The sequence below is a fragment of the Grampus griseus genome, assembly GCF_964374135.1.
Source record: "Grampus griseus genome assembly, chromosome: 3".
In the NCBI taxonomy this organism is placed as follows: Eukaryota; Metazoa; Chordata; class Mammalia; order Artiodactyla; family Delphinidae; genus Grampus; species Grampus griseus.
The window spans coordinates 163115658-163182867 of NC_139019.1; the positions used below are offsets into that span (position 1 = coordinate 163115658).

The 67210-nt window shown below is 51.6% G+C and overlaps 7 protein-coding genes across 9 annotated transcripts; 3 read left to right on the plus strand and 4 right to left on the minus strand.

Annotated features, from left to right (window-relative positions):
- Positions 1-424: 424 nt before the first annotated feature.
- KLF1 (KLF transcription factor 1) lies at positions 425-3363 on the minus strand (the record flags this gene model as incomplete). Its single annotated transcript, XM_082652225.1, has 3 exons — positions 425-600; positions 1783-2623; positions 3277-3363. The coding sequence occupies 3 exons, from the start codon at positions 3361-3363 to the stop codon at positions 425-427; spliced, it is 1104 nt and encodes a 367-aa protein (XP_082508351.1).
- A 4977-nt stretch (positions 3364-8340) lies between these two features.
- On the plus strand, positions 8341-14612 carry GCDH (glutaryl-CoA dehydrogenase). The gene is made up of 12 exons (XM_082650086.1): positions 8341-8410; positions 8487-8616; positions 8706-8741; positions 9024-9167; positions 9336-9398; positions 9678-9848; positions 10566-10695; positions 10777-10993; positions 11535-11638; positions 11905-12030; positions 12320-12480; positions 14063-14612. The coding sequence occupies exons 2-12, from the start codon at positions 8526-8528 to the stop codon at positions 14134-14136; spliced, it is 1317 nt and encodes a 438-aa protein (XP_082506212.1). The 5' UTR covers positions 8341-8410; positions 8487-8525; the 3' UTR covers positions 14137-14612.
- On the minus strand, positions 12522-27241 carry SYCE2 (synaptonemal complex central element protein 2). Of its 2 annotated transcripts, XM_082650088.1 has the most exons (5): positions 27205-27241; positions 26469-26602; positions 16603-16813; positions 15094-15282; positions 12522-13978 (listed from the first exon to the last, which is right to left on the minus strand). In XM_082650088.1, the coding sequence occupies exons 1-5, from the start codon at positions 27217-27219 to the stop codon at positions 13931-13933; spliced, it is 597 nt and encodes a 198-aa protein (XP_082506214.1). In that variant the 5' UTR covers positions 27220-27241; the 3' UTR covers positions 12522-13930. The 2 variants fall into 2 exon arrangements, with proteins under 2 accessions (XP_082506214.1, XP_082506213.1); XM_082650087.1 differs by lacking the exon at positions 12522-13978 and having other exon boundaries at positions 14728-15282.
- Positions 27242-30911: 3670 nt separating this feature from the next.
- On the minus strand, positions 30912-39761 carry FARSA (phenylalanyl-tRNA synthetase subunit alpha). Its single transcript, XM_082652337.1, has 13 exons — positions 39594-39761; positions 37624-37761; positions 37439-37537; positions 37232-37350; positions 36083-36175; positions 35869-35997; positions 35677-35792; positions 32913-32997; positions 32702-32801; positions 32441-32609; positions 32233-32310; positions 31956-32070; positions 30912-31283 (listed from the first exon to the last, which is right to left on the minus strand). Exons 1-13 carry the CDS (start codon positions 39738-39740, stop codon positions 31145-31147), a joined length of 1527 nt encoding a protein of 508 aa, XP_082508463.1. The 5' UTR covers positions 39741-39761; the 3' UTR covers positions 30912-31144.
- Positions 39762-43207: 3446 nt separating this feature from the next.
- CALR (calreticulin) lies at positions 43208-47341 on the plus strand. The gene is made up of 9 exons (XM_082651339.1): positions 43208-43363; positions 43730-43831; positions 44017-44220; positions 44666-44760; positions 44850-45059; positions 45142-45255; positions 45339-45482; positions 46352-46444; positions 46530-47341. Exons 1-9 carry the CDS (start codon positions 43273-43275, stop codon positions 46728-46730), a joined length of 1254 nt encoding a protein of 417 aa, XP_082507465.1. The 5' UTR covers positions 43208-43272; the 3' UTR covers positions 46731-47341.
- A 1728-nt stretch (positions 47342-49069) lies between these two features.
- RAD23A (RAD23 homolog A, nucleotide excision repair protein) lies at positions 49070-54838 on the plus strand. Of its 2 annotated transcripts, none has more exons than XM_082652033.1 (9): positions 49070-49242; positions 50578-50739; positions 50908-51089; positions 51229-51284; positions 51418-51545; positions 51810-51888; positions 52012-52142; positions 53815-53979; positions 54062-54838. In XM_082652033.1, exons 1-9 carry the CDS (start codon positions 49171-49173, stop codon positions 54173-54175), a joined length of 1089 nt encoding a protein of 362 aa, XP_082508159.1. In that variant the 5' UTR covers positions 49070-49170; the 3' UTR covers positions 54176-54838. The 2 variants fall into 2 exon arrangements, with proteins under 2 accessions (XP_082508159.1, XP_082508158.1); XM_082652032.1 differs by having other exon boundaries at positions 49156-49242; positions 52009-52142.
- Positions 54839-55363: 525 nt separating this feature from the next.
- Positions 55364-57424, minus strand: GADD45GIP1 (GADD45G interacting protein 1). The gene is made up of 2 exons (XM_082652034.1): positions 57070-57424; positions 55364-55724 (listed from the first exon to the last, which is right to left on the minus strand). Exons 1-2 carry the CDS (start codon positions 57417-57419, stop codon positions 55406-55408), a joined length of 669 nt encoding a protein of 222 aa, XP_082508160.1. The 5' UTR covers positions 57420-57424; the 3' UTR covers positions 55364-55405.
- Between the last annotated feature and the right edge of the window lie 9786 nt (positions 57425-67210).

The following is a 67210-nucleotide window of genomic DNA, read 5'->3' on the forward strand; positions in this document are numbered from 1 at the left end:
ATGCCAGCCGCTATCTGGAGCTTCAGGAGTCACAGCGTGAAGCCTTCTTCTAGAACCAGGGTCTCTGGGAAGCCTCACCGCACAACACCTCCGTTGTCTAGGGCCACCTGTGAGCTGGCCTGATGGTCCAGCTCTCTGAGGGTCTGTCTCTCTGTCAGAAGTATCTAAGTATCCACCTGAGTCCGTTTATTTGGAGGTCTGTCTCGCTCGGTCTGCATGACCGTGTGTCTGCGGCTCCCTTTGGTCAAGGACATGTGGGAACTTCTGCTGGAGGCTCCCCCAGGTCTGTCTATGGGCCAGTCCTTGGTGGATCTGTGGGCCCAAGAGTCCAGACGAGGGTTCCTCCGAGGGAAAACCACCGTGCCTGGATCCGTTCTTGTTCTCACCCCAGTCCCCAGAAAAGGTCCAAGTGCCGGGGCGGGGCTCAGAGATGACGCTTCATGTGCAAGGCCAGATGATCCGAGCGCGAAAAAGCACGCGAACAGAGCTGGCAGCGGAAGGGACGCTGACCGGTGTGCTTTCGGTAGTGACGGGTCAGCTCGTCGGAGCGCGCGAACCTCCAGCCACAGCCGTCCCACGTGCAGGCGTATGGCTTCTCCCCTGGGGGGGACGAGGAAGCCTTGAGAGCCACTGTCCCCCACACCTGGTCCCAGAGTCCTCCCTCCTAGCTTTGGCCGAGACTAGGGTGAGGCAAGTGAGGCGCCTAGGTCGTGACGTTTAAGGAGGCACTCACTCTTGGGGAGGGTCTGAATCTGTACCCAGGACCGGCCTCTGCTACCCCGACCCTTCTTCTTCTGTGCCTGCTGGCGCCCTCTTCACTTCCTGGTCACAAGTCGCGCCCTCTACACTACTAGCCCTACTTCCTGTGCCCGGTACCCTGCCCCTGCGTCCTAATGCCGCCACAATCTTCGTCCTTTGGCACTGCCCCTATGTCCCAGCCCCTCCTTTGCACCAGGGGACCCTCAAGCTGCTGCCCAATCCTGACCCTGGCCTTGGCCCTTGAGCCCCGAAATCCACCTGGTGTTCCAGGCCCTGTCCCCAGTGATCATGCTCTCCCCCTGCTAGACGTGGCCCCTCTTCCCTGCGTTCCTGGACGGGTCTGTACACGTGGCCCCATCCTCTGAGCGGACCCCTATGCATAGGCCTCATTCCTCCTCCTCCCCGCCTCTGTTCCACGTCCCCTCCCCTGTCTTTGGCTTCTCGGGACCCGGCTTCTTCTATGCCTACCCTCCTGTATTTCCCAGCCATTTCCCTTTGCTCTCCAGGATCTGCCTCTGCGTCCGGGCCCCTGAAACGAACTCTCCTGAGCTCCAGCACGCCCCCTACAGTCTAACCAAGCAACCCACTCTGTATACTCCTGGCTACCACCCCAGAACACCTAACTCCGTTCCCGCTTGCCCCAAAACTGAACCCTGGGTCTTTGGCCCCGCCCCTGGTATTTCGAGCTGTCCTCTCCCCGCAGTCCCTCCTCTAGCCCCGGCCCCTACACATCTTGCCTGGCTTTCTGCTCTTCGGCCCGTCCCTGGCCCAGGTCTTAGCCCTCGGTTCCTTGAAATGCTTCCCAGGTTCTCCATGTCCTCTCTCCGTCCCCACATGCTTTCCGCACTACTTCCCATCCGGCTCCTGATGTTCCAGACTCGTCCCCAGCTCCTTCTGCCCAGCCTTTTGCTCCGAGACTTTGCTTTAGCCCCGCCCCTTGCTCCCGGTTTCCAGCTCCTCTGCAGCTCTAGGCTCCCAAGGTCCCACCCAGCCCCGCCCCTGCACCGGGCCCTACCCCCTCACCTGTGTGCGTGCGTAGATGCGCCTTCAGGTGAGAACTCTTGGTGTAGCTCTTTCCGCAGCCCGGGTGCGTGCACGTGTGCGCAGCCTGCCTCTTGCGCGCCCACGATCGCCTGCTGCGCTTGGGTGGCGCGGCCTCCGCGGTCCCTCCTGGGTCTCCTGTGGTCCCCCCGAGTCCTGCACCCGTCGTCCCGGGCCCTAGACAACTCAGGAAGGAGTGGGGCGTGGCGGGACCGGGCGCCGGAGCCTGGAGCCCGCGGAAGAGCTGGAAGTGCCCTTGGTACTGCGGCATCGGGTACAGCGCAGGGTACCCCGACAGCAGCCCGTAGGGGGCTCCCGGCGCTGCAGGCACTGAAAGCCCCGTCCGGGGGAAATAGCTGCTGGAGGAACCCGCACCCGGTCCCGGGTACATCGGCTGCAGCGGCAGCGCCTTGTGCTCGGGGGCTGGAATCAGGGCTGGGCCCACGAAGGCATCGGGAGCCGGGGTTCGTGGGGTCGGGCGCGCCCAGCCCGGGTGCTCCTCGGGACCCAAGAGCCCAGCCACCAGCCCCGGGCCTCCCGCGTACGCTCCCAGAGTCTCGGGCGGCAGTGGGAATTGCACCCCGGAACCTTCGCCAGGCGCCAGAGCGCAAGTCTGGGGGACGCAGGTCTGGAGTGCGGTGCCCGGCTCTGGGCACGGAAAGTTGGTGAGGAGGAGATCCAGGTCCCAGGGGGTAGCCGCGTCCCTCTCATCGTCTTCGTCCTCCCCGGGCGTGTCCTCCAACTCAGGCCTCACGTGAAGGGGTGGCCCTGTGGGGTCAGGGGGGCCTGGGCCCAAGTCCTGTACCTCTTCAGAGCGCCACCACTGTGGGAGGGAGCCGGTAGCACGAAGTTTCAGTGGACACCAGGGTATCCTGCCCGGAGACGGTGGGGGCCGGATGCCCTGATGGGGGCAGACTGGCTAGAGTCTCAGTAAAGGGGTCTTGTTTGCTTGTCTGTCATGTCAGTCTGTCCCTCACATTGTCCTTCCCCCCTCCCCCCACCACCTCAGCTCCAGAGACAGAGGTCTGTCGGTCAGGCTGGAGACAGGAGATAAGGCTTACATTATCTGGAGCCACACTCAGGCAAGGGGGAAGGGGTGGCAGAGTCAAGAATGGAAGGCTGGGGGAGGCTCAGCCTTGCCTCAGTTTCCCCCAAGAATCTTCCTCTTCTTCCCTGTCCCCCAGCAAGATTAATTCCAAGATTAATTCCTGGATGTCCCCTAGACACATCTGCCATTTCCCTCTGATATCTGGGGGTGTCTCACTGAGCCTAGATCCCTGAGTTGTTCAGTTCCCAGCCTCAGTTTTCTATGACAGAAATCGGCCCTTAGACCAAGTTCAGACCCCTGGCCGGCACTGAGGACACCCAGTGCCGACCAGGTCTCTGAATTCCAAGGCAATATTCAGACCTGATCCCCCAGCTCTGCGGCCTGGGCCCGGAACCCCTGGCAGCCCATCTAGACCCCACTGGCCCCACCTTGAGGAAGTCTTCCTGTGTGTCCAAGAAGGGGCCCAGGGTGGTCAGCGTGCTGATGGAGGGCAAGGCGGTCTCCGCTGCAGCCATGGCTGGCTGGTGCCCACCCTGGGGCTCAGGCCTCCTCTCCTTTGGCGGCCTCGTGGGCTCTGAGGCTCTGATGGCCCCTTGGAGGGCTCCTCTCTGCCCTCAGCTGATTGGCTGCAGCCCCTGATAAGGGGCAGGCAAAGGCGGGGGTCACCGTTTCTGGGGGAACAGACTTCGCCTAGGCCTGTTTGGGGCTGAGCCTTAAAGACTGATCCTGTATCCAAAGCCAATCAGATGTTCAGGGGCTGGGGGTTCAGGGGCTGGGGGTTCAGGGGCTGGGGGTTCAGGGGTTGGGCAAAGTGAGGCACTGGGTTCCCAAAGAAGGAGAAACTTGGAATCTGTTCTCAGTTACCTTCCTGGAGAAGGGGTGACAGGCAGAATAGGGATTCTGGGAAGGAGCTTCAAGACCCCCTTGCCCCTGACCAGGACCTTGCAGCTCTCCCCTTCCCCATAAACAGCAGCAGCTGTGCTGATGGCGGGACTTGGCATGAGCTCCCTGCCAGGCCAAGCATTATCAGACTCCCCAGATGTTGGAGGCTGCTATCAGGTGGGGACCCAGAAGAGCCAAGGCTCTGTCCCTGGTGAGTGGGAGGGCTGGGGGCTGGGAATTAACTCGGTTTTAAATTTCCTGGGTAGTGAGCTCCCAGGTCTGAGCCCAGTGGCAGGAGAGGCCCCTGCCAATCAGCCGTCACTGTCTACCGTGGACACCCCCCCCAACCCAGGCGGCATTGCAGGGAGTGTAGCTGCATGGAGGCTGAGGCTGGCGCAACTAGAGCTGCTCCAGCGTGATGGGGGCTGGGAAGGAGGAGGTGACTCCCTCTCCTGCGTGGCATGGGAAGGTTGGATCGGGCCATAGGAGATACCTGACCTGCAGGAGACCTGGCTGCTTCTTGATTTCTACCCCACATGGGGGAGGGAATCTGAGGTTTCTGCACCAGAGACCGTGGTACCAAGGGAGTCCAGGTGGGTGACACAGACACACATCACAGACACATAGTTCATAGTCACACACACACACACACACTCACTATGCAATTACATAATGACACAAATCCCCTGGTCCCTAAGTCACACACCCCATATAGTCCCTGCACAAATACTTGTGTGTCTGTGTGTCACATAGACCATGCACAGACATACAATTCTCAGGCACAAAAACAACCATCCACTACGTTGGTTACATGATGTTACAGTCACACAATCCCTCAGACATAGAATTTATAATCAGGCGCTGACAGTCATACACAGTTACCCAAATCACACACAGTCACACACACGATTTAGTCACAACCAAACAGGCACATGGAGAGTCCTGGATATATTGTCACAGAACTATAGAAGATGCAGTCACACAATCCCATCAAACACAGACGAAACCTGAGACACAAAAGTGTAAAACACATCCACACAACCATTCACAAACACACTTTTGATGTAGTCAGGCACACAGTTATACATCAGGCACAGACACGATCACATGCTACAACCTTACATAGTCACAGCCACCTGTCTCTGATACTGTGTATAATTATTTAGTCACACAACTGAACTACTAATGCACAACCACAGGGGGCGCACCCAAACACAACCACACTAACATGAAATCAGACACACTGGTAGTGAAAGGCATACAACCTCACCCAGATGGAGGTACATCACCAGAGTTGGTGCGCCATAAATGCATCACACAAAAAGACAAAAAATTATGTGCAACAAGGGTGGGGGGAGCAAAAGACTCATGTAAAAATCAGCTCGACAGGGCTTCCCTGGTGGCACAGTGGTTGAGAGTCCGCCTGCCGATGCAGGGGACACGGGTTCGTGCCCCGGTCCGGGAAGATCCCACATGCCGCGGAGCGGCTGGGCCCGTGAGCCATGGCCGCTGAGCCTGCACGTCCAGAGCCTATGCTCTGCAACGGGAGAGGCCACAGCAGTGAGAGGCCCGCGTACCGCAAAAAAAAAAAAAAAAAAAAAAAAAATCAGAAAAATCAGCTGGACAAACCTACTAGGATGGCTATTAACAACAACAAAAAAGGAAAATAACAAGTGTTGGTGAGGATGCCGAGAAATTGGAACCATCATACACTGCTGGTGGGAATGCAAAGTGGTGCAGCTACTGTGGAAAACAGTTTGATGATTCTTCAATTAGTTAAACATAGAGTTACCATATGACCCAGCAATTTCACTCCTAGGTATATACCTAAGGGAACTGAAAACATGTACTGGATCAAGTATGTGTACACTAATGTTCACGGTAGCATTAGTTTCAGTTGCCAAAAGGTGGAAACAACCCAAATGTCCATTAACGGATGGATAAACAAAATGTGGTCCATCTATAGAAAGGAATATTATTCAGCTATAAAAAGGAATGAAGTTCTAATACATGTTACAACATGGATGAACCTCAAAAACATGCTATGTAAAAGAATCCAGTTACAAAATGTCCCATATTATATGATTCCACTTATATGAAATATCCAGGATAGGCAAATCCACAGAGACAGAAAGATTAGTGGTTGCCAGGGGCTGGGGGGGGAGGCGGAAATGGGGAGTGACTGCTTAATGGGTATAAGGTCTACTTTCAGGGGTGATGGAAGTGTTCTGGAACTAGATAGAGGTGGTGGTTGCACAACATTGTGAATATACTAAAAGCCACTGAACTGTACACTTTAAATGGTTCATTTTGGGGAATTTCCTGGCGGTCCAGTGGTTAGGACTCAGCACTTTCACTGCTGTGGCTGGGGTTCAGTCCCTGGTCGGGGAACCAAGATCCTGCAAGCCATACGGCACAGCCAAAAAATAAAAGTTCATTTTATGTTATGTGAATTTCATTTCAATCAAACAAAATGTTTGAAATTAGAGTGGTTTCCTGGAGAAGAAAGCAGAGTGTCTTTTGGGGAGACATCTCCTTGATTTAGGATAAAGCACTAACAGGCATGTTTGGCTCTGAAAAGTGAGGCAAGAGGTTGAGGGTCGGGGGGGAGGGGTGGGCATCTGGCTGGGAGATAAGGCCTCTGGGAGCAGGTAGCCAGTACGGATGACAGACTTCCCTGGGTGGCAAGGCCTGAACCTTAATTTGGGTTTCCTAATGTGTATGCTGTCAGCACCCTCTACACCCCCCTGGAGAGAACTCCAATATCCACAACAACTCCAGGGCAGGGAGCTTTGGTGAAAGGAAGGGATGGAAGGAGGGAGGCCATTGGTTCCTGGCGGAGGGAGGTGTCCAGAAGAATAAGAGTTATGTAGAATCCCAGACAATTCAGGGTGGTGATGGACCCCCTACTGAGTGAAGAGAGTTCAAATCATTTTATTTGGATATTAAGGGCAAGAAGGGCCCAGAAGGTGGAAGAGTCTGGACACACCCAGGCCCCAGGCACTTGGGGATATGCAGGCTAGTGATCACCTTCAGACACAATCTCACAGTTACTCCCATCATCCTCAGCCACAATGTGTGAGACAGAGCATTCTACACACACAACTACCCAGACTGTCTATGTGGGAAGAGGTGTTCCTGGGTGAGCAGGGAGGGGTCTGTCCTGGGAAGCAGGAGGCCTGGTCCATTGTGACCTTGAGCAAGACCAATCTGCTTTCTGAGCCTTCCTTTCCCCAGCTGGGAAATGGACACGGTCATGGTAGATGAGTGACTTTCAGATACAGAGATGGTCAAGCATGATGCATCCAGATTCGAAAGCACACCACACAAGTGCTCACAAAAGTGATCTAGGTGAGCATAGCCACTCACTCAGCTATATACTCAAGCTCACAACCACACACAACACATAGACCAAATCACACTGACACATATAGTTATATACAATCGCCCGGACATACACAAAAATATCTAGTCATATTCTCACAAAGATAACAGCCGCATCTACAGAGAAAGCCATCAAAACAGAGTCATGGGGCTTCTCTGGTGGTGCAGTGGTTAAGAATCTGCCTGCCAATGCAGGGGACACGGCTTTGAGCCCTGGTCCGGGAAGATCCCACATGCGGAGCAACTAAGCCCGTGCGCCACAATTACTGAGCCTGTGCTCTAGAGCCCGTGAGCCACAACTGCTGAGCCTGCGTGCCACAACTACCGAAGCCCACGCGCCTAGAGCCTGCGCTCTGCAACAAGAGAAGCCACCGCAGTGAGGGAACCGCGCACCACAACGAAGAGTAGCCCCCGCTCGCCGCAACCAGAGAAAAGCCCTCACGCAGCAATGAAGACCCAACACAGCCAAAAATAAATAAATACAATAAAACAAAAAATTAAAATCAGTATCCCTGAAAAAATTATTAAAAAAAAGAGTCATGCACACAGTACCACAAAAACACACGATCACACAGAATACCATTACACGAGCTTACAATTAGACAAGAAACCACAAAGACATTCAGCCACACAGACAGTCACAGTTACACAGGCACACAACCACCCATAATCAACAGCCCCACAACGTCACAGAAGCAGTCAGCCCCATTCACATATAGATACACAGTCACTCAATCAACCGCACAGAATCACAAAGCATAGGGAATCACACCAAGTCACAGTCACGTGTGGCTAGCAAGCTTCCTGGGACAGACTGGCAGACAGCTTGGGCTGAGATCGCCCACCAGAGCCCACCTCCTCCTCCCACACAGAGTACCCCATTAAAGGAGACCTTGAGGTCTGGTCTCCTGGGTACTAGGACTCATTTTTCTCGTGCCTCAGTTGCCTACTTTAACTACAGACTCTGCCCTCGCCCCCTACCACCAGGAGTGGGCCGAGCTCCCTCCCAGGGCCAATCAGAGCAGGAATACAGCTGGCCAATCGAGTTGGCGCACTCGCCTTCCGCCCCTTTCCTCTTCCGCCCCTTAAAGGGGTTAAGGAGCCTTGGTTTGGGCGCGCCTGCTTACGCCTGCAGGGCTGCCGTGGCCCCTTTAAAAGGCAGAGACTTGAAAGAGCGGAGTCCTAGAACGAACCAATGACAAGCCCCATTTGGCCTCTTCCCAGCCCGCCCCCTCCGGAGGTCAAAAGCCTTGGTCAGTAGCCCTGTGGCCTGTGCGGTGAGCCCGGGGTCTCCAGGTAAGGACTGGCTATAGGGGCCAAGGGCGCAAAGGGCCAGGGGAGCCAGTCCGCTCAGACGCCTCCATTCCTCCAGGTCGGCCTTGGTTGTTCCGCTCGCCAGCTCGCTGCCCACATGGCTCTGAGAGGCGTCTATGGGTGGCTACTGAGCCGCGGACCCAGCCTGCGAGTCCTTCGTTCATGGAGCTCGGCGGCGACGCAGACCGGTCAGTGCCGGACCTGGGGTGGGATGGGGAGGGAGAAACTTGAGGCTTGGGGACTTTCCTGGGGTGATTTTCCCGTCCTGTGTTTGCAGAAAAAGGCGGGAAGACCCAGAGCCGATCAGCCAAGTGTAAGGACCCCTTGTCGCGCCGTGCGTCTGCGGCCCTTGTCCAACTGTCTGTCTGTCCCGGATGGGCTCTGTCCCGGAATCCGAGGGCTGCCCAGGCGGGGAGGCAGGGCCGCTGAGGCAGTGAGTTTCCCCGAGAAAGGCCACTTTGTCAGTCCTGTTTGCAGCCCACATTTGTTGGGAGCGAAATGGGGGTTGAGGGATGGGGCTGATGATTCTTGGGGAGGGGAGGATGTGGTGATCGGGTGGGCAGGGATGAGCCCCACCTCCTCCAACTCTGCCCAGCCTCGCGGCCCGAGTTTGACTGGAGGGACCCACTATTGCTGGAGGAGCAGCTGACAGCAGATGAGGTCCTCATCAGGGACACCTTCCGCACCTACTGCCAGGAGCGCCTCATGCCCCGCATCCTGCTGGCCAATCGCAACGAAGGTGCCCAGGCAGGCGGGTGGGCACCCTGGAGCTCCCGTTGCCACCTGAACCACACTCTCCACCATTCACACCAGCTCTGCCTGCTCTAGCTGGGCCTTAGGGCACCTCTGGCCCTGGGTTGGGGCTCCAGTGGGCCAAGGCTGAAGTTGGGCATCTGTCCCTTTGCAGTTTTTCACCGGGAGATCATCTCAGAGATGGGGGAACTGGGTGTGCTGGGCCCCACCATCAAAGGTAGGGACAAATTTCTCTCCACACTCTGCAGCCCCCACTGTGTCCTGAAAAGCCCCTTCCTTTCCTTGAGCCTAGTTTCCCAGTCTGTAAAGAGAGGCTGTTAATCCCTCTGTCTGAAGTGGCTGTGGGGATGAAACTCTCAAGTAAGGGCCAGCTTGGTACCCTCTCCTTGGGTGCCCCTATGTAGCTCTGTCTCTTGGGCCCCAGGAGTCACTGATCTCATCTGGGCAGGGCTTTGTCCCCCATTGCCCTATTTCTCCCCTCCCCCCCACCCACCAGGGTATGGCTGTGCTGGAGTCTCATCTGTGGCCTATGGGCTCCTGGCCCGAGAGCTGGAGCGAGTGGACAGCGGCTACAGGTCAGCGATGAGTGTCCAGTCCTCTCTTGTCATGCACCCCATCTACGCGTACGGCAGCGAGGAGCAGCAACAGAAGTACCTGCCCCGGCTGGGTGAGCAGCTGCCTGTGGAGCTTGGTGGAAGGAGGCCAGTCCCAATGGTCTGAAACTCAGGGGCAGGGCTATCCCCAGGCCTGCCTTCTGTCCTCACCCCAAGGATATTACCAGTGGCCACTCAGGCCCCCTTCCAGACCCTGGGCTTCACCCCCACATCTGATTCTCCTAAGTCTTTTTTTTTTTTTTTCCTAGGTCTCTCTTAACTCTGCCCCTTCCTCACCACCATCATAGCCCCCGTGATTTGCTTTCTGTACTCCCCATTCCAGTCCAAAGTTTAAAGTCTTAACTTCCTAACCGGGTCCACAAAACCCCACGTGAGCAGGCCTCTGCTGATCTTTCCACCTCATCTCTGGCCACTCCCTTGATTGCTCCTTCCCAGCCACACTCAACTACTTGGAATTCTCAGTTGTACCACTAGGCCTTTGCACATCCTGGTCCCTCTACCAGGACTGCTCTTCACACCTTTTCCTGCTTAACTCCTTTTCACTGCCCTTCAAGACAGTTTAGCCCACCCTTTCCTGACTTTTATTGGGCCTCACCCCATCATGGCATCGTGACTATGGCCTGGGTGAGACCTGTCCCCCCACCACCTGGGAGTGCTGTGAGGGCAGGGCTGGACCTGCCTTGGCCTGGCTCAGCGGAGAGGCTGACAATTTTCAGTAGAGGAAATGAATGGGGGAGAGGCAGCCTCGTGACCCTGTCTCATGCCTGCAGCCAAGGGGGAGCTCCTGGGCTGCTTTGGGCTCACAGAGCCTAACCATGGGAGTGACCCCGGCAGCATGGAGACCAGAGCCCGCCAGAACCCGTCCGGCAGGAGCTACACCCTCAATGGGGCCAAGACCTGGTGAGGGGCCTGGGCGCCTCAGGCAGGTGGGCAAGGGCAGTGGGTGACGGCCAGACGCCTCACTGCCTGTCCTGCCTCCAGGATCACCAACTCACCTGTGGCCGACCTGTTTGTAGTGTGGGCTCGGTGCGAAGATAGTTGCATTCGGGGCTTCCTGTTGGAGAAGGGGATGCGGGGCCTCTCGGCCCCCAAGATTGAGGGAAAGTTTTCTCTGCGGGCCTCGGCCACGGGTATGATTATCATGGACGACGTGGAAGTGCCAGAGGAGAATGTGCTGCCCAAGGCGTCTGGTCTGGCGGTAAGCAGCAGCCACCTTGGGAACTGGCATCAGGTCACCTGCTGGTTCTCTTTTCTTGGGCAGGTACCACGCTAGAGACCCAGCTGGGGAACAGACACACATGGAGTTCACACAGTAGTGATTTGGAGGGGCTCTGCCTGGCTCACTGATGTGTAGAAGCTGCCCCGTTTTGGTGACCATCTCACTTATGCTGGCTCTGCCCAGTACTTATAGGCCTGAACGAGCTTAATCCTTTGATGCATGTGCATCTTCCTGTCTCCTTACATCAACCCCGGGTCTGAGTATCCAATCCAGACCCTGGGCTGGGTAGAACTGTATGCAAACCAAGAGTGAGCCAGCAGTGAGCAAGACCTTATGTGCATGAGCTTTGGTGTCAGGGCCACGTGTGACTTAAACAGTTGCCCTGAGTCCCCCTTGTTTACACTGACTGCATGTCTTGGGTATCTGGGGAGGGGGCCTCCCCCCCACTACTTAAAAGTTAGTTCTGCGCAGGCCTCTCATCTCCTCTTGGTGGGGCTGAGGCCCCCTCTGAACCCTGCAGGGTCCCTTCGGCTGCCTAAACAATGCCCGCTATGGCATCACCTGGGGTGTGCTTGGAGCTGCTGAGTTCTGTTTGCACACGGCCCGGCAGTACACCCTGGACAGGTGTGTAGGGGCTGCCGTGAGAACTCCTGGGGGGGTGCGTGGGGGCTTGGGTTCCATCTCTTACCCCCCCCACCCCTGGCCCCCACCCACAAGACCTAAGTTCCTTGCTCTGTGAAATGGCCGAGGAAGTCCTTCTGAGCAGTGAGGGGCTCAGTCAACAATAGGGCCAGAGTGAGCTGCATGGGAGCTGAGGCAGCATGGGAAGGCCCTGGGACAGGACTGGGGAGTGGGCCGTCCTTGTACTTACCCTGACCCTGACCACATAGGATCCAGTTTGGTGTCCCACTGGCCAAGAACCAACTGATTCAGAAGAAGCTGGCGGACATGCTCACCGAGATCACGCTGGGCCTTCATGCCTGCCTGCAGCTCGGCCGCTTGAAGGATCAAGACAAGTAGGGGCTGTGTGTTTGGGGAGGAAGCGGGAGGCAGCTGTGGTGGGAGGACCCAGTGCCCCTTCTGGGCATGGTGGCAGCTGGCCCTGGAGAGAGAGGTCCTTCCTGCCTGGTGGCCCCTTGGGACCCATCCCTTCCTGCCTCTCCCTCATTAGGAGCTGTGTCTGTTGCTGTGACGGTAACCCTCCTCCCCAGCTGGGTTTGTCCAGGGTGTAGGGATGCCTGGATGCCCAAAGCAGGGTCAGTTCTTTATTATCCAATGCTTGTTACACGTCTGTGCTGTTCCCAGGGCCAACCCGGAAATGATCTCCCTGCTGAAGAGGAATAACTGTGGGAAGGCCCTGGACATTGCCCGCCAAGCCCGAGACATGCTGGGAGGGAATGGGATTTCTGATGAGTATCACGTGATCCGGCATGCCATGAACCTGGAGGCCGTGAACACCTATGAAGGTGGGGGCCGGATCCCTGGGGTGGGGTTCACAGTGGCCTCACGTCTGGGGAAGAGGACAGCAGACACAAGTCCTACTCCCAGCTGTCACCAGTCGGCAGCATGACCTGGGGCAAGTCCCACCCTGTGTCCCTCATCTGGAGTGGCCCATACTGGGACCGTGGAAGTAAACCCTCCCAGTCCTTTCCTCCATTATGCTCCAGGGGAGGGATGTTCCCAAGCCTGCTTATGGCTTCCACAGGCATTCCCAGAGTGGGGCATTAATGCCCAGGGAGCTGGTGGATGCAAGGGAGTGAGAATGCAGCTACACACAGGAATCACCACTCCATTTTATGTGAGAAAAAAAGAGAAAAGGTAAATCATTTGCAGGCTGTGGTGTTTGCACCTGACAACTAGTTGTGACTCACATGGGGCCCAGAACCCCTTGCCTCATGGGAAGACAGACATAGAAAAAGATAATTAAAAAGAGATGTGGGGAATTCCCTGGCGGTCCAGTGGTTAGGACTTGGCCTTTTCACTGCGGTGGCCTGGGTTCAATCCCTGGTTGGGGAACTAAAACCCCACAAGCTGTGGTGCGGCCAAAAAAAAAAAAGAAAAGAGGTGTACAATTCCAGTGTGAGTCACACAGAACTAGAGGGAGCTGTAACAGGCACTCAATCTCTTAGGGAGAAAGTGGGACCATGTTAAGCCTTGAGGGAGGTGTAGGAGCTCCCTGGGCAGAGATGGTGAAATAGTATCCATGTGGTATTCTGGATGGGACATTCCAGAAACAGCAAGAAGGAGGGCTGGGGGTGGGGGGTTTCTACAGGCATGACAATGACCCAGACGACAAGCAGAGGGCACCTTCAGATAGTTTTACGCAGGGGAGGGACAGGGTCAGATTTGCACTTTAGGAAGAAAATAGAATTATTTTGCTCCATAAAAGGGAGGCCATAATCTCTGCCTTCCACCTCTGGAAGCTGAGGAAGAGCAAATGAGAACACTGTGGGCTGTAAAGTATTACTTAGACATGTGGATGTGGGATGGGATGTGGAATGTGGGGCGTGGGGCGGTGGCTCTAGGATGGGGGATCATCTGGGACAGGCAACTAACTGTCTGATGTTTGCTTTCCCATTCCTCCTGTGAGAAAGGGCCTGATCCATTTCTGCAGAGCTCATCAGCTCTTTCCACCTCTGTGGGAAGAAAGCATGGCTGGGTTGAAAATCAAATGTTTAATCAACTGTTTGGGGTTGGGGTCGGGTGAATCGGGGAGCACCAAAGCTTGGCCCATGGTGGGGGCTGGACTCGCTGCAGTTTTGGGCCTGGCACAAGGAGCTTTGGGTTGGTTGGTCAGTCGGTTTTTGCCAAGATGCATTACAGAACTCTGAAAAACAATTTTCTCGGCATGGCCAGAATGGTGGCCTCTGAGCCTTCCCTTGGTGGCTGTCACTAAGGGGGCTCTCCTGGCAGCTGTCAGCATTCGCTGTCTTTGTGGGTCTGTTCTTCTTCCAAAGTAGTAGCCTGTGGGGAGACATGAAGATTGACTTTAAAGGGAAGTTGTAAGCTGTTAAGACTCCAAACCAACTCTGCATTTATCTCGCCCAGGCACTCATGACATCCATGCTCTGATCCTCGGAAGGGCAATCACAGGGATCCAGGCGTTCACAGCCAGCAAGTGAACCCACTTCACCTGCGAGCCCGGATGGTACCAAACCCCTTCCCAGGGAGATACTGTGCTCTGAGCTTAGTCAGGGAGGTGGCAGATGGAGCCATTTCTTCTGGTGGGAAGTGAGAGACGCTGATTTTTAAATATCAAAATTTCCCTTTTGAAGTCATTCAAATGTGTTCCTTAAAAAAGAAGATGGGACTGTCTGTACTGAGTTTCTCAATCCAGTTTTAACTGTGGATGGGAACAGAATCCACTCACCTTGGAACAGAAGCTCCCTTTGACAGGGGAGCAGGGAGAGGGAAGGAGAGTGACATGGAAGCAACTTGTGAGACCCACCTGGTGTCTGACTACGCAAACTACCCCCTCCACACAGCAAGAGTTTACTCTGCGCCCTCTGACCCTCCCATCTTAGGGTAAGTGCCTTATGCTGGACGTTGGAGCAGAATGAGGGGGAAAGAGAGAATAATAAAGAGTCTGCGTGTCTGAGCCCACAGTGTTGGACCACAGTTACTTGTAACCACCGAGAAGTTATTTCAGTCACAGGAGAAAGGAACATGTGTCGGGGCTGTGAAGCGCGCTGGGACCTGGTGGGGATTTCCCCCGCCCCAGAGTGACCCATGCCTGAGTTTTGGGCTCGGCTGTAATAAATAAACCCGGTTAGGCACTGCCAGGGCTCAGGGCTGAGGGCAGAGGGGACTTTGTCCTTTCTGTCACCACAGAGCTGACGCACAGCGTGGGAAATAACGGTCCAGCTTCTCAGTTCGGACTCCCCACATTACAGGGGAGCACGGCGCCACAAGTGGAATGGCAAGAGCCCCAGGGCTTTTGCAGTAATAGTGGCCCCTGTGGGGTTTAGGGCCCGGTGGTGCTAATGTCCTTGTTCTCTGTTGACATTTACTTTCACCTTAGCTGCTACAACTCTCGTTCCTCTGGCGGCACCCATGTGCAAGCGTGAGTTCAGTCCTACCTCAGGCTGGCCGCACAGGTCTTTGTACATGGTCTCCACGCTGTGGCACACTTCTTTGAGCTCTGTTTCCAGGTGACTGATTTTTGCCATTTTTTGGGTGAACTCTTGGAGCTTTTCCTGAATGATCTTGTTGTGGTGATTATAAATCTGATACATCCTCTCCTCTAGCTTCTCTGTCAGGTCTGAAACCTTTGAAAGAATAAGATGTTCTTGGAAAGTCAAACAAGAGGCATCACAAGACATTTGTTCTAGCTGGCTCTTTAAGATTTCTGCAATTTATCTTATAAAAGTGGTAAAAACAACTCCTGTGACTGGAGGTGAAATTGCCTATATGTTAAGTTTTTCTTTTTAAAAAGCAAGGTGCGAGAATTCCCCGGTGGTCCAGTGGTAAAGAATCCGCCTTCCAGTGCAGGGGACGCGGGCCCAATCCCTGGTCGGGCGGGGAACTAAGATCCCACATGCCGTGCGGCAACTAAGCCCGCGTGCCACAACTATTGAGCTCCCACACCTCAACTAGAGAGCCTGTGTGCCGCAGAGCCCACACACCACAGCTAGAGAGAGGAAAACCCTCACACCACAGCTAGAGAGAAGACTGCGCGCCGCAACTAGAGAGAAACCTGAGCAGACCGCGTGCCGTAAGGAAAAAGATCCCGCGTGCCTCAGCAAAGATCCCGTGTGCCGTGACTAAGACCCAAAGCAGCCAAAAAAAAAAAAGGAAAATAAATAAATAAAATAAAATAAATATTTAAAAAAAACAAGTTGCAAAAGTATGTATATAGTATAAGCTCAACCAGGTTAGGAGGAAAGTACATAGAACAGAGACTGGAAGAAAACGTGCAACAAAGTGGCTTCTGGGTGGTGGTATCAGGGTGTTTTTATATTTTTTCTGCTATGTTATATTTTTCTCTACTCTCTAAATTTTCTATGTACAAGGTAGGTAGGGATGGTGGGGGGCAGGGAAAAAAGTCAGCCTGTCATTGAGAGATGACGTGGAATCCACAAGCTGTCCAGCTCACAGGACCCATTACGCGTTCTGAAGAAGCATCGGCGGGGACAACCATTAACACCAGACCTGAACATAACATCAGGCTTTGTTAGACATAAGCCCCAGCCATGTCCAGGGACCTCCACTCTCCTGTCACAAATCATTCAACTTCTGGAGGACAAATGGGTGTGACAATGCAGGTTATGCCTCAATGCCCTCCTGCCACAGCCATTAGTCCTGGCATGAAGTAAGGGCCTGGGCTGTGGGTGCAGATGAACCTTGGCTTCTTATCCTGGTTCTCTCACTTAGGCAAATTATTTCCAAACCTTACTTTTCCCATCTACAAAATGGGTCCAATCTCTTTGCAGGATTGTTGTAAGGGTGAAATGAGGTACTGCATGCAAATTGCCTAGCACCATGCTGGGAACATAACTGTGGTTCATTCCCTCCCCTTTCACTTTTTACATAAAGAACCCCCTCCCCTTTCACTGGGGCTTGGCAGTATGTAGGGGGAAATCCGTCACCTTGATCCTGAGGCTGTCTCTGAAGTTGGTCATGAGGGCATGGTCCTTCTGCCTGCTCTCGTTGATATTTTCGATCAACTCCTGGGCCCTCTTCTTCAGGATGTCGATGCTCGAGTCCAGAGAGGAGAAGTAGGGTCCTGACTTCCCTTCCAGCATCATCAGCTGGCGGTTGGCACTGGAGGTGGCACTAGAGGGGCTAGAAACCTGACTTCTGAAAGTATAGGAAACTGAGATCAGTGCCAAACTCTGTTGACAGTGGCTGATCTGAATTAGCTCTGTGGTGGGAGGAGAACCTGTGTTGTGTGTCTCTCGTGGGTGACACTTTTTATTTCATTCACACATACACCCCCACCCCACCCCTGAGAGGCAGGGATGGCATCCCATCTTATAACTGTGAAAACAGACCCAGGAGCACAAACAAAATCTGCCCAAGGTTCCCGAACAAGAAGATCTGCCTGACTGCAAAGCCCACAGTCGTTTTATTACACCAACTTGCTGCTTTGAAATGAGCATCAATAATATTAAAAATAGTTTAGATGCTTTCTTAGATGATCTTCCTGTCACTAGCCTGCTGAATCCCTTTCCATCCCTTTCTAAACCTACTTAGTGATGCTCATAGGAGCATGCAGACCACCTGGGGCTAGTGTACCTGCGTGTCTCTGCTCCCATCAGGTAAGGTGGCCTGTCAAGAGGTAGTTATGGGGGGCTTCCCTGGTGGCGCAGTGGTTAAGAATCCGCCTGCCAATGCAGGGGACACGGGTTCGAGCCCTGGTGGGGGAAGATCCCACATGCCGTGGAGCAACTAAGCCCGTGTGCCACAATTACTGAGCCTGTGCGTGAGCCACAACTACTGAGCCTGCGTGCCACAACTACTGAAGCCCGCACGCCTAGAGCCCCTGCTCCGCAATGAGAAGCCACCTCAATGAGAAGCCTGTGCACTGCAACGAAGAGTAGCCCCCACTCACCGCAACTAGAGAAAGCCTGCGCGCAGTAGCGAAGACCCAACACAGCCAAAAATAAATAAATAAAATTTAAAAAAAAGAGGTAGTTATGTTAAAAAATAAAAATTTAAAAAATACCCCTCAAAAGAGTTAGTTATGTTTGTCCCACACTGTACACGGCTATAATTATGCAATTCATTAAATATCGTTAAATATTCATTAAATATTAGCTAGTGACATGTGAAAAAGGGACAGGTGTCTAATAAAGCTAAATGGAATGAATAAAGGTGACCCTAATAAAACATAACTATTAAATCAAGTGTGGGGGAGACAGCTATATATTGGGACCAAGAACATAAAAATCTAGGATTCTGCATACAGATCGCTTTGTCAAGGCCTGTAAGTTTTTGCTCCGCTATAAAAACACAAAAGTGGAAATTGTGGGTAATGCATTATGAATGAGGTTTATGCAAAAAAAAGAAAAATGTTGCAATCTGATCAGCAGACCCATTGGTGTTTTAAATTAAGCTAAAATGTTTAAGGTAAGTTGCTTTTTTTTTTTTTTTTTGGCCATTTCTTTGCTTTATCTGCCATGCACCATGCTAAACTACATGCCTCATCTTGCTGCATCCTCACAACCACGCTTTGGGGTCTATCCCCATCATCTTTACCTCATATCTGAGGACACAGGCTCAGCGTGGTTGTGTCACTTTCTCAGGATCACCAGCCAGTCCGTGCAGAGCTGGGTGTGGCGCCCAGTTGGCCTGACCCCCAGCCTGTGTCCTGCTTCCCCCAAAGTTCTGTTTCCTCCTCGCCCCCTGAGGTGCTTCCAGCTCTGAATGGCTGACTCAGAGGTGCCAACACAGCAGTTCCTCAACACACCAATTCACACACAACCATAAAGTCAGCCATGACTGCAAGGCAGGCACAGCTACTTAGAAAAACACGTCTTGATTTTTGGATGCTTCCTCCATACAACTATTTTTTTGACTTCTCCCCGACTGCCTGAGCTCTTCATTTTGGCCCAGGATGCAAGCACAGTGAAACCTGGGTGCATGAGAGCCAGGCTCTCACTGACACAAAAGTCCTCAGGCCTGAGACACTGGCTGTGTCCTTGTCCTCGTGTATTCCTTACCAGAAGTTTCCTTGCCCCTGGGCCTTTGCATTTGCTCTCTGACTGTGAGACCTAGCCCAGACCACGGCATCTCAAAGCCGCCTATGACCTATGCTTGTCACTGTTCACACCCTTATCTCCCCATTTATCTCTGCATTCCCAGCATCCAGCACATAGTAAGTCCTCCACTGTTTGCTGAATGAGTGAAGGATACTGATCTAGTCCTCCCTCCTCTGGCTTCACACAAAGCATGCAAGTTCATCTGCCTCCAAAGCCAGACACTTGTGTTCAGTGCATTTGTCAAGATGAGAAAGCGTGCCTCTGATTAAGGCAGACATTTTATAGCAAAGCCTCATGTCAGCTAGAAAACAACAGACCAACTAAAGTCTCCCTGGGCATTCTTGTTAAAAATGTTTTGCTGTCCCCGGTACCTACCTCTCATGGGAAGAATAATAAAAGTGCATCAAATAAAAGAATGAATGACTAGCAAGGGTTTTCATTACCATCCATGCTTTCATGTCTCCCAAACTTCTTCTTTTTTTTAAAATAAATTTATTTATTTTATTTTATTTTTGGCTGTGTTGGGTCTTCGTTGCTGCACGTGGGCTTTCTCTAATTGCGGTGAGCGGGGGCTCATCTTCGTTGCATTGCGCAGGCTTCTCGCTGTGGTGGCTTCTCTTGTTGCGGAGCACAGGCTCTAGATGCATGGGCTTCAGTAGTTCTGGCATGCCGGCTTCAGTAGTTGTGGCTTGCGGGCTGTAGAGCGCAGGCTCAGTAGTTGTGGCACACGGGCTTAATTGCTCTGCGGCGTGTGGGATCTTCCGGACCAGGGCTCGAACCCGTGTCCCCTACATTGGCAGGCGGATTCTTAACCACTGCATCACCAGGGAAGCCTTCTCCCAAACTTCTGAGCTCCCAACAAGGTACCTGACTATCCCCAGGCCCATTCCACTTGGCTGTCCCAGAGGCATTTCAAACTCCTCTAAATTTGCACACCAGGGACTTCCCTGGCGGTCCAGTGGTTAAGACTTCATGCTTCCAGGACTTCCCTGGTGGTGCAGTGGTTAAGAATCCGCCTGCCAATGCAGGGGACACGGGTTCGAGCCCTGGTCTGGGAAGATCCCACATGCCATGGAGCAACTAAGATCATGCGCTACAACTACTGAAGCCCGCGCACCTAGAGCCCGTGCTCCGCAACAAGAGAAACCACCACAGTGAGAAGCCCACACACCGCAATGAAGAGTAGCTCCTGCTCGCCGCAACTAGAGAAAGCCCAATGCAGCCATAAATAAATAAATATATTTTAAAAAAAAAAAAAGACTCCACGCTTCCAATGCAGGGGATCCCTGGTCGAGGAACTAAGATCCCACATGCAGAGCAGTGCGGCCAAAAAAAACAACAGCAAAAAAAACTGCACACCAGCCCAATGCTGTCCTCCCTCCTCATTTCATTGAATGACACCAAAAGCCACCTGGTTCCCAAGCCAGAAACTTAGCAGTCAGCCTGGAGCCTGGCTTCTCTCTGTCCTTCCAATCCTGTCACAGAATCCTTTCATTTCCACCTCCTTAATTTCTCCCAAATCTATCCCCTCCTCGCCACCCAACCATTCACAACCCCATGCCTATCATTCTCACCTGGGCCCTAGTGACCTTATAACCGCAATCTGATGTCCCACTTCTGCTCCACAGCCTACAAGAGCCCCTATCAGCTGCAGAAGCAAGTAAATTCCCTAGCACAGCACACAAGGCTTTCCAGGGCCCTGGCCTCCACCTTCTCTTTTCAGACTCCACTCCCAGCAACTTGAAACTTTCCACAATTTCACCAAACTCATCAGCCTTTGCCCGAAACGATTTTTCCTTTCTGTCAACTTCACGAGGCAACGTTTGGAGCATCCTTACCTCACCTTTGCTTTCTAATCACAACACTGCCAGTTTGTACACTAGACTCCCCCCAGGCGCCATGCACACTCTGGGCAGGGGCTGCATTGCCTTCATGCCAAAGGCATCACAACTATTTGCCGAATACCTAAATGAATGAACTGCTGCTGGAGCCAGAGCCAGATGTAACATTCTTGCTCTTAAGCCACTTTGCACCCAAAGTTGCTTTGTTGTCCCAACAGTATAGGATTCTGAAATTAAAATCAATGATAGAACCAGGTGCTTCTTTTTGTGTAATTGCTCACAACCTGCTTGAGCTGCTAACTGTTCAGAGTTGCTCCTTTTTCAAGTTCAAGGGATAAAGCTGGAACTGGTCTTCGTGGCAGCTACACAAATGGTGAAAAATCAGTGGAATTCAGCTCACTCACATTTCGTTATGGGACAAAGGCCTGCATCAGATGTCTGCAGAGAGCTTCTTGATTTTCCCCAACCTCTCCTTTGGGGATTTATTCCTTTCCATTTCATTTTTCTAATACTCAGCAGCTGCATATAATCAGGATGCTAATGAATCATAGGCTTCCCTGGGCCTGCATTCACCAATTAACTTTAATAAACAAAATGCACCATGTCCTCTCCACCGGCTTCCCCCCATTCCCGGGCCTGCCTCTGTTGCCCAACCCTGGATGGAAGCCAGGGAATGGAAGTCAGCTCAACACAGTAGGCCGCGTGTGCACGGGGTAGGGCAGTAGGGGGTCGGGATGGGGGCTGTGAACACATCCCTCCGCTCATCTATGACGGTCTGTCCTTCTAAGGAGTACCTAATTCGGCTTTGAGGATTAGGACCTAGTTCCCGAGAAGAGCTCAGGCTGGCAGGGGGCCCGGGAACTGCGGAGGAAATGGGTTTAAGCGAAGAGACCATCTGTTCGCTCCAGGTAAAGCTGTGATTGGCAGGCGTGTGAGCCAGAGCCACCCGCTGGTGGGGCCCTCCCTCCATGGCCTCTAACAGATACACAAGTAAACAATCCGCCAGCCACTTATGACCACCGCAGGCGGCAGTCCCAGGAGGGGAGGAAAGCTCATCAAACATTCAAGGAGGAACACAACAGAATCTTTGGCGCTTGGGCGAAACGATGTTTTGCTGAAGTACAGCCAGGAAGGGGGAAGGTTTGAATCGAAGCTGCGGAGCCCATTCCTTTCACCCTCTGCTCTTCTCGCCTGAAATGTGCTCACATTTTAATCACGTCACTGAGAGTCTGCTGCTGGATCTATTAACTGGTCCTTGCACTGGTCCTAATCCATCTGCTTCTCAGCCCAAAGCTCTTTTGGAACTCCTCGAAGTCTCTCAATGATTCGCAATTGTCTGTGTCTCCTCACCACTTAGATCCCAGTCTAAACATACTATTTGCAGGAAGGTGTTATCAAACTACTTCAATTATTCTTTTTTTTTCTGGTCTCCAATTGACTGCACACACCTGGAAACCATTCCGCCCTGCGGTCTGGTTTACAACTGAGGAATCTGGGAGGCAAGAGGAAGCTGGCTTCGTGCGTGGTGCAGTCCTCAGGCGCCCTGTCCTGAGCCTCATTCTATCCCCAGGTGAGCTCCTTCACTGAAGCAGCACCATCTCCAGCCCCTGCCCCCCCCCGCCCCAAATTCTGCATCAGAAAGTCCAACCCCTATCTTGGACGCATTCATGTGTATTTCTCTGGTCACCTCAGACTCAACAAGGGCAAAATACAACTTGTGCTTCTGCCAGCTGGAAACTGCCCCAAGCCAGAAAGCGGGGAGCAGGAGTGGCAGGGGAAGCCTTGATTTGTAGTGTCTGCCAGTTTCCATGGTGCGGAGACTCCCACTATAGCCAATTTCAAGCTACTAACATGAAGTTGCTAAATGCCAGGTTGGGAAGTGATGTGTAGAACTGGCTCTTGCGGGCAGGAGCTGGCTCCAGCACACTGCAGCTGGGAGACATCCTCAGCTCATCACCTTCCTCATGCCTCACTAAATGACCCCCCTCATCTTCTCTCCATCTGCCCTGCTAGATGCCACCCCTGAAGAAGCCTCCCACCTATCTCCCAGCTCCACTCATGCCCCCTCCCACCTATTCTTCACAGAGCAGCCGGTGTCTTTTTTTAACAGGAACCTGAGCATGTTACTTCTATGACCCAGCCATTCCCCACCTAGGTATCTACCCAAGAGAAATGAAAACTTGTACACGGGTGTTCATAGCAGCATTACTCACAAGAGCCAAAGAGCAGAAACAACCCAAATTTCCATCAGCTGACGAATGGATAAATAAAACGTGGTACATCCATAATATAGAATATTATTCAGCCACACAGAGGAATGAAGTTCTGATACATGTTACAACAACATGGATGAACCCTGAACACATTATGCTCAGTGAAAGAAGCCAGTCACAAAGGACCACATAATTGTATGATTCTACTTATATGAAATATCCAGCAGAGGCAAATCTGTAGAGACAGAAAGTAGAGTTGTGGTTGCCAGGGACTGGGAAGGATGCAGGGACTGGGAGGTGATGGCTAAGGGGTCAAAGGATTATTTCAGGGCAATGAAAACGTTAAAAAGTTGACTGTGGTAAGGTTGCAGAGCTCTGTGAGTGTACTAAAAACAATTGAATTGTACATTTTAAGTAAGTGAAGTGTATGGTATATGAATTATATCTCAATAAAGCTGTTACCAAAAAAAAAAAAAAATCCTTAGGATCAAGTCCACAGCTGACAAAATGCCCTGCAACCTAGCCTGTGCTGAGTCCCCCTCTGGCACTCACTCCCCTGCCCACAAGGGAAACATTTTCCTAGCTACCTGAGCTCCTCCGTGTCAGTACTTGTTCAGTATATGCCTTTCCTGTCAGATGGAAGCACTGGGCGTGTATGAGCATGTCTGTCAGTGTACCCTGGGTGTCACTGCTGCCAATCACAATGACTGACATGCTGGCCTTCCCACTGTTTTGTGAACACACCCGGCCTGCTCCTGCCTCAGGGACTTGCTACTTGCAGCTCCCTCTGCCTGGAATGTTTGGAGTCCTGGGCACCTCCTGGCTGGCTCCTCCTCATGTGACCTCCTTAGCGATCTCCAGCTACTCTAAACTCCCTGTCACTCTAGTTGCTCCTTCTCTGTTTTGTTTCTTCACAGCACTTGCCACCAAGTGAAATCACATTTTTAAAAAAATTATCTACCTTTTAGAAAGGCAGCTTGGCAATAGACCCAGGATAGCCAACACAATATTAAAGAAGAATGAAGTTGGAAGACTGATGCTACTTGATTTCAAGACTTACTATAAAGCTGCAGCGATCCAGATAGTGTGGTACCGGTGAAAGAATAGAAAATAGGTCAATGGAACAGAATAGAGAGCCCAGAAATAGACCCACACATATATAGTCAACTTATCTTTGACAAAGGAACAAAGAAAATTCAGTGGAGAAAGGAGAGTCTTTTCAACAAATGGTGTTGGAACAACTGGACATCCACATACAAAAAAAGTAAAGTTGGACACAGACCTTGTACGTTTCACAAAATTTTTCTCAAAATAGATATCCCTAAATTAAAATACAAAACTATAAAACTCCTAGAAGATATCATAGGAGAAAATCTAGATGGCTTTGGGTTTGGTGGTGACTTCTTAGATACAATATCAAAAGAAAAAATTGGTTAGTTGGACTTTATTAAAATTTAAAACTTCTACTCTGCAAAAGACACCATTAAGAGAATGAAAAGACAGGTCTCAGATTGGGGGCAAATCTTTACAAAACACAAATCAGATAAAGGACTGACACCCAAAATATATAAAAAACTCTTGAAACTCAGCAATAAGAAAACAAAAAATCCAATTTAAAAATAAGCAAAAGGTCTGAACAGATACCTCACCAAAAAAGATATACAGATGTCAAACAAGCATATGAAAAGATGTTCAACTTCATACTTCGTAAAGAAGCTGCAAATCAACACAACGATACCACTACTGCCTGTTAGAATGGGGAAAATCCAAGACACTGACAACACAAAATGCTGGTGAGGATGTGGAGAAACAGGAGCTCTCATTCATTGAAGACAGGGACGTAAAATGGTTCAGCCACTTCGGAAGACATTTTGGTAGTTTCTTACGAAACTAAAAATACTCTTACCATATGATCTAACAATTGTGCTCCTTGGTATTTACCCAAAGGAGCTGAAAATTTACATCCACACAAAACCTGCATATGAATGTTTATAGCAACTTTATTCATAATTCTAAAACTTGGAAGCAACCAAGATGTCCTTCAATAGGCGAGTAGATAAATAAACTGGGGTACATTGTGTAAATTACTAAGTGTGTATTACTAAGTGAAAGAAAGTCAGCTCCAAGAGAGCAGGAATTCTGATTTGTTCACTATTGTATCCCTAGCATCTAAAACAGTGTTTGGGTAAAGAAGACCCTTGATAAATACTTGGTGAATAAATGTGCAAGACAACAACGTCTTTTTAAAGTCATCCATGACACTACTCTTTCTCTCACTCCAACATCGAATCCCCTAGCAGTTTATGTTAGTTCTATCTTCTTAAATCTATCCAGAATCTGACCACTTCTCATCACCTACATGGATCCACCCTGGGTCAAGTTAGGGTCATCTTGCACATAAATTATTCCAATTGCCTAATCACTGGCCTCCCTGCTTCCAATCCCGCCCTCAATAATCTATTCTCTACACAGCAGCTAGAGGGAGCCTTTTAGTCCAGAGGGCTACAAACTTCTATAAAGGGCCAGATAGGAAGTCTTCTGCTTTGCAGGCCATATGGTCTCAGGTGCAACAATTCACCTCTTCAAAAAAAGTTGAAATGCCTGAGGAGTGGGTTTGAACCCTTCAGTCCTCAGGGAGAAGCTCCAGGGTCTGAGTTCCCTCCTGCTTGTGGGACACCGCACTGGGGGTAGGGTATATGGTGAGATTGTTTCCTAGCCTTTCCTACCCACTTTGATGTGATTTTCTTCTCATTTGTCTAATGTGTAGTTATTACTCAGCCAGCCTTTAGGTTTTTTGTTTGTTTGTTTTTTTGCGGTACGCGGGCCTCTCACTGTTGTGGCCTCTCCCGTTGCGGAGCACAGGCTCCGGACGCGCAGGCTCAGCGGCCATGGCTCACGCGCCCAGCCGCTCCGCGGCATGTGGGATCTTCCCGGACCGGGGCACGAATCCGTGTCCCCTGTATCGGCAGGCGGACTCCCAACCACTGCGCCACCAGGGAAACCCAGCCTTTAGGTTTTTATAAGAGGAAATTTTTCCATATGTAGCTGTAGCCTCTTGGGAGGAGGGGAGTTCACAGGCATCATACTGGGTTGGCCCAAAAGTTCGTTCGGGTTTTTTCTGACCATTTTATGGAACACTCGAACAAACTTTTTGGCCACCCCAATACACAGCTCTCTTGAACAGGAACTGCTATATGATGTTCTTAAGCAATTTTTTCTTCATTTTCAAATTAACTCCAGGTATCTAAGGGCCTCTTCAAAGCAATACTTGGCTGGATTAATTTAGACTGGCTAATGCATATATATATAAAAGTTGTTTCCTAGTTGTTAAAAGCTTATTTTATAATTTAGACTTAGCTGATTTAGACTGGCTTTGCATCAGAATAAACAAAATGTATTTTATCAACTTAAAAATAAATAAATAAACGGGTCACCTGTCACTCCCTCCCTATTTTTTTCCTCAGAGCACTTAGCATCCCCTGACTACTGCATATTCCCAAGTTTATAGACGTTCTCCTAGAACGTCACCTCACTGCTGTGTCCCCAGCACTTCCATCCCAGGCACACGGGAGATGCTGGACGAGTATGTGCAACAAATGCGACAAGAGCAGACACTGGTAGGGTCTTGCGGAAGAAGAGGGTGAATGAGAGGGACTCAGGGGTCTGTTTGGACTCGATGGGCCGGGTTCTTCCTCACCTAGCTGGCCCTCGACCAGACTCCTCTTCGCGGCTCTCCTCGCCTTGCTGCTGCTCCTGGCTCTCTCCCAACAGCTGTGGCTCCTGGTCCTTGCACTCTGTCTGGGGCATGTCCACCTGTGAGCACGGCCAGCGCTTGAGAGGTCGAAGGAGGGCGAGAAGCAGTCAGATCCCCCTGCTCCCGCCCCGTCAACCCTGGGCACCTCTGTCTGCCGATGCGGCATGTTGGGGACCCGCAGAAGAGACGGGGGGTGCTGGGACGGGCACCACGAGGACCGCGGGGATCCTGTGCCTGGAGCACAGGAGGACTGAGGTGGGGAGACCTGAAGGGGCCGGGGTGAGGACAGGTGCTCCGGATGGGGTGCTGGGGGCCTGGGCTAACTGGTGTGCGAGTCGGCTCAAGGCCTTCAAGGAGGGAACAGAGGTAGGAGAAAAGAAGAAGAAAAACGGGTGAGGCGCGTGGATGTCTGAGTCTCTCTCTACCCTACTCCTGCCACTCGCCATGCGTGGAAGTCGGTCCTGCCTGGGCTGTCAGTGCGTCAGTCACACAATCAGTCGGTTAGTCAGGGCCCAGTAGGTCAGTCAGGAAATCGGAGCCCAGTCGGGCGAGGAGGGGCCGCGATGGCAGGAGACAAACGGCAGGGCTCTGGTTCGTCGGGGAAGCCCAAGATCGCTGCCATTCCCTGCCCGTCAGCCCGCCTCCCGCCGCCCGCGCGATGGAAACAAGCGCAGCGTACTCCCTGCCGCTCCATTCCGTCTTTTCCCGCCTTCTTGTTTGCGCCCTCTGCGCACGCGCCTCCCCCGCCCCCGGAATGGCCCGCTCCCAAGATGGGCAGCGGTGCGCACTCCTGGCCCCGCCTCTTTCTGGGAACTTGAGCGCGCAGCGGGGCGGGGACGGCCGTTAAGTGGCGGTTGGGCTGTCTAGGGGCTGCGCGCGCAGCCGGCACCGCCGGGAGGAGCCTGTGGTCTCTGAGCGCGCGTGTGCGCATGTGTGAGGTTCCAGGGCCCAAGATCAGTAGGGGAATGGGGACAACCGTTCATCTGCTCTGCCCGGAGGTCTTTCCAATAAAAAATTCTGACCTTTGCTGTCCCTTGATTGCGACCTATTGCCCTCAGTGAAAAAGTTTATGCAGTTACCACCTTGAATCAGTTACCTGCACTCCAAAACCAGAAGCTCCTTGAAAGCATGGGGGCCTGGCCCTTAAGGGTTGGGCCCATACCCCTTAATAATAAGAGTAGTAATAACAGTAATGAATTAATAGTGACAACAATAATAGTAACTGGCACACAAGGAGCCACAGACTGGGAGAAAATATTTAACTTGTATCCAGTATCTACAAAGACCTCTTGCAACTCAGTGAGACAGAAAAACCCCAGTTAAAAAATGGGCAAAGGGGTCTTCCGTGGTGGCGCAGTGGTTGAGAGTCCGCCTGCCGATGCAGGGGATATGGGTTCGTGTCCCGGTCCGGGAAGATCCCACATGCCGCGGAGCAGCTGGGTCCGTGAGCCATGGCCGCTGAGCCTGCGCATCCGGAGCCTGTGCTCCGCAACGGGAGAGGCCACCAACAGTGAGAGGCCCGCGTACCGCAAAAAAAAAAAAAAAGGCAAAGGATTTGAAATGGTTGGCCAAAGGCCCTGAGGTCTGAGCAAGCTCAGTGCCTTTGAGGAGTAGCCAGGCTTGGTGGCGCGAGCAGGGCTTGGGGGAAGCAGTGGGTGAAGGATGAAGGGTTGGGACTTTGTCCCAACTGACTGAGAAGGAGATGGAGCTCCGCTTCGGGACACCTGTCACATTGCTCACGAAAGGGAGACAGTGGGAATCTGCTCACATCGCTCAGCCCTTCTGTGCAGGGCTCTGTCCCTGGCCACACACTAGAGCACACACCTTAACACCTACGTTCTGGAGAACTGGGTTTCAATCTGGGCTCTTCCCAATGGGGGTGATCATTAAACTGCCACTCACTCTCAAAACCCATCTTTGTCTAATAGCAAGGTGATAAAATCTAAAACATGAGACTATTATAAGAGTTTCAGGGATAAACATTTGGAACACATTAAGAGTTTAATAAACAGTGGCTAACAGTATCTTGTGGCAAAGCTACAAGTTATGCGAGATGCATCTTCCTGCAGCATCAGATTTGAAGAGTTGAGGATTATCTACTGGGAAAAATCTCTTTTTTTTTTTTTTTTGGTACGCAGGCCTCTCACTGCTGTGGCCTTTCGCGTCGCGGAGCACAGGCTCCGGACGCGCAGGCTCAGCGGCCACGGCTCACGGGCCCAGCCGCTCCGCAGCATGTGGGATCTTCCCGGACCGGGGCATGAACCCGTGTCCCCTGCATCGGCAGGCGGACTCTCAACCACTGAGCCACCAGGGAAGCCCCTCAGACTTACTTTTAAGCATGCATACACAAACACACTGGCACCAAACCAAAACAAAGGCAACACAGAAGATGCAGGATGATTTTTATGGTGCACAGTCTGTGTAACATTTGAAAACATGCAAATTGAAACCGTGTCTTGTTAAAGTGACACATATAAGTAGCAACAGTTTAAAAACACATGAGAATAATAAATACCAAATTCAGGAGGCGGCAGCCTTAGTGGGCTGGGGGCAAAAGAAACTAGGACAAGCTCATAGGGTCTTCAAACCATTAGTCGCACAGATCTAAGAAATGAAAGATCCAAAGCAAATATAATCTATGCTCAGATTCGAATGAACTAGGGGTGGATTCTTGGGTGTTTACTGTATTATGCTTCATATTATACATGCTTCACCCTCACCAGCCTTTACTTTTTACATGGCTTCTACCCCTCCCCCATTTCTTTATCTGTTCATCCTGTCTCTCATGCCTCCCCAGGTCCCTCCCCACCCCCACCCCACGTCAGCTCCTGAAGGCAGGGACCTGAGCCAGCTTTGCCCACTGCTGGGTCTTCAGCTCATGAACACTGCTGGCACTTAAGAGATGCACGTTTCAAACTATTACATTTAGAACAAATGGACAACAAGGTCCTAATGTATAGCACAGGAAGCTATATTGAATATCCTATGATAAACCATACTGGAAAAGAATATTAAAAAAGAGGGATTCCCTGGTGGCACAGTGGTTGAGAGTCCGCCTGCCGATGCAGGGGACACAGGTTCGTGCCCCGGTCCGGGAAGATCCCACATGCCGCGAAGCGGCTGGGCCCGTGAGCCATGGCCACTGAGCCTGCGCATCCAGAGCCTGTGCTCCGCAACGGGAGGGGCTGCAACAGTGAGAGGCCCGCGTACCGCAAAAAAAAAAAAAAAAAAAAAAAAAAAAGAAAGAAAAAAAATACTAAAAAAGAATGTCTATATGTGTATAACTGGGTCACTTCACTGTACAGCAGAGATTGGCACAGCATTGCAAATCAACCATACCTCAATAAAAAAACTAAAAAAATAAAGGTGTACATTTATTGAATGAAGGAATATTTTTCTGTATTCCTGGATTATTTAATTATAAATAAACAAAAGATTTGAGTGAGGAGCCCTTGGAAGATTGGTGCCCCCAGGCCCTGGGACCAGCAAAACCCATGGTCTCAGCTGACTGCCAACTGCCCTGGGTATAAAAGTGGCCTCATGGTTACATAAAAAAATTGTCTGTTTCCAAAAGCGTGCTGCCCCTGAAGATCTGGGCTGAGCGACGTGGTGACTTGGATTGGCTTTGAAATATTCCCATAGAAACAGGTGTGAGATGCTGCTCACTGTCCAGTGTGAGTGGTGGGTTCATGGAGCTTTATCCTACTCATTCATCTCTATTCTGGGCTCATTTGAAATCCTTGAGTTGTTTTTTTTTTTAAGAGTAGTAATTTTAGGGGGACGAGAAAGGGGTGAATGTGTGGAGCACAGAGGACTTTCAGAGCAGTGAAAATACTCTCTATGATACCATAATAGTGAACGAATACACGTCATCATACGTTTGTCCAAACCTACATACAACACAGGGAATCAACTGTAATGTACACTATGGACTTTGGGTCATTATGATGTGTCAAGGCAGGGGGTTTATAGGAAATCCCTTTACCTTCCACTCAATTTTGCTATGAACCTAAAACTGCTCTTAAAAAAACAAAAAGGGCAGCTTTAAAGGCTTAGCTTGCTATACGCCCCACCCCACCAATGCTGGCTCCCAGTTGGTGGGAATGCTGACTCCTGGGGCCCCGACGCCCGCCTTGGCCTCCCCTTCCCAAATGCCCCTTCCACAGGGGTAGGGGGTTCTGTTCCCTTCACCTAGAAGAACCTGGCACCAGGAGGTAAATCAGTAAATGCCTGATGGAGCTAGTCTTCCCTGGAGGGATCTGGCTCAGGCTGGCCAGGGGTTCCTGAAGATCCAAGACCTCCAACCCACCACGCCTCACACCCGGGGCTCCAGCACCCCTCCACCCCTAAGGAAAGGCACCAGATGAGGGCAAGTGCCCACTTTATTAGCCAGAAGCTGGTCTGCAGGGCTCCCCAAGGCCCACCCTCACAGGTGGACAACAGAATGAACCTGCTACCCGCTCCCCTGTCCCTGGGACCCTGGGGCCAGTGGGGAAGAGGAGATACCAGGGGCAGGGGGACTGGCCTCACAGAGGCCTCGTAAGTACAAGGGGGTCACTGGCAGGGATGCAAAGGGCAGCAGGGTCTTGGGGAAGGCGGCCTATCCAGGGCGGTTCGTGTCATGCGGCCTCCTGTGTCGACGGGGGCCCCCGTTCGGCATCTAGGCGGCACAGGGGACTGTCGTACACCATCTGCAGGTTCACCTTGTGGCCCACCAGCTCCCGGATATTGTTGATGCCGTATTTGATCATTGTCGGGCTTGGGAGGGGGGACATGACATGGTTTAACATGAGGTCAGGTCATGCTCTCTTCTGATCAGAACCTCTCTTATCACCTTCCTTGAGTAAAAGCCCAAGTCCTTCCTGGGGCTCAAAAGGCCCTGCTCAACCTGTCCTGTCACCTCCCCACCCTCATCTCCTCCCATTCTCCACCTTCACTCACTCATTCCCTCCAACCACACTGGCCTTCTTAGTGTTCTCCAAACACAGCAGGCCCACTCCAGCCTCAGGGCCTTTGCACTGGCTATTCCCTCTGCCTGGAACGCCATTCCCCAGATATCCTCACGGCTTACCAATTCACCCATGTTCAGTCTTTGCTCAGATGCCACCTCCTCTGAGAGGCCTTCCCTGACATCTCCTTAGCCCTCCCTGCTGTGTTTTCTCTATAACACTGCTTTTGGACATACTTTAAGCTTTATTTGTTATTTATCTCGCTAATTATCATCCTCTGTGTTCCACTAGCACCCCTGGCTTCATGGAAGTAGAGATGTGTATGTCATAATCACAGCACAGGACTCAGTACACAGCAGGTGCTCACTAAGGGTTTCTCAAATGAATGAACGAATGAATGGGGCTGAAAGTCTGCAGGCCCCCACGCCTGGCAAGCCACCTGAGTAAGGCAGCCAATACTCTAAGTGGTTTGGGTACTCACCGCTCAAGGGAGAGGCCCCAGGCAATGACTGACACATTCTCAGGGAGCCCCATGGGCAGCAGCATCTCGGGGCGGAAGATCCCAGAGTTTCCAACCTCCACCCACTTCTTCAGGCCTGTGAAGGCACGAGAACGATGGGGCGGCTTGTGTGGGTGATACTGGGCCTGGCAGTTAGCTTGGGAGGTGGGGTGTGGGCTTGGCAGTGACGGGGACCTGGGCTGAGCCATGGACAGCCTGAGACCTCCCTCCCTGTCCCAGTACTGGGTTCCACCCTGACCTTGGTGGTAGCTGAACACTTCCATGCTGGGCTCGGTGTAAGGGTTGTAGGTCGGCTTGAAACGCAGCTGGGTGATACCTGGGTGGGGAGGCAGCCAAACAGAGTGGGGGTGGGGGTGGGGCAAAGGGGGAGGAGAGGGGCAAAGGGGGAGGGTCAGGCTGACGACCAAGGCATCCTCCTGCTTGCCCACCCCAGCCCGCCTGCTCACCCAGCTTGGTGAAGAACTCCCGCAGGACGCCCATGAGGTGGCCTAGTGTGAGGCCGTGGTCAGCCACGACGCCCTCGATCTGGTGGAACTCGGCCAGGTGCGTGGCATCTAGGGTCTCATTCCGGAACACACGATCAATGGAGAAGTATTTGGCCGCTGTGAAGGGCTTCTGGAGATGAGAGGCAGGCCAAGCCCGGGCATGGGTGAGAAGGTCAGCATGTCAGCCCTGGCCCCTCCAACGCTGCCCAAGCCCTGCCACACCTTCTGGGCCAGGCGGTAGAGGGCGCGGGCGCTGGCCGACGTGGTGTGGGTGCGCAGTAGGTTTTTCCGAGCCTCGTCCAGTTTCCAGTTGTATTTGTACCTTCAGAGGGACATACAGGAAGTCCATGATGCAGCTCACGGCCCCCAACCTCTTTCCCCCGACACCCCTGGGTGTCCTGCCCAGGACCCAAAGTCCTGGGTCCTGCCTTACCCCTGTGAACCGTAGCCGCCTTGAGAGTGGGTCCGCTTGACGCGATGGACATAGTCCATTGGGAGCTGCTGGGCCTGGGCTGGATCTGGGCAGGACAGAGCAACATCTGGTCAGTCAAGGAGCATTTCTCAAATAGCCACCGCACTGAAAACAGATAGTGACACAGGCAGCTCCCTCCCCCGCCCTCCACAGCTGCCAGAGGGTACCTGGGAACACCTGAGTCAGTCACAACTCTCCTCTGCCCAGAACCTTCCGTGGTCCCATTTCCTCTTTTTTTTTTTTGGCCATCCTGCACAGGACTTAGTTCCCCAACCAGGGGTCGAACCTGTGCCCTAGGCAGTGAAGCGCAGAGTCCTAACCACTGGACTGCTGGGGAATTCTCTCCTCCCACTCCTAACTGATCAGTTCCTCCAGCCACAGGGCTTCCCTGCTGATCTGTGAGCATACCAGGCATGTGCCAGCCTCAGGGCCTTTGCACTGGCCATTCCCTTTGCCTGGAACTTTCCTTCCCCAGGCATAGCTCCCTCCCTGACCTCCTTCTATCTTTGCTTAAGCAGCCTTCATTTTATTTTTAAAAATATTTTATTGGGGCTTCCCTGGTGGCGCAGTGGTTGAGAGTCCGCCTGCCGATGCAGGGGACATGGGTTCGTGCCCCGGTCTGGGAAGATCCCACATGCCGCGGAGCGGCTGGGCCCATGAGCCATGGCCGCTGAGCCTGCGCGTCCGGAGCCTGTGCTCCACAACGGGAGAGGCCACGACAGTGAGAGGCCCGCGTACCGCAAAAAAAAAAAAAAAAAATTTATTTATCTTATTTGGTTGCATCGGGTCTTGGTTGCAGCAGGCATGCTCCTTAGTTGTGGCAGGTGTGCCCCTTAGTTGTGGCTCGCCAGCTCCTTAGTTGCAGCATGCGAACTCTTAGTTGCGGCATGCACGTGGGATCTAGTTCCCTCACCAGGGACCGAACCCGGGCCCGCTGCATTGGGAGCACGGAGACTTTTTTTTTTTAATTAATTTATTTTTGGCTGCGTTGCGTCTTCATTGCTGTGGCGGGCTTTCTCTAGCTGCGGCGAGCGGGGGCTACTCTTCATTGCGGTGCACGGGCTTCTCATTGCGGTGGCTTCTCTTGTTGCAGAGCACGGGCTTCAGTAGTTGTGGCATGCAGGCTCAGTAGTTGTGGCTTGCAAGCTCTAGAGTGCAGGCTCAGTAGTTGTGGCGCACGGCATGTGGGATCTTCCCAGACCAGGCATTGAACCTGTGTCCCCTGCGTTGGCAGGCGGAATCTTAACCACTGCGCCACCAGGGAAGTCCCAAGCAGCCTTCATTTAATTAATTTAAAATAAATTTATTTATTTTATTTATTTTTGGCTGCATTGGGTCTTATTGCTGTGCGCAGGCTTTCTCTAGTTGCGGCGAGCGGGGGCTACTCTTCGTTGTAGTGTGCGGGCTTCTCTTGTTGTGGAGCACGGGCTCTGGGCACGTGGGCTTCAGTAGGTGTGGCTCGTGGGCTCTAGAGCACAGGTTTAGTAGTCGTGGCGCACGGGCTTAGTAGCTCCGAGGCATGTGGGATCTTCCCGCACCAGGGCTCGAACCCGTGTCCCCTGCATTGGCAGGCGGATTCTTAACCACTGCGCCACCAGGGAAGCCCGCGGCCTTTAACTTAAATTGACAGCGTGCTCCCCCACCAACATAACGTCAATTCCCCCATCACATTTACTGCCATCTTTCATTGCCGGGTTTACAGCTTACTTAGAATTAAATGCATATCTCACCCAACCAGGATATGCGGGCCTCATCAGGGCAAGGATTTCTGTCTCATTCCTGGCTGTGACCCAGGTGTTTCACAGAGACTTTGGCACACAGGAGCTCAGTCATAGGTGCAGACTCTATGCTGTACGAATGTGCAAGTTCTTATGAGTCCCTTCCAGAGACACAATTTTAGTGCACCTGAAAAGCCTGACATCAAATCCCAGCCCCACCGCCTATAAGCTGCGACCCTGGGCAAGTGATGTCCCCTCTCTGAGACCTAATTTCCTCATTTGCAAAACAGGGCTAACAGTCTACTTCCTATAGTTGGTGGAAAGATTAGGACAGTGACAGCTCAGTAAGTTTTATATATATATTTTTTTTCTTTTTTCTTTTTTTTGGCCACACTACATGGCATGTGGAACTTCCCTGACAAGGGATCAAACCTGCGCCCCCCTGCAGCGGAAGCGGAGAGCCCTAACCACTGGGCCACCAGGGAAGTCCCATGGCTCAGCAAGTTTTGGATGCTGAAATGATGACAATGGCGCTGCTGCTCCTGGCCAGGTAACAGGCACCCAACAGCCTCATCTGCCCTGCTGGTGGGGGAAACAACAACCATTTTGGAAAGTCATTCAATTTCAGAGAGTACTAAGGACTGTGGAAGAAAGAAAGAACTGGGAAGCAATGTTGAAGACTAGCAGTGAGGAGCTTTTAGAACTTGGGGGGACAAGGGCATGTCAGGGTGGCCTCTCTGAGGTGATATGTGAACAGAAGCTTCATGCCAGAGCCTGCCATGAAGACCTGGGAGAAGACAGTTCTCGGCAGAAGCCACAGCACAGGCAAAGGCCCTGAGGTGGGCAGGAGGGGAGGTGGAAGAAGATAACAGAAGTTGATGATAGCAGCTCACACAGGTTTGTCGGCCACACTGAGGAGGATGGAGTTTATCCTGTAAAACGGTATGCCACCCCAAAAGGTTCTGTCCAGTCCTGGCACCTCTGATGGCGCAGCGGGGCCCACCCACCTCGCAGGAAGAAGGTGTCATGCTGGTCCCGTGCTGGGTGCTGCTGGGGCTGGAAGAGTGCGTCAAAGTTCCAGAAGGAGCTCTCAATGTAATTGTCGGTCGGCATCTCGGTGAACCTGGTGGGAGACACAGCCTGACTGTCCTGCCTGTGCCAAGCAGGTGGGCTAGCCCCACCCCTGGCCCCATGCTTACCCCATCTCCAGGAAGATCTGCCGGAACTGGGTGCGGACCTTGAGCAGGGGGTGCAGGTGGCCGCTGTCAGGGAGGACGCCATGGGCCGAGAAATTGTAGGGCTTGAAGGGCCGATCCCGCCAGGAGCCACTATGGGGAGATGCAGGGTACATGGGTCTGGTGGGGGCTGCCTACCACACCCCCATCGGCCCCCAGCTCTGGGGCTACCCCCTACCTGGAGATCATCTCTGGGCTCAGCTCTGTTTCCTGCTTGGAGATGCTGGTGCTAAAGGCACTGCCTTTGCTCACCCAGTAGGTCTTCAGGTTCCTGAGGCCAGAGGACAATGCTGTTACCTCCTCCAAGTGGTTTCCCTTGACCTCCCATCTGATGCTGACCCCAAAGTCACCCACCAAGTCATTCTGCTGTATTTCCTTCCTGACACTTACCATCTCCAGAATCCTCTTAGCTGGCCCCGACCTACATCCCTATGTTCGTGCAGTTACTCATTCAACAAACATTTACTGAGAACCTAATGTGTACCAGGGTCTGTTCAAGGCACTAGGCATATAGCTGGGAGTGATAATAATAGGTCAAGTTTAGAGAGTTTACTCCACACTAGGCTCTGCTCCATAAAATCACCCCATAATCCTGTGTGAAAAGGAGCCATTTTACACATGCATAAACAGAAGCTTGGACAGATCAGGTGACTTGGTCAAGGTCACACAGCTAGCATATGACAGAGCTGGGACTTGAATCAGGCAGCCCCATTCCAGTCTTTTTTTTTTTCTTTTGGCCACACCATGCAGCACATGGGATATTAGTTCCCTAACCAGGGATCGAACCCAGGCCTCCTGCGGTGGAAGCTCAGAGTCCTAACCACTGGACCACCAGGGAATTCCCAGTTTGTGTTCTTATAACTGCTAGGCCACTGCTACGTGTGCTCAAAGGAGTCGTCAGCTCTGTGAGGGCAGAGCCCCCAGCCTGTCCAGGTCCCAGCAGTCATAAACTTTCAGACGGTGCTTAGGACTGTAAAGGAAGTCAACAGGGCACAAGGGATGGAGGCCAGGAGTGAGGAACTTTTATGGAATTTGAAGGGAGGAAAGGGTGTCAGGGTGGCCTCTCTAAGGTGACACATGAGCAGAGGTTTGATGTCAGAACATGCTTTGAAGAAGAGCAGGAAGCTCTTTCTCAGCAGAAGGCACAACAGAGGCAAAGGCCCTGACACGGCATGAGCCTGGCGTGCGTGCTCGACAACCACAGTGTGAAGGGAGGCTGAGAGGAGACTGATAGCACCCTGGCCCAGTGTGGGCAGAATGGCTCCCCTTCTGCTCCAGGGCCATGCAGGTGACACAGGTGTGAGCCGGGGGGGCGGCACCCACTCACACTTCAGTCAGCAGCTTCCTCTTCCTGAGCTCGCTCCTCTCCTTCTCTCCCAGCTTCTCGGCCTGTCCACCCTGGACCAGCTGGAGCCGCCGCTGCACCTCATCCTCCACGCTATCCACCTGCCACAGTGATGGGCATGAGGGGCCGTGAGGGCAGGGGGCCCAACTGTCCGACTACCTGTCCAACTACCGCCCGGCAGGGACTCACCACTCTGAACACCCGGGGCCCGTCGGCAGCACTCTTGTCCACTCGGATCCACTTGTTGGACATGGCCTTGCTGAAGCCCACCTTGCCACTGGGCAGTCGCTGTGGGAGCAAGGCTGCAGTGAGGGGGACACAAGGGTCGCCCTCATCCCAACACCTCCCTAGGCCCTGCCCACTCAGACTCCTACCATGAGCTCGCTCTGGGGCAGGCCCTCTGGGGGGACGCTGCGAAACACCCGGGCCTCATGGCTGCCTTCCCGGGCAATCTCCTCGCCCTCAGCGGTAAGCTCCCAGCGCTTGGTGGAACGCAGCTCAGCCTCGATTATCTGTAGGAAAACAGGGGGACACGGGCAGGGACAGGGTTCAGGTCCAGGCACCCCCTTGCCGCAGCACTGGGGACGCGGGTCAAAGAACAGCCTGTGATGCCAGCTTTGCCTCTCAGCTGTACCACTTCCCAGCGGAGTGATCTTGCCTCGTTGAGCCTCAGTAGATCTTTTGTGACATGGGAAAAATGACAAAAATGATTCACACCTCCCAGGGTGAGGTAAAGTACTGAGGGTATTACCTGCCTGGCAAAGAACAAATCCTATCACTTTTGAACCTGGGAAAGATTTTTTTAAAGTCTCGGGTGAAATGATTTATTTCCACACTTACATGCATCTCAGTGTAGCCAGACGTCAGAGAAGAACCCAGGCTGCCCACATTACACACAGGAACCCTAGGCTCCCCTTTCGTTTTAATTCCTAGCTCTGCTCCTCTCTTGCTGTGTGACCTTGGGAAAGTTGCTTAACGTCCCTGAGCAAATTTTCTTATCCATGAGAGAAGGGTGTGGTGGGTTCTACCTCAGAGAGTTGTTTTGAGTAACTAAATTAATACACAGAAAGGATGCAGAGCGCTTAGTATGCAGCAAATGCTGCATAAATATAACTACTACTACATTAATATCATCGTCATCATCCTTACAATGAACCCCATTAAACTGCCAACACTTAACCCTCAGTAGCCTACACAAATGTCACTTTCACATCCATCAAGGTACTGTCATCCCATACACCATAGCTTCAATCCCTTTCTGCACTGACGACCTCAGGCTTCAAATCCAGGTTTGCCTGTTCCTTCTAGTGACACTGATCAAGATTCTGACCAGTGCTTAGAAGTTGTCACATCTGCAATATGGGGATAATAACAGTGCCATCAACTGAAGGGCACATCAAAGATTGGATGAGGAATAAATCTGAGGCCAGAGCAGGGCACATCATGTAAGTTTGATGTTTTCAGCTATGTTTTTTGAGTCCTAGCCTCATGGATCCAGCCTGCTGGGTGACCCACGGGTCGGTCAGCATCCTCCCCCTCTGGCTCCATCACCCTTCCCTTGTCCAAGTCAGAAGGCTGGGCTTCATCCGAGCTACCCCTACATTTCCATGAACCTTATTTCATTCCTTCACCTGAATCCCTTCTCCATTCCAGCTGCCTCCCTACAGCCAGGGACCATACCCTGTAGTTTGGGGATGTGCCAGCCTCTGCCACTGCCCCCTTGCCTCCAGTCCTGCCCGCACCGATCCTTTCCAAGAGTGATGTAGGCAGTACACACATCTCATTGGCTCTAGCTCCTGCCATGGCCCCCCAGTACCCCTGTGAAATAAAGACCTACAAGGCCTCGCAAAATCTGGCTCTGCTGGGTCTCTCTCACCACTTGTGCCACCTCCCTACCCCACTGTTCCTTAAAGTGCCATGGCTTTTCTACTCAATGCAGAAACCCGACTCAGCTGTCATCTCCTTTGGGATACTCTCCCTGATCCTCAAGGCTGGGTCTGCTAACGCCTCTGAGTTCCCCGTGCTTCCTCCATCACTCCGGTCACTTGAGTATATCCATTATACCGCAGCCTGCGTGAAGGCGGCGACTGCGTCTTTCTGGTCCACCATTCTCCTCTCCACTCCCTCAACACTGATCATGCCTCAATGGACGTTTACTGCATGAGGAACATCCGTACCCCGGGGCCCTCACTCGGTCCTGACTCCCCCCCTGCGCACCCTGGGCGGGACACATACAATTACTCCTAACCAGGCCTGAGATAATCTGGCCTGGAGGCAGAGCCCTCCTGGCAAGGGAACCGCAGGTGCAAAAGCGAGGAGGCCCGGCATCACCGGCCCAGCTCACCTCACCCAGCGCCTGCAGGCTCTTCACGGCGCCCACCACGGTCTGATGCTCTACGCCCAGCTCGGCCGCCAGTTCAGCGCTGTCCAAGCCGCCATCGGCCGCCTCCAGCCGCTGCAGCAGCACCTCCGCCACCGGACCGTCTGCCATGACTGCTCCCAGGGCGCTCGGCGTGCGCCTGCCGGCGGCCAGAACAACCGGAACCGAAACCGGAACCGGAACCGGCGCCGGGGGGCGTACACCGTCATCTTGAGTGTGGCAGACTATGCTGCAGGGCTCGGGTGCCGCCATCTTGAGCGTGTCACTTGAACTTAAGAGGGGGTTAGGGACCCAGTACTGGCTGGACTGGTGGTTTCTTGTTGACCAGAGAGGTCAAATTAATACCATCAAAGACAGACTCACAGCATTGTTTTAAGCTGCACCCAGCCTCACCAGCAGGGGCTGTGTGACCTTGGACTTCCCCCTCTCTGGGCCTCAGACCAGTCCTCCCTTGGGGATTCTTTCTTACCCCCACAGGAGGGCTGTGGGTGGTGGACTCCAGATATAGTCATCCTGCTGATGTCAACTACTTTTATTTTTTCTATTATTGTTTTAAAAATCTATTTATTTGGTTGCACTGGGTCTTAAGTTGCAGCTCTCCAGCTCCTTGGTTGCAGCACATGGGCTCCTTAGTTGTGGCTCCAGGGCTCCTTAGTTGCGGCATGCATGTGGGATCTAGTTCCCTGGCCAGGGATCGAACCCAGGCCCCCTGCATTGGGAGCACGGAGTCCTAACCATTGCACCACCAGGGAAGTCCCTGATGTCAACTACTTTTAAATTTTAAAAGGGAGTCTGGGTAGGGACCAACCCTATTTATAGAGGGGAGAAGGACTCAATAATAGTATATTATTGAATAATATATTCAAGGTTGCAGCTAACCTGTATGGACGTTCTCCCCTGTGCCCAGCCCAGTGCTAAGTGCTTCAGGTGTCTTACTTCATTTTCCCCAAAACTGTATGATGTAGATACTGATATAATATATATTTCACAGATGTGAAAACTGAGGCTTGGAGGGTGGTATGCCTTGCCCAAGGTTCTGCAAGGAGCTGGTGGACAGTGTCAGAAATTATAAACACTCCAGAACCTGCCCCCTCCTCCCCATACCCCTGCTCTGAGAAGACCAATGTCAGGAAAATAATTTGTAGTATAGATCAGTGCTGTCCTATAGAAATATAATTCAAGATACTGGGAATTCCCTGGTGGTCCAGTGGTTAGGACTCCACTATTCCACTGCAGGGGACACGGGTTTGATCCCTGGTCAGCATGCCGCAGCTTGGCCAAGACAAAACAAGAAATATATTTCGAGATAGAAATGTAATTTTACACATTTTAGTAGCAACGTTAAAAACAAAAGGGGTGAAATTAATTTGAAGAATTTATAGAACCTAAAATGTCCACATTATCATTTCAACACTTAATATAAAACTACTAGTGAGATATTTTACATTATTTATTCACACTAAGTCTTCAAATTCTGATGTATATTTTCCACTTACAGCTTACTTCACAGCCGCTGCATTTCAAAAGGCAATAATCACATGTGGCCAGTGGAGACTACATTAGACAGCACAAGTAGGTTCTAATCCCAGATCTGCCATTTTTGTCCCTCAGCCAAATCACTTAATCGTTCTGTGCCTCAGTTTCCTCGCTTGGATGGAAATGATATGAGCCCAGGTTACTGTGAGAATTAAGTGAAATAGTACCCACACACACATGCAATACTTGCTGGTACTAAATTGAGTGTGGACTCTGTGTTAGGTGCTGTTCTAAGCACTTACTCATTTAGCCATCACAACTGTTATTTGAGCGTGGTAAATGGGGTTACTAATATCCCCCAATGCTGGACCTACAGTGAGGTCCTGATAAAAATTCAGAATGCATCCCTCAAAGTCTCTTCTTAGCTTCAAAGCACTTTCCCCATTTTTGCTTATTTAATTCCAGCAAGAGTCCTTCTTTCCTTGCTTCTGTCCCACGTCAAGTAGGTTTTAAGCCTGTTCTGTGCCTGATGCTGCAGGAGACACTGTGGGGTGCGGGGGGGAATGGTGAGGTGAACAAGACAGGCATAGTGTCTACCCTCTGGCAGGCAGCACCTAGCCCATGTGTCCCTGACACATGGTGGAAGGGCGGGAAGGCAGGGGGAAGGTCAGTGGAAGGCCTGGAGTGGTCATCCCAGACTTGGGGGGGTCCTCGTTGGGGAGGACCAGGTTGGGCAATACTGGATACTGTCTTGGGGAAGGGGCAGAACCCCAACTTCTCCAAGGCTCCTAATTCCTCTCTTTTCTGAGTCCCCACCACTAGAGGGGAAGCAGCCCCTCCCCACCCTTTTGCCAAGATCCACCCCCTTCAGCAGTGTACTTCCACTTCCCAGGTCCAGAGCCAATTTGCTCAGAGTTTGGGAAAGCCCCACCTCTCCTGCCTCCTTCCTGCAGCCTAGGGGCAGGGAGCTGGTGTGTTACTTTCAGTCATGTGCCTCTGCCTTCCTAAGAAGGCTCTAGTCTCAGGGGTCCTGGCCACCTCCCTTAGACCTTATCTTCCCCACCATCTGTCCCATTTTGTCCCTCCCCAACGGAACCCCCTGCCCTCTCATCTTTAGCCGTTTAATTGCAAAAGCAGGACGTTTGTGGGAGACCACAAGACTGTGACCCCTTTCATTTACCGGCTGAGGAGGGGATGAGGGGTAAAGGACAGGCTGCAATAAGGTGAACAACCGTAGGAGACCCAGCCTATAGTCACAACTTCGAGCCGTTCAGGGCTTCCTTCCCTCTGTCCCAGACATCCCTAAAAGCTTTGAAAGCATTTCTGCCGGCCAGCAGCTGGCCGGGGTCGCTCCTCTTGGCCTTTCAGGAGCTCCTGTGCCTTCAAAGAGGCTAAATGCCTTGCCCCAGCTCACACAGCAGCAGTCTGACAGGCTGCCAGGGAACTAGGGGCCGTACGGAGGAGAGAGCCGGCACTCCCCCCGCAGGCCTGCACGGCTCAGGCGCTGGGGTGAAGTGAAGCCCTAGGGCTCGATGCCCTCTGCCCCATCCTGGCGGGGCGGGGGGCTGGGGTTAAGAGAGAGAGAGAGAGATGGAGAGAGAGAGGGTCGGAGTGGTGGGGTTCCCCAAATTCAGGGTAGAAAAGGTTAGGAAAACCTTGCCTACCCATCCCTGTAGAGGGGATAAGTGGAGTCGATGCTGGAGCAGGGCCCTAGCTCTAAGCAGCTGCACCTGCTCTCGCGCGAATTCTTTAAACGCCTAGACCTCTAGCGCTGCTAGCGGGCGAGGGCGGGGTTGGGCCGAGGTCTGGTCACATGACCTGGCCTGAGGGGCTCGAGGCCCCCACTCCACCGGTGGGCGTCCCCCACAACGCGTGGTCGACCTTCATTGGCCAGCGGTGCGGCCAATAGAAATCGGCCATCTGGGAACCCAGCGTTCCGAGGCACAGCCTAACTTGCTGAACCCACAAGGGTCCAATGGAAAGGCAGAGCTGTGGCCACAGACCAATGATAAAGTGGGAGAGGAGGGCCAAGAGGCCGGACCAGGTTGGTTTGAGAGGCGGCCGGTTATAAAATCGCACGGCCGGCGGCACCGTCCGTCCCTACTGCAGAGCTATTGCTGGTAGAGTGACTTAAAGGGCTCGCGCGCCGCCGCCCCCTCGGCCCGCCATGCTGCTACCCGTGCTGGTGCTGCTCGGCCTTCTTGGCCTGGGCGCCGCTGAACCCGCCGTTTACTTCAAGGAGCAGTTTCTGGACGGAGGTAACGGCTAGTCCCGCCTTGAGGCCGTCCTAACGATGCGGCTGGCCCCCCAGCCCATATCTACGTGTCGCCTGTAATTACTGCTCAGAGGACCAACACAGTGGCCTTCAGGGGCTGGAGCCGCAGGCGATCTTTCCTTCTGCGTCCCTGGGGAGCGGGGAGGGCGCGGCGGCCTTGCGCGGCGGGAGTTAGGGTTCGCCCGAGGATCTTTTAAGCCACCAGAGCTGTCAAGCTAGAGGTTGGGGTGGGGACAGTCGGGGGGAGGGGGAATCTCCTTCCTTGCCCCCAGCAGCTTGTAGCTCCTGGTAGATGTTTGGTGGGGGGTGATCAGCACCGCTACTCTGACCTGCCCCTTTGGTCCCCTAGACGGATGGACCGAGCGCTGGATCGAATCCAAACACAAACCAGATTTTGGCAAATTCGTTCTCAGTTCCGGCAAGTTCTACGGTGACCAGGAGAAAGATAAAGGTAAGAGCCTAGGGGTGGGTGCTCAGATCCAGGAGGACTTCCTGGAGGAAGCCCTAATCTCCACACAGTTTGGATATCCCTAGAAGTAGAAGAGGTGGAGGAAGGGAGAGTCGTCTGTATTTCCCATCCTAAGGGTCTCCCGGGGGTTGTTGCTGAGCCGTGATCTGACTACCGTTCCTTGCTAGGGCTGCAGACAAGCCAGGATGCCCGGTTTTATGCTCTGTCGGCCAGATTCGAGCCCTTCTCCAATAAGGGTCAAACACTGGTGGTGCAGTTCACCGTGAAACACGAACAGAACATCGACTGTGGGGGCGGCTACGTGAAGCTATTTCCAGATGGTCTGGACCAGACAGACATGCATGGAGACTCTGAATACAACATCATGTTTGGTGAGCGGGCCCCACCCTGATGCTGACCTCTGATTAGTTAGAGGGAGTTTGAAACCCCATGAGTTCTTTATAGCCCATGAAAAGTGGTCTTAAGATCATAGAAAACACTTAAATGGTTAAACATTTCTTTGGAGGAGAAGCTGAGAAAATAGTTACAGTTAGTAGCAACTTTCTATATTGTTATCGTTGATTTAAGACGGCTAATTTGCGCGATTTTATAAGGTAGGCATTTACTAATTCTGCAAGTAAAGATACTGACTTCTAGAGCACTGATTTTTTTTTTTCTTTAAATCCCTAATCACAGTCCCTTAGAGATATCTGAATTTTGTCTTTTCACCTTGACAGACCTGAGTTTAAGAACCAAGTTTTCTTTTTATAAATGGGTGGGGAGGGGTTCATAATGGTAGACACTCTCTAGTTCTGACTGGATCTGCTTCTCATCAAGGCCCGGACATCTGTGGTCCTGGCACCAAGAAGGTTCATGTCATCTTCAACTACAAGGGCAAGAACGTGCTGATCAACAAGGATATCCGTTGCAAGGTGTGCTCTGGGGGTGGTGACAAATGGCTGTAAGGGAAGGCTCAGAGGCCAGCCTGGTGGGCGGGGCACTGATCTCGCATTCTCTTCAGGACGATGAATTCACACACCTGTACACGCTGATTGTGCGGCCTGATAATACCTATGAGGTAAAGATTGACAACAGCCAGGTGGAGTCAGGCTCTCTGGAGGACGATTGGGATTTCTTGCCTCCCAAGAAGATAAAGGATCCTGATGCTGCAAAGCCTGAAGACTGGGACGAGCGAGCCAAGGTTGATGACCCTACGGACTCCAAGCCTGAGGTTCGTTCTTGGGCAGGGACTCCCCACCATGGAGGGTGTGGAGGACAACTGGGCCAACTCTGACCTCCTAATGTACCTGCAGGACTGGGACAAGCCTGAGCACATTCCTGACCCAGATGCTAAGAAGCCCGAGGACTGGGATGAAGAGATGGACGGAGAGTGGGAACCACCAGTGATTCAGAACCCAGAGTACAAGGTGAGCCTGGGGCTCTGAGCAGGGCGGTACACAGTGGGGAATGCACTGATCTCCACTCATCCACCAGTTCACTTCTTCTGCAGGGTGAGTGGAAGCCCCGACAGATTGACAACCCAGATTACAAGGGCATTTGGATCCACCCAGAGATCGACAACCCTGAGTATTCCCCTGATAGCAACATCTACGCCTATGAAAACTTTGCTGTACTGGGCTTGGATCTATGGCAGGTGAGACACGGAGGGAAGAGAAGGATCCCAGGACCTCAAGTGCACAGGGTCAACCCAGGAGGAAAGGGACAAAGGAGGTCTGACTCCAAAATGGTGCTTTTTCTTTTTTTAAAGAAATTCCTGGTTTGTCCTTATGGCATTCTTACAGCACCCACTCTGAAGTTGTACTTACTAACTTCTTGGTACTTTTTCAAGTACCTACGGGAACCAACTCATTTTATTGCCCCCAGCAACCTAGAAGGTGGTTAGATAGTACCATTAGAAAATTAGGTTCACAGGGACTGAATTTTTGTCTGTTCTGTGCAGTGATGTACCTTCTGCACCTAGAATGGTGCCTGGCACGTAGTAGGTACTAGAGAAATATTTAAAGAAGGGAGTGAGACCCCTTTTTACAGATGAAGAAAATGAGGTGCAGAGAGGTGAAGTCACCAGCCTGAGGTCATGTAGGCAGGAAATGGCAGAGCTGGTGTTGGAACCCAGGCAGCCTGTGTTTTTTTGTGTTTTTTGTTTTTTGTTTTTTTTTTGCGGTATGCGGGCCCCTCACCGCTGTGGCCTCTTCCATCGCGGAGCACAGGCTCCGGACGCGCAGGCTCAGCGGCCATGGCTCACGGGCCCAGCTGCTCCGCGGCATGTAGGATCTTCCCGGACCGGGGCACGAACCCGCGTCCCCTGCATTGGCAAGCGGACTCTCAACCAATGCCCCACCAGGGAAGCCCAGGCAGCCTGTTTTTTAACTGCAACATTGAACTGTAGCATTGTGTAGTGGTCATGGGAATATGGGCGGGAGACCTTTTCGAGGCCAAGGCCAACAGGTATATCCCCTCTGACCACCCTTCCGACCACCCCTCTACTCCCTGGCCCCATTACAGGTCAAGTCTGGCACCATCTTTGACAACTTCCTCATCACCAACGACGAAGCATACGCTGAGGAGTTTGGCAACGAGACATGGGGTGTTACGAAGGTGGGACCAGGGTCCAGTCTTGGGCTTGGGGGTGGGCAGGGCTGCCAAGGGAGTCCGGGCCCTGAGGTGTGTGGTTTGCACACAGGCAGCAGAAAAACAAATGAAGGACAAGCAAGACGAAGAGCAGAGGCTAAAGGAGGAGGAGGAGGAGAAGAAGCGCAAGGAAGAGGAGGAGGCAGACAAGGAAGAGGAGGAGGACAAGGATGAGGATGAGGAGGATGAGGACGAGAAAGAGGAAGAGGACGAGGAAGACGCTGCCGCTGGCCAGGCCAAGGATGAGCTGTAGGGGCCACGCCGCCGCCGCCTCCAGGGCTGGACTGAGGCCTGAGTGCTCCTGCCGCAGAGCCGGCCGCGCCAAATAATGTCTCTGTGAGACTGGAGAACTTTCATTTTTTTCCAGGCGGGTTCCAATTTGGGGTGGATTTTGTTTTTGTTCTCCCCATCCCTTTTTTTTTTTTTTTTAAAGTTTTTTTTTTTTTTTTAACTGGTGTTTTGTCTCTGATCCTCCTTCACCCCTCACCCCTGGCCTTCATCTTTCTTGATTTGACATCTTTGCTTTCTGCTGTCCCCTTATCTCCCCAGATCCCTTAGCTCCCCTCCAACTTGGGGACTCAGGGTGGGGTGTGGCGTGGAGGAGAAGCCCCAGGCCCAAGATTCCATCTGCTCTCCTTCCTGGATCCCACAGGGGGGTGGTAGGAGAAGAGGGTGGCATCACCAGCCCCCCAGCACTGAGGAAGAATGGGGCTCCTAAGCCCTGAGCTCTGACCTCCCTCTCTCCTTTCTCCCCTGCCCCCAGGACTGGGCCAGTTCCGAGTGGGGCAGCGGGTTCTAGCTCGGCTCATACTGAGAATGTAAGAACTACAAATGAAATTTCTATTAAATTAAGTTTTGTGTCTTCCTCCTGTGTTTCCTTTTGGGGTAGGTGACTCTTAAGTGAGGCTCATTTTGCAGCCACTACAAGTGTTGGTTGAATGTCCCATAAGGTTACAGGGGCCCTTGTTTATCCGGAGAACCCCAAACGGGTGGGAAAGAGTAACTATTCTAAGTGCCATTACAAATACTCCACTTATTAGCTCATTGAGTCGTTGCATCAAACTGGTGAGTTTTGGTTCTAGTACCAGTTGTGTTTGATGAGGAGACTGAGATTTAGTAAGAGGTGGGGTTTGAACCCACACCTTAGCCACCAACTTGTACCAACCGTTTTACACTGCGCCGCATATGTACGTCTTACCTGTTAAGGAGCAAGACTACACAGAGCTATTGGACAGTTTTAAACACATTTTCTTAATATTAGTCAGTGTCAAAAGCTATTAATTCTCTTCATAGTCAAGGAGAAATAGGTTCAGAAATGGTATCTAGCTTGTCCAGTGGTCTTCAGTGGCCAAGTCAGGATTTGAACCTCTTGGAGGGAAGGAGGTGGCACCAAGTGCTGGTGTAAAAGTGGCAGAGGAGAGTGTGGGCCCCTAAGGTTGGCCTAGGCCCACCTCTGTTGGGGTCCTGAAGGCTGCCACTTAACGTCCAGTGGGTGGTTGGGAACTGATGTCCCTTGTTGCCAGAGGTTAAGAATCCCTCAGCCAAGTCTGGCCTATTCTTGTGGAAGCTTCTTAGCTCAGGGCATGCAGTGAAGGGAGAAGCAGTAGGACCTGGTAACAGTTGGGTAATGAGTCAGGTGGCAGGCGACTGCCTGGTGTCCTACTTGGATGGGAATGTTGAGAAGAGCAGTTTAGGAGGCAGGTAGTGGTCAGTTCAGGATTGCGGGGGAGAGTCCACCCATTAACTGGAAGATGAGACCATCACCTCCATCCTGTCTGCCAAAGCACCCTCTTCAGCTTCGGCCAACCAACTCTTCGATTCCTTGTTCCTTGGATAGGCCTCCTTTGAGCTTCCTGTGTCCTGTGGCCTAGCGCCACCCTTCTGGAAAGCCTCCAGGATTGGCATATCCAGGGAAAGTTTAAGGAGAGAATTTTGTATTCGGTGTAGGGAAGCCTTGAAAGTTGCATCTTCCTTAAAAACTTTGGGGTCAGACTGGGGGTAGGTGGGTGAACAAAGTGATCAGGGAAAGAGCAGCAGAGACGTGGGGGGACCCAGGAGCTAGAACAGATTCATTCCAAAAATCCAGCTCTTCCCTCAGGAATGGATGGGACCACAAAATGGCCTCGTGTCCCCAGTTCCTTGGCCAAACGTGTTTACAGAGTTTTCGTTTAATTGTTGGTGACCTTTCAAGTATCCTTTAGTTCTTTCAGGGCTTGACAGGCTTCCTGTCAGGGTAGCCAGACCAGAATAAAACTCATTTGGAACGAGCAAAAAAACACGAACATTTTATGGAAGAAATAAAAGTATAACAAGTACATGAAGAGTTCAACGTCAACAAATAAATGAAACTCGTAGGCTTGACACTGGGGACGTCGGAGCCATTTTGTGGCCGCATGACGTCACCGCTAACGGGCATGGCGTCACTCGCAGGAAGCCACGTGACAGTTCAGCGAGAAGCCCCCCCACCCCCGGAGCAGAGTTTAGTCTGCGCATGCCTGGCTCGAGGCCGCTCTCTTGTGCATGCTCACGAAGGCAAAGGGGGCGCGCTCAGGACACGTGCTGCGGTGGTCGGCGCGCGCACCGCCTGCCCCGGAAGCGGTCGGCTTACGGCGCGGCTGGGCGCTAAGATGGCGGCGGCGTGAGTTGCATGTTGTGTGAGGATCCCGGGGCCGCCGCGTCGCTCGGGCCCCACCATGGCCGTCACGATCACGCTCAAAACGCTGCAGCAGCAGACCTTCAAGATCCGCATGGAGCCTGATGAGACGGTGCGAGTCAGGCCGGAGCCCGGGAGCGGGAGCGACGGGTGCCGGGGATGGGGTGGGGGCGGGGAGGCCGGGATCCTGACAAGAGAGGCGGGGAAGACGGCGCGGCGCCGGGCAGTGCCCATTCTCTCAATGGGCCTGACTTTCCCAGATACCCTGATGGTCCCCGGCTCAGCCCCTGGTGGCTCGGGCGGAGCTCTTGGATCTCTCTCCAGGCGAGGCTCCACCCCCGGGGCGCCCGCCAGGCCCCGGGTCCAATGTCAGTGTCTTCGCGGGGCGCGGGAGCCGCGGGCTCGGATTCCCGGCCGGCCTGCTCTGGGATGGGTGCTCCGAGTTCCCAGCTTTGTAGGCTTCTCCTCGGGACATTGGTGGCCGAATCTGGGAGTAGTGACCAGGAGATGCCGGGTGATGACAGCAACGACGATAATAATAAACGGTCTTGAGTTTCAGTGGTCCGTGTTTGTTCTTCACCAGTCGCTGAGCGTTTTTATGTTATCTTACTAAATCTGCGAAGTAGGCTTGTCATTTGGGGACTCTGAGTCTCCCCACTTCACAGATGCAGAAACTTGGATTAAAGAACTTCGGTATAGTTCCATATGCACACAGCAAGTCATGGCAGAGCGGTTTCAATTCGGAATTGTCTCAAGTGAGAGCCCACGGTCTAAACATGATGCTGTCCTTTTAGCTGAAAAGAGATTTAGGACCTAACAAAAATATGTACTTGGCACTTTTTGCACAATTTCCCCCACGAGGGAGACATTGAAGTTCACTTTTTGTAGAAAAGGAAACAGACTCAGATTTTTTGACCAGCCTAACTTTTTGATTTGGGGCAAGTTGGTTAATCTGTCTGTACTTCTGTTTTTCTCAAATATAAAATGAGGCTAATGGTAACTGTTTCACCCAGTTAATATGAGGCTTTAAACTTGTGACCCGTGTACGTTTACAATAGAGGTGTCAACTTAGGATTCTCTTAGTAAAGGTCACTCTCAGCAGCATGGAGTGAGGAATGGTCCTATCTCCCGTTTATTTTGATTTGCGTTTCATCATGTTTACATCATCTGAAATATGTGTTTTTTCTTCTCTCAAATAAATGTTATCTCTATGAGAACAGGGACTTGTATTGAGTTTTGTTCTCTGCTGTATCGTCAGTGTCTAAAATTGCACCTGGCACATATCAGGTGTTCAGCAAATATCTGTTTAATGGTGGAATGGTCTAGTATGCTTGATTATGAAGCTTAGCTTCTCAGCCATCAGGGCATGCAGCCTCCCCCCTGCCCCCAAACTAGAAAGGAAGAGAGAATCTCGGGGTTTGCAGTGACTGTCTACCCCTTCCTCCAGGTGAAGGTGCTGAAGGAGAAGATAGAAGCTGAGAAGGGTCGTGATGCTTTCCCCGTGGCTGGACAGAAACTCATCTATGCTGGCAAGATCCTGAGCGATGATGTCCCCATCAAGGACTATCACATCGATGAGAAGAACTTCGTGGTCGTCATGGTGACCAAGGTGGGTGATGTATGCTGGTTGGGAGGATGGGTGGATTAGCTGGGGAGCTGGCAAAGAGCATGTGTGCCCAAGAGAGATTAGCCATGAACAGGGTGGGGCTGAGATGTGGAAGGATGTTGGGGCTAGATAGAGTTACTGATGCCTGCTCCCTTTTTCTGGGTGTCACAGGCCAAAACTAGCCCAGGCACCTCAGTACCCCCAGAGGCTTCACCCACTGCTGCCCCGGAGTCTTCCACATCTTTCCCATCGGCCCCTGCCTCAGGCATGTCCAATCCCCCACCTACCGCCAGAGAGGACAAGAGCCCATCGGAGGAATCAGCCCCCACGACCTCCCCGGAGTCTGTGTCCGGGTAAGGCAGGGAGCAGCAGCCCCAGATTGGGCCCTGTCTTTCCGGCACATTTCAGCGCCCACGTTTGTGGTTCCACACACCTTGGGGGAGGGAAAGCCACCAGAAGCCAGGGTCCGATTTCTCTCTCTTGAATTTGCAGCTCTGTTCCCTCTTCAGGTAGCAGCGGGCGAGAGGAAGACGCGGCCTCCACGCTAGGTGGGTGGGTGGTCCCCAGAGCGAAAATGACTGGGTGCCCCAGTCATCAACTGGGCCTTGTGGGGGTGTGGGAGGGCCTGGGAGCTGTCCTTCCCTCTCCTTGGTGACCCACCTTTTGCCACTCCCTCCACAGTGACTGGCTCTGAGTACGAGACGATGCTGACGGAGATCATGTCCATGGGCTACGAGCGGGAGCGGGTCGTGGCTGCCCTGAGGGCCAGCTATAACAATCCCCACCGGGCCGTGGAGTATCTACTCACGGTGAGGTGGGGCTGCTGCTGCCTGGGGAGTCCTCAAGGGAGCATGCAGGCTTCGGTGCCCTGATGGCTGGTCAAAATCTGCCCCCAAAAGCCTTTGGGTTATGGTTCTAGCCAGGAAAGACCTCCTGCAGGAGCCTGGACATGAGCGATGGGGTGGACCTGTGGAGGGCAGAGCAGAGGCTTCACGTGTCTCCCGCCAGGGCTGAGTATGCAGGAAGGAGGCAGTGGGCAGTCTGTGCTTTGAACTAAATAGGACCCCTGACAGGGAATTCCTGGGAGCCCCGAGCCGGAACACGGTTCTGTCCAGGAGAGCCAAGTACCCGAGCAGCCAGCCACAGAAGCAGGTGAGTGGATTGGGAGGTGTGCATGTGGGGTGTCTGCTGTCAAGGCACCTGACTCATCCCAACCCCCCATACTTCAGGGAGCCCAGGGTGGTATCTGACCGCACCCTTTCCTCCTGCCAGCAGGAGAGAACCCCTTGGAATTCCTGCGGGATCAGCCCCAGTTCCAGAACATGCGGCAGGTGATTCAGCAGAATCCGGCGCTGCTGCCAGCCCTGCTTCAGCAGCTGGGCCAGGAGAACCCCCAGCTTTTACAGGTACAGGCCTGGGGACAGAGGGAGTCAGTGCAGGTACCATCTCCCTTCTCCTGTGGGTACCACAGCCCCAGAGAGTGAGCCTGGCCCAGCGTGGTATGTAGGCATCTCTATGCTTGGAAAGCAGGACTAACGACAGCCTTCTGCTGTTCCGTGCGACCTAATGACCTACGTGGTTTCACGTAATGCTCTCAACCACTCTGTAAGGTGTGGGTGCTACTGTCATCTCCACTCCATGGAGGAAGATGTCAGAGGCTTGGAGCAGCCTGGCAACTGGTGGAGTGTGTGTCTGCCTCCAGTCTCTGGATCCTGTGCTCTGGCTCCACTCCGCGTTTAGCTGTTGCTTTCTGAATGTCCATAGGGTTGTATGGCAGCACCCAGGACTGCTGTGCCCTAGTTGGTTTTGGGACCACCGTGCTCAGCAAGGCTCCATCCTGTCCTTGAAGGTTCCTGGGCAGAGGGGCAGTGGCCCCTGGGTGTGACAGGGTCTTCTGGGTCCTCTGTGAAAACCTGCCTCTCTTGGTTCAGGCGTCTGCTGCTTCTACCGCCGACTTTTCAGTCTCCTGTGCTGACTCCGCTCACCTCCAGATGTTGGAGGGCCAGGGCTGCGCATCTCCATTTATTTGCAATCAATCCTGGGGCTTTCAGTCTGTGGCGACCCTTAAATCCATATGACCAGTCTGGACCCTCTGGATGCCATGCTCTCCCGTGACTGACTTGATACCTCCATGAAAATGCTTTTTAGATATCCAAGACCAGAACAGATCCTCCCAGCCCTCCGTAACCCCGCAAGGACCTGGGGTTGCTTGAGCCCCAGGCACTGGGGGCCTGCTGGGGTTGTCTCTCACCTGTCCTCTTTGCTCTACTTCCAGAACATCTCACTCAGCCCAGCCCTGCACTCCACCTCTGTGGCTGCCACCTCATCTTCTCCCAGGTCCCCTGGCAGCCACCACCCAGTTCTCTGCATCTGCACAGCCCCCACGGTCCATTCTCCACTAGGAGCCAGATTCCTGAAAAAGCACTTTTTCCTTTGATGTGTAAATTTTCAGATGTACATAAAAATAGAGAGAGGCATATTAGAACCCCCAGATACGCAACACCCAGATGAGTTAATCTTTTTAAAAGGTACACAGATGTCTTTCCCTATTTAATCCTCACCACTGTGGTGTCCCATCACACTAGAAGAAAGCATATCTGGTCCCGGCCTCTCTGATCTGATCTTCTGCTTCCTCCTTCCCTTCCTTGTTTACTGTTTTGCCACATGGATCTTTTGCTTTTGGAATTTTCCAAATGGACCCCATCCCTGGGCCTTTGCACTTGATTTTTGCTCTACGTGGAGGGAAACTTCCTTCCCCATCCAGTAGTTCACAGGGCCCTCGCTCCTGGCCTAAAGTGTCTTTCCCAGCCCAAGATCTACCCTAATGTATGTTACGCCCAGTATTTACATTGTAAGTTGCTGTCAACTTGCTTGCTTGTTTACGGCCTGCCTCGCCACCCTGGAACATCAGCTCCTTCTAGGACAGGGCCCATGTCCACCGTGTGGCTGTATGGCCAGAATAGACACCCTCTAAATATTTGCTGAGTGAATGAAAGAAAAAGCAAGGGCTGTGACAGGGACCTGGGGAAGCGGGGGACAAGGGCTGTGGGTCACCACCACTTTCTCCGTCTCCCACAGCAAATCAGCCGGCACCAGGAGCAATTCATCCAGATGTTGAACGAGCCCCCTGGGGAGCTGGCAGACATCTCGGACGTGGAGGGTGAGGTGGGCGCGATAGGCGAGGAGGCCCCACAGATGAACTACATCCAGGTGACACCGCAGGAAAAAGAGGCTATAGAGAGGGTAAGAGATCTGGCTGAGAGGGGTGACCTTATGGGTGGGCAGGGCCCCTACCTCTTGCTCATACCTGCCCATCTTCCCGCAGTTGAAGGCCCTGGGCTTCCCAGAGAGCCTGGTGATCCAGGCCTACTTCGCTTGTGAAAAAAACGAGAACTTGGCTGCCAACTTCCTCCTGAGTCAGAACTTTGATGACGAGTGATGCCGGGAGGCCAGGCCGCCCACCGCTCCCTCCTCCCCACCCCCAACTCCACAAAAGTTTTATAAAAGAAAAAAATATATATATATTCATGTTTATTTAAGAAGTGGAAAAAAAATCAAAAACTAATAAAAACCAAAACACTCCACCCCAACTTCCCACTCTCCTAAAGTGGCCCTGCATTCCCATCTTGGCCTGAGAAGACCTGGGCCAGACAGCTGTCCTCCCATCCCCCACCTGAGCCTAGCCTGCTCCAAGGAGCTGGCAGGACTGGAGGTGACAGATGGGCCCCTCTTGGCCTCTGTCCCAGCTCCCTGCAGCCAGATGGAGAGGCGGCTGTTTGCTTCCCCATCCCCCAAAGAGCCCCTGAGAGCTCCCCCGCCCTCCTGCAGGGTGAGGGGTAGCTGGAGCTCCAAACTTTGATTCTCCATTGGAGTGGCCCAAATCTTTCCATCTGGGGTGAGCACTCAGAGGCCCAAGACCCCTCCATGGTCTGGCCTTGGCCTTCATCCTGCATCCTTTTGCTGGGGAGGAGGAGGTCTGATTTGTCTTGCCTGGGGAAGGGGACACATCAGAGTCATTCTGGAGGTCAAGGCCACCCCCCACCCCAGAACAGAACCGTGTCTCTGATAAAAGATTTTGAAGTGAATAAAGTTTTAAAAGCCAGTCCTGTGGTTTGTGCCTGCTGGGGCTTCCCACTCCAGCTTGTATGGGTCTGGGGCTAGTTGGACACAGGAGATGCGGGAATGCCATGAAAGGGCAGAGGGGTCTGTCAACCTCTGCAGACTGGGGCTCCCAGTGTCTTCACTCCCCCTCCCCCAAGCTGTCTCACTCCCAGGCAATGAGCCCCAGCCCTGGCTCAGCCTTGGAAGGGCTGCTTCTCCCTGCCCCCCACCATCATCACCACAGTCTGTTTTGGCTACACTTCCCCCCTGGTAATTGGCTAATTACTGGAGATTAATGTTGGTAAACAGAAGCCCTCTTCTCCTCTGCCATCTGCTCCTCCATTATTTCCCCATTGCATCCCCCTTTCACTCCCCCTGAAGCCCCAGAGTTAGTCGGCATGGCCTAGAGTCCCTAAGTGAGCAGAGTCAGGGAAGGGTGGGGGATTCCCTGGCTCCAGGTGCTGGGGAAAGAACCAGGGTGCCCAGGGAGGGGTGTGATAAGAGAGGATGCAGAGCTCTTCAGGGGTGGGGCTATCAGGCAGCAAGTTTTATTGGGAAAGAACACAACTCAGGAGCTGGGTGTTGCAGAGTCTGCTGGGTCTTGGGCTGCAGCAGCGGCCATCGCAGCAGCTCGTGCCTCCTTCTTCTTTCTTTGTTTCTCCTCTTTGAGGCGCTTGCGATGCTGCTTCTCCAAGTCCTGCAGCAGCTCCTGGAAGCGGGCACTCCTCGGGTCCACGTGGTATCCCAGGCGCTCCTGGGCCTCAGCCTGCAGCCGAGCCCTCCGCTCCTTGTCTGCTTGCTCCTTCTCCCTGCGCTCCTGCTGCTGCCGCTGCCAGTTCTCAATCATCTGTGGCATCTTGGCCATGCGCTCTTCAATGAGCTGCTCCCTGCAGGGGAAAGAGAGTGGTCAGTGAGGGCAGCCAGAGCAGCACCCATCCACCCACCCCCCACCCCCAAGCCTTTGCCCACATCCTGCCTCTCCCAACGCCCCCACATCTCCAGATGAAAGACCGGGAAGACTTATGGTGGCCATTAAAACTGAAGAAAAATTCTTGACAAGTGAAGAGAGGCGGAGAAGAGAAACCAACATGTGTAGCCTTGAGCATGAGAGAACCAAGCCCCAGTAATTCCTAGGAGCAGACCCCAAGTCAACGCAACGTTTCCCTGAGCTGTCTACTGAATGTCGCATGTTATGCTGCGTGTTACGCCAGCTATTCCCACAGCTCACTCCTCCGTCCTACAGACATCACTGAGCAACCACTGTATGCCAGGCCTACTTCGAGGCACGGAAGTGAAGGCAAGAAATGGATTGGACCTTTCCCTCCAATCCTGTGAGTTTGTAGGTGTGAGTCACTGTCCCATTTTAAGAATTAGAAACATGAAGCTGAAAGCCCCATGGCAGGGTCAACCAGCTGGGATAACTGGGGTTATCAGAGAGGTGTTCACATCCTAACTCCACCGTTCACTGCCTAAGTGACTTGACCTTCCTAGGCCTCAGTGTCCTATCTCTGAAATAAGGGTGGTTCCCTCTTCCTCTTAGAGCTGCTGTGAGGACAAGAACAATAAACACCAGGAACACACCTGCCTGCCTTTGGCTGCCCCCTGCCTTCGGTTAAGTGGCACAATCAATGTCCCTGGTCTTGCTTCCATTCTACTCCAAATCCTTCAGACCTGCCTCGAAGGCTGACCTCTGCCCTTGATTCCATGCCCCATCACCTCCCACTCTTCCCCAGCTACACTAATGTCCAGGCTGTTCCTTAAAGCACATTCCTACCTCAGGGCCTTTGCACCAGCTGTTCCCGCTACTGAGAACGCTCTGCCTACGATCTTCCCATGACTACCACTGATCATTCAGGTTTCTGCTTAAACATTTAAACATCAAATTCTCAGAGAGGCCTGAGGCCTACCAAACCGAAGTCCCCCTCAGGCATGCATTCTCCACGCAATCTTATTTTCCTAATGGCTCTCTGTAGACACCTGAAATTATCTTTGTTTTGTTCCCTGCTGTGTCCTCAGTAGTGGGGGCAAGGCCTTGCACACAGTAGGCGCTCAGTAAAGATCTGTTGATGAATGACTAAGTGAACTGTTATTCAGAAGTCTGTTTTGTATCTAGGTGAGGATTCACGTAAATACTGCATACAAACCCCGCGATAAACTGCCCAATGGACTAAGTACTGCTGTTGGGACACAGTTCACCCGCAGCCCCGCGCCTGCCCGACCGCACGCACGCACCTGGCTTGTAGCTTCTGCTCCTCGGCCAGCTGCTGGACCCGCAGCGACTCCTGCATGGCCGCCAGGCTCGGGTACCATTCGCGCTCCTCAGCCTCCAGCTCGTGCAGCTGTTTCCGCGAAGGCCACAGAGAACCGGCGGCCACCCCGGAGGCGGCGCCATGCCGCCCGAACTGCTTAGCTGCGTAGCGCGGCCCCAGCTGCCAGGGCGGGGTCAGTGGGTCATCCGGGTCGGGCCACCAGGGCCCCCTTGAGCGGCGCGGGGGCGGAGGCGCTCGGTAGCCGCGGGAGCCCGGGCCTAGGGTCGTCACCAACCCGAGCAGGCTCCGCGCCTGCCGTACGGGCGCAGCCATATTGGCCGTACGGGGTCCTCGCGAGCTGGCCGGGCTGGCCAAGGCGCTGCCTGCGCGTGAGGTTTGCTGAAGTCCCGGAGGAGGCCGGTAGCTTCCCTACTGCCTCTGTTCTGGGCAGGGAGAAGAAGGGAGTAATATATTTTTTTACACATCTTCGAGTGTAATTTTAAATATTATTGTAGCAGTTAATTTATTAAAGTCGTATTTAAACTTTAATTATATATTTTAAAAATAGCACTTATGGGCTTCCCTGGTGGTGCAGTGGTGGAGAGTCCGCCTGCCGATGCAGGGAACACACGGGTTCGTGACCCGGTCCGGGAATATCCCAGAAAAAAAAAAAAAAAAAAAGCAATTACTTTCTATGTTAAAATTTAAATGTTTAACATTTAAAATCATTTAAATATTTAAACATTCAAATGTCATTTCAATTTTAAGTTCAATCTACATGGTACTTTATAGTTTAACTTAAATATTTTAAATCTATTTGAAATATTTAAATTTTATAAACACTTATTTAAATATTGTTCATAACATTATTTATTTTATGCTTTTTAATTTGATCTTAGTATCTTTATTAAAATTTTAATTTTCAATAATTATTTAAAGCTTTACTTAACATTTATTTTAAATATTTACATTTCTGTTTAAAACATTTAAATTTGAATGTAGCTATTGTTTAAGATATTTATGTAGAAATTTTATTTTAAATTCTATTGAAAATAGTTACTTTACGCCTTTTAATTTAATTTTTTTTATATTTTAAAACGTTTAAAACTTTTGATCGTGGTGTAGAAATTAAATACTTTTTTGCGGTACGCGGGCCTCTCGCTGTTGTGGCCTCTTCCGTTGCGGAGCACAGGCTCCAGACGCGCAGGCTCAGCGGCCACGGCTCACGGGCCCAGCCGCTCCGCGGCATGTGGGATCTTCCCTGCATCGGCAGGCGGACTCCCAACCACTGCGCCACGAGGGAAGCCCTAAATACTATTTTTAAAAAAGGATTTCCACCTTGAAAAGGAAGGAAATTCTGACCCATGCTACAGCATGGATGAACTTGAAAGACGTAATACTGAGGGAAATAAAGCAGTCAGAAAAGGACATAGATTGTATAATTCCACTTAGGTGCATAGAGTAGTGGAATTCATAGAGACAGAAAGTAGAATGGTGGTTGGGAGGGGCAGGGAGATTGGGAATGGGAGTTATTGCTTAATAGGTATAGAGTTTCTGTTTAGGATGATGAAAAAGTTCTGGAGATGGATGGTGATGATGGTTGCAGAACACTGTGAATGTGCTTAATGCCACTGAACAGTACACTTAAAAATGATTTAAAAAGGGACCTCCCTGGTGGCGCAGTGGTTAAGAATCTGCCTGCTAATGCAGGGGACACGGGTTCAATACCTGGTCTGGTAAGATTCCACATGCCGCGGAGCAACTAAGCCTGTGCGCCACAACTACTGAGCCTGCACTCTAGAGCCTGCAAGCCACAACTACTGAGCCCGCGTGCCACAACTACTGAAGCCTGCATGTGCAGAGCCTGTGCTCTGCAACAAGAGAAGCCACCACAATGAGAAGCCCGCGCACCGCAAGGAAGAGTAGCTCCTGCTCACCGCAACTAGGTCTTCACAGCAACGAAGACCCTACGCAGCCAAAAAAAAAAAAAAAAAAAAATTCAGTTTGCTCAGTGAGCAAAGAAGCCTGGACAAGAGTGTTCATAGTTCATAGCAGTAACATATATCTCATATATATGAGTCTCAAGCGGAAACAATCCACACCTGAGTCCATCTGCAAATTGTGATGTTTTAGCCAACAGAATACTGCACCGGAATGCAGGAGCATTCACAGCTGCTCACAGCAATGTGGATGATTCTCACCGACATTTTATGCAACAAAGGAAGCAGGACCCAAATGATTCCTTTTCATAAAGGAATATTTTTCATTGTGGAAAGTTTACACAAATTGTCCTTTTTTTATAAAGTTGAACAATCCTAGTGTCATTGTGGATGCACACCTTAAGGGGTAAAAGATAAAGAAAAGCCAAGCAGTGATCATTCTGGAAGTCAGGATGGGTCGCCGGGCTGTGGAGGCAGCTGGGTGGTGGTCACGTGGCAGCAGGTGGGCGGGGTTTGCTTTGTAACAGGTCATTGAGCTGGGCATTCCAATTCTGTTTGCTTTTCTCTAAGTGGACTTTATTCAATGTTATTTCTTGATCTGGGCTTCAGTGATGCCTGAGTTATAATTATTCTTTCAGTTGTATGTAACTATATGTGTGGGCTGCACACTTTCTTGTAGCTTTATTATATTTCACAATTTAAAAAATGAAAATACAAGCAACATAAAGGGTTTCAGTGAGAAGTCTTATCCCCACCCATCTCCCATCCTCTGCCTCTGTGTCTGAGCCCCTCCACCCCCACTTGTGTTAGTTTCTTATGTATCCTAGAGTTGCTTATACATTCTTATTAACAGTGTTAATGGATTATTTCACAGGGACAGAAGAGTACAGTCATTGTGTCATCACCCAGGTTTAACAAATATTCACTTTGGCTCGATTGCTTCAGATATTTTTTTTAAAATTCCTTTTGATATAACTTGAGCCCTATTATGAAAGCCTCCAATGACAGTAAGGCCTCCGCCTACAGATGCTCCCCCCTCCACCCCCACCCCCCCTCCCATTTCTCAGGAGTAACAGTTACTTTGAAATTAGCATATTCTTCCAGGATCAGTCTTTATGCCTTTGCCACTTATCTGGAGTCTGTGGAAACAATATCAATGTATATTTTAAACAGTTTACATAAATGGTATCCTGAATGTATTAGTTTGCAACTTTTCTCCCTCCGCTTGTTGGTTTCCAGATATCTCCAGGTGGATCCATGTAGATTTTTTTCTTTTAAATAAATTTATTTATTTACTTATTTTTGGCTGCGTTGGGTCTTCATTGCTGTGCGTGGGCCCTCTCTAGCTGCGGCGAGCAGGGGCCACTCTTCGTTGCGGTGCACGGGCTTCTCACTGTGGGGGCCTCTCCTGTTGCAGAGCACAGGCTCTAGGAGGGTGGGCTTCAGTAGTTGTGGCACGCGGGCTCAGTAGTTGTGGCTTGCAGGCTCTAGAGTGCAGGCTCAGTAGTTGTGGTGCACGGGCTTAGCTGCTCCAGCAGCATGTGGGATCCTCCCAGACCAGGGCTCAAACCCATGTCCCCTGCATCGGCAGGCGGACTCTTAAGCACTGAACCACCAGGGAAGTCCTGGATCCATGTAGATTTATTGCACATACTGTGTAGCTGTGTTTTTCACAGTGTGGGTGACAGGGCCGTTATTGATTCAGGAAGTCAGTGAAGTGGGTTCCAACCAGCATTTATTTATTTATTTCCAGGTTTACAATTAAGGGAAGGATGATTCATAGAAATCATTTTTTTTAATTTAAAAATTATTTACTTTTAGGGCTTCCCTGGTGGCGCAGCGGTTAAGAATCCACCTGCCAATGTAGGGGACACGGGTTCGATCTCTGGTCCGGGAAGATCCCACATGCCGCAGAGCAGCTAAGTCTGTGCACCACAACTACTGAAGTCTGCTCCTAGAGCCTGTGCTCCACAACAAGAGAAGCCACCACAACGAGAAGCATTCCCCGCTTGCTGCAACTAGAGAAAGCCCATGCACAGCAACAAAGACCCAATGCAGCCAAAATAAAGAAATAAAGGTGTGTACTCTTAAAAACAAACAAACAGAAGGGGACATCTGTCCCCATTAAACCCTAACTCCCCATTCTCCCCTCCCCCAGCCCCTGGTAATCCACAATTCTAATTTCTGTCTCTGTGAATTTGACTACTCTTGGGACCTCATACAAGTCGAATCATACAGTATTTGTCCTTTTGTGATTGGCTTATTTCACTTAGCATAATGTCCTCAAAGTTCATCCACATTGTAGCATGGGTCAGAATTTACTTCCTTTTTAAGGCTGAATAATATTCCATCATAAGTATTTACCACATTTTGTTTATCCATTCAACCACTGATGGACATTTGGGCTGCATCCACCTTTTGGCTACTGTGAATAATGCTCCTGTGAACATAGGTGTATAGCAGTTATTATTAATGAAAAAATAGAATAAAATTAAAATGTCAGGTTGTATCACGTGTAGTAAGGGTAAGTATTGTTTGGTAAAGCTTTTATTTCTGTCACAGATACGTGTATGTATATACGGGTGGTACAATTGTGATTGACCTAACAAACCTTCCCCAAACAACCATTTTATTACGCTCATTGTGTAGATCAGGAATTTGGGCAGGGCACGGTGGGCGTGGCTTGTCTCTGCTCCATTGCTATCTGCAGCCCCAGTGGGAAGAATTGAAAGTTGAGTGAGTTTATACCCTGTGGCTAGAATCATCAGAAAGCATCTTTATTTATTCATGGTTTATGGTTCATTCTGGCTGGATACTCAGCTGGGCTGTTGGCTGGAACAGCTACACAGTGGTCTCTCTGCGTGGGCTAGTTTGAGCTTTCTCACAACGTGGCAGCTGGATCCCAAGTGAACAAGACTGAAGTGCATGGCATTTTTATGACTGAGTCTCAGAAGTCACAGGACTCACTTCTGCTGTATTCGATTGGTCAAGCCAGTCACAAAGGTTGTCTAGGTTCAAGGGGAGGGGTCAGAGACCTTGTCACTAAATCAAAGGATTGTCAAAGTCACATTGTCACAGTCGCATACAAAAGATTGTACGTAGAGCATATAGGATAGGACATATTGTCGAGGCCTCTTTGGAAAGTACAATCCGCTACCTCTGGTTTACAGTGTAAAATGTATTTCTTACTGCATTTAGCGGTTAAAAAAAAAGTTGGAGAAAATATCTGCTCAGTATTATCTGTAGTATGAATAAACTATAATTATTCTGTCAGGCTGTTTTGATGGATGTTTGTTTCCAATTTTTCTTTCTTTAAAAAAATTGATTAATGTTTTGGCTGCGTTGGGTCTTCGTTGCTGTGCGCGGGCTTTCTCTAGTTGCGGCAAGCGGGGGCTACTCTTTGTTGCGGTGTGTGGGCTTTTTATCGCGGTGGCTTCTCTTTTTGTTGCGGAGCACAGGCTCTAGGCACCCGGGCTCAGTAGTTGTGGCGCACGGGTTTAGTTGCTCCGTGGCATGTGGGATCTTCCCGGACGAGGGATCGAACCTGTGTCCCCTGCATTGGCAGGCACATTCTTAACCACTGCACCACCAGGGAAGTCCCTCCAATTTTTCTTGTTTGCAGAAATGATGCTGCAGTAAGCCTCCCTGTCTGTGTCCCCATGTGCCCACGGGGAAATTTCCCTGAGGTGCTCAACAAGTCTGTCCCCAGGGTTTGCTGAGGGACAGATAGCCAGCGTGGTTGAGGTCCAGTGAATGAAGAGAATTGAAGGGGGAGGTAAAATGATAGTGTTAGGCAGGGGCCAACCATGCAGGAATTATAGGGCATGGTGAGGGGTTCTGGTTTTATTCCAAGGGCAATGGGGAGCCATGGGAGGTTTCTGAGCAGAGCAGTAATGGATATGACTTACAATTCTTTTCTGGGTGCTGAGCAGAAAAGATATTGAGTGGGGCAACATGTAGAAGCAGGAAGACCCATTAAAAGGCAGAAGGGGCCACATGGTCCCTGACCTGCACCAACCTCAGAGCCTTTTCATTACTTTTGCTGTTATCATGCCTAGAACTGTCTCCAGGATCTAGACACGGTGGGCTCTTTCTTATCATTCAGGTTTAACTCAGTGGACACCTCCCTGGCTCCTTGGACCTTTGAAGAGATAGGAAATGAAGTAGAGACAGTCCCTGACCTCAAACAGCTCACAGTCTTGTGGGTGAGAAAAACAAACCATTATAGTGGAGGCAAAGGAGTAGGCAGCCAGGTGTGGGACATCTGAGCTACAGTTTCCTACCAGACCAGGAAATGTGGGAACCACTCTGAGTTTTAAGCTGGGAACCAGAGCTTAGAGGTTAAAAGTAGGCACTCTGATGTCAAACCAGCTTGGGTTGAATTTCAGCTGCTGGCTGGAGTTCTCTGCACCCAGCAGGTACCAAATGGTCATGGGGAAGTGGCTTCTGAGGGCAGGCCTTAAACCGAGGTAACAGTCACATGACATAAAATTAATCGTTGTAAAGTGAACGATTCAGTGGCATTTCGTCTACTCACAATGTTATGCAACCACCATCTCTCTTTAACTTCTTGCACATTTCTATCACCTGTACCCATTAAGCAGTCACTCTCTAGTCCCCCTCCCCACCCAGCCCCTAGCAACCACTAGTTTACTTTCTGTCTCTACGGATTTGCCCATTCTGGACATTTCATGTAAATGGAATCATACACGATGTGACTACTTGTGTATGGATTCTTTTCCTTAGTTGGTTTTATTTATTTATTTATGTATTTATTTATTTGGCTCTGCCAAATAAATCTAAGTGTGAATCTTAGTTCCCTGACCAGGGATCGAACCCATGCCCCCTGCACTGGGAGCGCAGAGTCTTAACAACTGGACCACCAGGGAAGTCTCTCTTAGCATGTTTTTGAGGTTCATCCAATACTGTAACATGTATCAGTACTTGTTATGGACTGAGTTGTGTCCCCCCCAGATTCATATGTTAAAGTGCTAACATTCAGTACATGACCATATGTAGAAAAAGTGTCAAGTTAAAATGAGGTCATTAGGGTGGGCCCCAATCCAGTATGACTGGTATTTTTATAAAAGAGGAAATTTGGACACAGACACATACACAGGAAAGACCGTGTAAAGACACAGGGAGAAGATGGCCATCTACAAGCTAAGGAGAGAGGCTTCAGAAGAAACCAAGTGTGGTGACGACTTGATCTCAGACTTCTAGCCTCCAGAACTGTAAGAAAGTAAATTTCTGTTGGTTAAGACCCCCAGTCTGTGGTACTTTGTTATGGCAGCCCTAGCATATTAATATAATACTTCATTCCTTTTTATAGCTGAATGATATTCTGTTGTAGACCATTAAATTTTTTTAATTGAAATATAGTTGACTTACAATGGGCAATTTTTTTTGTAGTAATGAAAGATGAAAAATACCCAAATGTCTAAGCATACAGGACTTGTCAAAGAAATTACTGACTATCCGTACAGTGAGATACTATGCAGATGTTAAAAAAGAATAAAGGCGTTCTCTGTGTCATGGTTCTCAAAGTGTGGTCCTCAGGCCAGTGGCAGCATCACCTGGGAACTTATTAGAAATGCAGGTTCTCAGGCTCCATCCCAGAATCAGATCTGTGCGAGAGCCTTCCAGGTGATGCTGATGCGGGGCTCAAGCTTGAGATCTACTGCTGTATAGAACGATGCAGCCCATGGGTTCACAGCAGCCCTGAGGTGCTTTTTTAAAAACACCACTGCCTGGGTCCCATCCCCAGAGATTCCAGTGTAGTAATTGATTTGCAGCAGATTCTGGGCATCGATTCCTCATTTACAAGTGACTCTAATGTGCAGCCAGGAATGTGAACCACTGATAAGGAGCAAACTCTCGCAGATAGAGTAAGTGCATAAACCTAGGTGAAAAAAAGCTACGTTCCAGAATATTCTTTGCAGGATTGTTTGTGATGGTTAAAAAATTGGATAATGGGGCTTCCCTGGTGGAGCAGTGGTTGAGAGTCCGCCTGCCGATGCGGGGGACGCGGATTCGTGCCCCGGTCCGGGAGGATCCCGCATGCTGCGGAGCAGCTGGGCCCGTGAGCCGTGGCCACTGGGCCTGCGCGTTCGGAGCCTGTGCTCCGCGGCGGGAGAGGCCGCAGCAGTGAGGTCCGCATACCACAAAAAAAAAAAAAAAAAAAAAATTGGATAATGGAGAAAAGAATTGGGGTGTATATATGTGCAGTGAAATACTGAAGGGCAGGACAGATGAAAGTTAAAAGGATATATACATTCAGATACCGTGTATATTGTTTTAAACAAAACAATTTTATGTATCTTTTCTGAATGGACACATATACGGTAAAACTATGAATACAGGCCTGAGGATTATAATTGGCAAATTCAGGGATTAGGGACAAGTATAGAGTCAGTTTCTCTCATATCTGTGATCTTTTATTTCTTAATTGTGGTAATGAGTACAGAGGTGTTTGTTATATTTTTATCTCTCTATATTATGTATTACTTATATATATATTACTATATACTTATCTATACCTATTATATATTTTATCTATTTTTATCTATACTTACTTGAATGCCCCAAATCACTTAAAAAACAAGGGGCAGAACAACGGTATTGATTGCTTTCATTTGTGCTTTTTCCTTAAGGTTTTTTTTTTTTTGCATTGAATTTTTAAATTCTAAAGGGACACCGCCCCCTCCCCCCTCCGCCCCCCCCAATCTCATCTGCCTATTTAAATGTCCCTCCCCAACAGGAGAATCCTGCTGCTCTTTTCAGTGTGCAAATACAATTAAATTTGTATTTAATTGTAGGGGCTTCCCTGGTGGCGCAGTGGTTAAGAACCCACCTGCCAACGCAGGAGACACGGGTTCGAGCTCTGGTCCGGGAAGATCCCACATGCTGCAGAGCAACTAAGCCCGTGCGCCACAGCTACTGAGCCTGCGCTCTAGAGCCCGTGAGCCACAACTACTGAAGCCCGCCCGCCTAGAGTCCGTGCTCCCAACAAAAGAATCCACCACAATGAGAAGCCCTCGCACTGCAACTAGAGAAAAAAGCACGTACGAAGACCCAATGCAACCAAAAATAAATTTTAAAAAATTGTACCTGTAAATTCTTATCCCTCTTCCCTAAAACGTCAGCACCTTCTTGTGCAATTTTTTTAACTTCATTTTTCTTATCTATATTTTCCATGTTGAAACTTCAAGAGTGTCGCAGCCCCGAACAACTGTGTGGGATTATGGGATTATGCCTGGGTGAGTCTACGGAAGAGAGAAGTCCGCGTGGCTGGAGGGAGTGAGAAAACGGGGGAGAGAGTGCGGAGAGACGAGGGTGGGGTGGTGATGGGAGCAAACAGGGTGGGGCCTGCTGGGCTTCAGGGAGAATTTTGGCTGTTAATCTCAGTAAGGTGGTTCCCGGCGTAGCCCTCTGGGTACTGTCGGAGGAATAGACTTTGAGGGAGGGAGGAGGCGGGAGCTGGGGTACCAGGGTGGAGGGACTGCACTGGTTCAGGTGGGAGATAATGAGGATTATGTGCAGGTTGGTGACCGAAGAGGGAGTGAGAAATGGGCGGATTCTGGGTAGATTCTGAAGTGGAAGGGACTTGCAGTCATATCAAATTGGGGGTGGGGGAGTCAGAGAAAGAGGGGGCTTAAAGATGCTGCCAAGTTTGGAGCCTCAGTACCTGGCAGGACAGCGCTGCCATTAGCTGGGTCTAGAGGACAGCGGAAGGGCAGGTTGGGGGACGCTCAGGGGCTCGGATGTAGTGGGGTCAGTGGGAGTTGCCCGCGCACCTCCAGGTGAGACGTCCGGGAGGCAGTTGTCCAGGGCACGGTCGCCGTGCAATCCCGAGAGTTGCCGCCAGAGGGCAAGCGCACCCCATCGCACTCGCAGCTCCGGGGGGCACGGGAAGGACCGGCTCTGCAGCATCTCAGGGCCCCGGGGCCTACAGCTCCTCACCTGGGTGTGAGGTGGGGGCTGCGCAGGTGCCAGGGCCAGAACTGGAACCCCCAGGCGCCTCCAGGGCCCCAAATCCTGGGACGGGGCTGTTTATGTGCTTCCAGCACTCCAACCAGCACTCCCCACGGGGCTGTTCCCACAGCACCTAGGCTCTCTGCAAAAATGTCACTTCCACAGAAAGACCTTCCCCGACCACCCTGGGGTCAGAAACCCCCACCCCGA

Excerpts from the sequence above, each read along its gene's own strand:
- GCDH (XM_082650086.1), top strand. The coding sequence starts at position 8,526 with ATGGCTCTGAGAGGCGTCTATGGGTGGCTACTGAGCCGCGGACCCAGC. Across the intron at positions 9,849-10,565 it reads GAAGTACCTGCCCCGGCTGG|CCAAGGGGGAGCTCCTGGGC; the intron begins GTGAGCAGCTGC and ends TCATGCCTGCAG. Across the intron at positions 10,696-10,776 it reads CTCAATGGGGCCAAGACCTG|GATCACCAACTCACCTGTGG; the intron begins GTGAGGGGCCTG and ends TCCTGCCTCCAG.
- SYCE2 (XM_082650087.1), bottom strand. Across the intron at positions 16,814-26,468 it reads TCTGGTCGAGGGCCAGCTAG|AAGTCAGGTTTCTAGCCCCT; the intron begins GTGAGGAAGAAC and ends CTATACTTTCAG. Across the intron at positions 15,283-16,602 it reads GAGACAGCCTCAGGATCAAG|GTTTCAGACCTGACAGAGAA; the intron begins GTGACGGATTTC and ends ATTCTTTCAAAG.
- FARSA (XM_082652337.1), bottom strand. The coding sequence starts at position 39,740 with ATGGCAGACGGTCCGGTGGCGGAGGTGCTGCTGCAGCGGCTGGAGGCG. Across the intron at positions 35,998-36,082 it reads AGCCCAGAGATGATCTCCAG|TGGCTCCTGGCGGGATCGGC; the intron begins GTAGGGGGTAGC and ends ATCTCCCCATAG. Across the intron at positions 35,793-35,868 it reads CAGATCTTCCTGGAGATGGG|GTTCACCGAGATGCCGACCG; the intron begins GTAAGCATGGGG and ends GTCTCCCACCAG.
- CALR (XM_082651339.1), top strand. The coding sequence starts at position 43,273 with ATGCTGCTACCCGTGCTGGTGCTGCTCGGCCTTCTTGGCCTGGGCGCC. Across the intron at positions 43,364-43,729 it reads GGAGCAGTTTCTGGACGGAG|ACGGATGGACCGAGCGCTGG; the intron begins GTAACGGCTAGT and ends TTGGTCCCCTAG. Across the intron at positions 45,060-45,141 it reads CTACGGACTCCAAGCCTGAG|GACTGGGACAAGCCTGAGCA; the intron begins GTTCGTTCTTGG and ends ATGTACCTGCAG.
- RAD23A (XM_082652032.1), top strand. The coding sequence starts at position 49,171 with ATGGCCGTCACGATCACGCTCAAAACGCTGCAGCAGCAGACCTTCAAG. Across the intron at positions 49,243-50,577 it reads GCATGGAGCCTGATGAGACG|GTGAAGGTGCTGAAGGAGAA; the intron begins GTGCGAGTCAGG and ends CCCTTCCTCCAG. Across the intron at positions 52,143-53,814 it reads AGAACCCCCAGCTTTTACAG|CAAATCAGCCGGCACCAGGA; the intron begins GTACAGGCCTGG and ends CGTCTCCCACAG.
- GADD45GIP1 (XM_082652034.1), bottom strand. The coding sequence starts at position 57,419 with ATGGCTGCGCCCGTACGGCAGGCGCGGAGCCTGCTCGGGTTGGTGACG. Across the intron at positions 55,725-57,069 it reads GAGCAGAAGCTACAAGCCAG|GGAGCAGCTCATTGAAGAGC; the intron begins GTGCGTGCGTGC and ends TTTCCCCTGCAG.